The 70,277-nt window shown below is 33.1% G+C and overlaps 8 protein-coding genes, 1 long non-coding RNA gene and 1 pseudogene across 10 annotated transcripts; 7 read left to right on the top strand and 3 right to left on the bottom strand.

The window, feature by feature from the left end:
* The first annotated feature begins 1,226 nt into the window (after positions 1-1,226).
* LOC108660643 (protein indeterminate-domain 7 pseudogene) lies at positions 1,227-3,201 on the top strand (annotated as a pseudogene).
* A 742-nt stretch (positions 3,202-3,943) lies between these two features.
* On the bottom strand, positions 3,944-7,146 carry LOC18608797 (putative protein S-acyltransferase 7). The gene is made up of 6 exons (XM_007043667.3): positions 6,911-7,146; positions 6,608-6,785; positions 6,317-6,499; positions 5,897-6,205; positions 4,776-5,009; positions 3,944-4,701 (listed from the first exon to the last, which is right to left on the bottom strand). Exons 2-6 carry the CDS (start codon positions 6,710-6,712, stop codon positions 4,261-4,263), a joined length of 1,272 nt encoding a protein of 423 aa, XP_007043729.2. The 5' UTR covers positions 6,713-6,785; positions 6,911-7,146; the 3' UTR covers positions 3,944-4,260.
* Positions 7,147-8,415: 1,269 nt separating this feature from the next.
* Positions 8,416-10,701, top strand: LOC18608796 (binding partner of ACD11 1-like). The gene is made up of 4 exons (XM_088803442.1): positions 8,416-8,586; positions 8,714-8,792; positions 9,596-9,688; positions 10,214-10,701. The coding sequence occupies exons 1-4, from the start codon at positions 8,471-8,473 to the stop codon at positions 10,562-10,564; spliced, it is 639 nt and encodes a 212-aa protein (XP_088659568.1). The 5' UTR covers positions 8,416-8,470; the 3' UTR covers positions 10,565-10,701.
* Positions 10,702-22,076: 11,375 nt separating this feature from the next.
* LOC18608795 (acyl-coenzyme A oxidase 3, peroxisomal-like) lies at positions 22,077-28,205 on the top strand. Its single transcript, XM_007043664.3, has 13 exons — positions 22,077-22,651; positions 23,270-23,387; positions 23,496-23,603; positions 23,762-23,934; positions 24,034-24,133; positions 24,255-24,329; positions 24,474-24,604; positions 25,342-25,477; positions 25,560-25,679; positions 26,125-26,271; positions 26,357-26,461; positions 26,544-26,645; positions 27,265-28,205. The coding sequence occupies exons 1-13, from the start codon at positions 22,182-22,184 to the stop codon at positions 27,508-27,510; spliced, it is 2,031 nt and encodes a 676-aa protein (XP_007043726.2). The 5' UTR covers positions 22,077-22,181; the 3' UTR covers positions 27,511-28,205.
* An 8-nt stretch (positions 28,206-28,213) lies between these two features.
* LOC18608794 (uncharacterized) lies at positions 28,214-31,254 on the top strand. Its single transcript, XM_018115718.2, has 4 exons — positions 28,214-28,348; positions 29,207-29,341; positions 30,250-30,336; positions 30,663-31,254. The coding sequence occupies exons 1-4, from the start codon at positions 28,220-28,222 to the stop codon at positions 30,819-30,821; spliced, it is 510 nt and encodes a 169-aa protein (XP_017971207.1). The 5' UTR covers positions 28,214-28,219; the 3' UTR covers positions 30,822-31,254.
* Positions 31,255-31,627: 373 nt separating this feature from the next.
* LOC18608793 (transcription factor VOZ1-like) lies at positions 31,628-35,362 on the top strand. Its single transcript, XM_007043657.3, has 5 exons — positions 31,628-31,790; positions 32,221-32,467; positions 32,640-32,798; positions 33,618-34,128; positions 34,366-35,362. Exons 2-5 carry the CDS (start codon positions 32,243-32,245, stop codon positions 34,827-34,829), a joined length of 1,359 nt encoding a protein of 452 aa, XP_007043719.2. The 5' UTR covers positions 31,628-31,790; positions 32,221-32,242; the 3' UTR covers positions 34,830-35,362.
* A 2,276-nt stretch (positions 35,363-37,638) lies between these two features.
* On the top strand, positions 37,639-41,230 carry LOC18608792 (putative O-methyltransferase 3). The gene is made up of 2 exons (XM_007043656.3): positions 37,639-38,475; positions 40,874-41,230. The coding sequence occupies exons 1-2, from the start codon at positions 37,690-37,692 to the stop codon at positions 41,180-41,182; spliced, it is 1,095 nt and encodes a 364-aa protein (XP_007043718.2). The 5' UTR covers positions 37,639-37,689; the 3' UTR covers positions 41,183-41,230.
* A 16,793-nt stretch (positions 41,231-58,023) lies between these two features.
* LOC108660586 (uncharacterized) lies at positions 58,024-59,544 on the bottom strand. Its single transcript, XR_001926374.2, has 3 exons — positions 59,407-59,544; positions 58,579-58,654; positions 58,024-58,256 (listed from the first exon to the last, which is right to left on the bottom strand). It is a non-coding gene; the product is annotated as an uncharacterized LOC108660586 (long non-coding RNA).
* Positions 59,545-60,770: 1,226 nt separating this feature from the next.
* FLA13 (FASCICLIN-like arabinogalactan protein 13 precursor) lies at positions 60,771-61,790 on the top strand. Its single transcript, XM_007043654.3, has one exon. The coding sequence runs from the start codon at positions 60,855-60,857 to the stop codon at positions 61,602-61,604; it is 750 nt and encodes a 249-aa protein (XP_007043716.2). The 5' UTR covers positions 60,771-60,854; the 3' UTR covers positions 61,605-61,790.
* A 590-nt stretch (positions 61,791-62,380) lies between these two features.
* LOC18608789 (MLO-like protein 12) lies at positions 62,381-67,413 on the bottom strand. Of its 2 annotated transcripts, none has more exons than XM_018116316.2 (14): positions 67,222-67,413; positions 67,077-67,134; positions 66,650-66,876; positions 66,402-66,527; positions 65,730-65,790; positions 65,217-65,305; positions 65,003-65,077; positions 64,677-64,765; positions 64,414-64,463; positions 64,252-64,292; positions 63,985-64,158; positions 63,731-63,766; positions 63,527-63,655; positions 62,381-62,963 (listed from the first exon to the last, which is right to left on the bottom strand). In XM_018116316.2, the coding sequence occupies exons 1-14, from the start codon at positions 67,333-67,335 to the stop codon at positions 62,511-62,513; spliced, it is 1,722 nt and encodes a 573-aa protein (XP_017971805.1). In that variant the 5' UTR covers positions 67,336-67,413; the 3' UTR covers positions 62,381-62,510. The 2 variants fall into 2 exon arrangements, with proteins under 2 accessions (XP_017971805.1, XP_007043715.2); XM_007043653.3 differs by having other exon boundaries at positions 66,411-66,527; positions 67,222-67,411.
* Between the last annotated feature and the right edge of the window lie 2,864 nt (positions 67,414-70,277).

Genomic DNA, 70,277 nt, shown 5'->3' with positions numbered 1-70,277 from the left:
AATCTGGACGTGTCCTCAATCTGAGGCTCCGCCATGATTGAGGTCAATGTCATCAGTTGACACAGGAATCTGCAATAACGAATTACTCATTGTACGGCAGTTTTTTTTATTAATGAAAATTTTTTGATGAAAAACAAATTTAAAATGCTCTGCCCCTGTAGGCATTTGGCCTATCAGTACTGGACCGCCGTGAGTTGAAAAAAGATGTGGATCCCCCCTAGAATGTTGGCTCCTTACCAAGGGAGTTCATAACTTAAAACTGGCCAGTGATGAATAGGTGCCAAACCCAAACCCAATTAATCTATAACTCCATGTTTCTTAATCCAATCTTTTCAGTTGCACGCTCCGATCTCTCCAGCTGAGCTACTGATAACACCCTTCCATGTGCAATCAGGTTAACAACATGCAAGCGTGAACAAGATTTGATGTTCCATTTTGTGAAATGGTTTCCCTCTTTTCAGACATAAAACAGCACATACTGCTATTGGAATTTGGATAAAGATACTAGAAAAAATAAGTTAAGCACACTCAAATGTTAAAGCAAAGCAACAATCAAGAATGACAAACACAAATATGCCAAGTGGTGATGGGTATCCCAGGTGGATCGTGGAAGCAGGTTGGCATAGCATCTTAAACAATTTTGAACAGGAGGCAAAACTTGTCTCTTCATACGGATCTCTCCTTTGGCATCCTCTACATTGTCCCTTTTAATTTGTCGGCTACTCTTTTTTTTTCACATTACATTAATTACCAGTCTCAACGAATTCTTAATGTCAAAACATAAACGGCAAACAGCTTTTAAAGATCCACACATTAAAAAGTGCTCACACGGACTTTGATTTCGATCCTTTGACTCCAAGAGATATCCGAAACCAAAAAAACTCCAGTTGACATGCAGGCAATAGCTACTAATGCTTCAGTAATCTAAAGAAACCATTGGGCGTTTGCAAGAAGTTCACTTACTTCGTCACATACAGGACAAACAGACCCAACTTATAATGTCTATTTTATTGATAGATGATCTTAACAAATATTATTGGATACAAAGATGTTGCCATCAAAGAATTCTAATTCCAATTTAATTTTCAATGCATGGACCATGGTCTTTGATCGTGGTTGGTATGGAACTTCTTCTTCTTTTTGTCTGCTAGCCAGGTCTCCCACCTTATCTGATCATATATTATCAACTGCCTCTTAATATTGATCAGTATCAAGGCCTGCTAAACATGTCGAACTTTGTTCAGGATTTTGAAGGAGATGAACAGTTTCCAAGCACTGTCATCTCACACTCGTCTAGCGAGAGTCCCAATCCTGTTGAAAATGGTGGTGATGCTTCAACTCCTACCACCACAAGTTCAAAGAAGAAAAGAAATCTTCCAGGGAATCCAGGCAAGTAAACTATGTTATCTCTTTGTTTAAACGTGCAGTCGCAAAATCAATTTTAGATCATTGTTTACGTGAAACGTAAGCCATAGAGCATCAATGCATGATAACGGCGCTGGCAAGATTTTTCATGCTTTTCGTATTTGTCAATGTTTTCTAATACCTGATATGATACTCTCAACTTCCTTTTTTACATAACGCAGAATTCAGGTACTGAATGCTAATCAAGAGCTAAGACCATCTTCTTTCCATCTAATTGGATGTGCAATTGTGCATTACTTGGCATTTGGTTTTTGGAAACTTAAAGGATTCTTTGGCATCCTTTCTCTTATATGTCTAATCCCAATAGATGCAACAAGTAATCACAATAATTTATATTTAAATAAGATGCACGAAGGTTGATTCAGATTCCTCCAGGCATATTAATCACAAATATATATATATATAGCTAATTGTCAAGACACCAACTTTCTCCTTTGGCAATTTCTCAGATCCAGATGCAGAGGTTGTTGCATTATCTCCAAAGACTCTAATGGCAACCAACAGGTACATATGTGAAGTCTGCCATAAAGGATTTCAAAGAGATCAAAACCTTCAGCTCCATAGGAGAGGACATAACTTGCCTTGGAAGCTGAAGCAAAGAACAAATACACAGGTTAAGAAAAGGGTTTATGTCTGTCCTGAGCCAAATTGTGTGCACCATGATCCAAGCCGGGCTCTAGGTGACTTGACTGGCATTAAGAAGCACTTCTGCAGGAAGCATGGAGAAAAGAAATGGAAGTGTGATAAATGCTCCAAACGATATGCTGTTCAATCAGACTGGAAGGCACATACAAAGATCTGTGGCACCCGAGAATATCGTTGTGATTGTGGCACAATTTTTTCAAGGTAGAGGTCTATTGCAGTTCCATTGTAACAGTGCATATTGAAGAGTTATGTTAACATGTTTTTCTCAACATGTGAATGGTGATATATTTTATTCAATATCCACTTGTCTGGTACAGGAAGGATAGCTTTGTCACACACAGAGCCTTCTGTGATGCATTAACAGAGGAAAATTACAAGCTGAACCATAACCTTGCCGCCAGTGGGGGGATTTTGCAAAGCCAAGCGCAAGAGCTGTTCACTTCATCAATGCCCAGTTCTGATTCATGCTCCAATGCCAACACAATGATGAATCTGTCGGTTTCTAATGAGAAGATGGACAATTCACCGAGGCCATTATCTCTGAACCCAGCTGGAGTCATGATATCCAGCAATTTAGATCCAATTTTCAATCCAAGAACATCATTGGCATCTCCTCTAGCAATTGGGTCCGCTTATACATCTGCCACAGCCTTGTTGCAGAAAGCTGCAGAAATGGGTGCTAAGATCAGTGATAATACAATCGCCCCAATACTCCTGAGAGGTTTTACCGGATATTCTACTGGCAGCATGAACTCAGCTGGCTCTGCCCAGGAAGGTTCTTCCATGGTAGGTAGTAACATAGCAACAAATGCGGCGAGCACCAATGGTTTGTTCGTGGGAGACGAAACATATGACAAAAACTTGGAGGCAGGGGATTTAAGATGTCACCATACTGTTGCTCCAACTGCATTGTTCGAATCTCATTCTATGGACTCAGAGAATGGGAGCGCTGCAAATCTGTTGGGAGAAGCGTACATGAGAGGAGGTGAAAAAATGACAGTAGATTTCTTAGGTGTGGAGCCTGCAGGGCATCAGAGCATCGCCAAGAAAAGAAGCTATGACGGTAACATAATGAACTTGGAGTACTCCAATGCGCAGCAAAGCCCGAACAATTTGCGTTCAAACTGGTGAACTACTGAACTAATTCTAGTCTGAAGGTTATTAGTGACGTTGTAATAATTACACCGCCTTTGCCAGAAAGAGCGAACTGTTCCCCTTTCATTTTTGTTTAACATAACCGGAAAGAAGCAACCATGCTAATCAGATTTAGCAGTCGAGTGCAATGATGTAACTTGCATTGTTGCTGCTAATTTCTTTATAACCGATTATCATTTTCAGTGCAATTCCTCCATAATCACATGATTTACAACTTTATCAATAAAAATGATGTTGGAATTCACTATTTTGTTTAAACAACTTGTTCCTATTCGCATCCTGATCGACAGCACCTCCTAATTCCTCACTGTAAACAAGAATTTCTTAAGTAAAAAGTGACAATTACATAGGGCAACAGTATCAAAAGTAAAAACCACCATCCTTTGCAAACTACTTGTCAAAGATAAACAACCAACAAGAAAAGAATGGACCTGGAAGACTTAATTCAAGTCAGTCACCCTTGCCATGATCCATGACCATTTCACTCCGAAAAGAAATCCTTTCTATAAACTCATTTTCAGGAAACTCTGGAAACAATTACTGATATCACCGACATGAGACTTAAAGCAAGTTTCTGCGAAGGTGGGCTCAGGCCTAAAAAGTACAAGAAAAGTACGGAAACTAGCACAATGTTCCAAGACCCTGCAGAAACATGCCCCAAGGTCTATCTACAAATTTAAAAAAAAAAAAAAAAAAAAACCCTTTCTACCATTGATGATTTAATTTAACCTTCACATATCCAATTAATTATAAACACCCAACGAGATCCTCACAACAAACACATTATAGCACAAAACTTACCCCAAGCATCTCTCAAAGCAGTATAATACACAACATGAACCCCTGCATACGTTAGCCAGACCAGAACATTCCTTCCTTGCAGAGACAAATAAAGCCTAAAAACAACCTTCTGATGGATTAATATCTTAGCGGCACTGCTCAGTTGCCAATTTTAATCAGCAGGGTTGGCAATTTTCTAGTAGGCTCTAAGATCATTAACATGCTTTTCTGACTATAATTTAGGTGAAAAAGGCTTCAATGGCCTCTACGAACTTTCTGTCTATCATTGAAACTGGGTTCCATTCCAAACTCAGCAGCCAACATACGAATATCAGGTGACATCTCCCAGTTGGCTTTGTCACCCTGGTTTGTGTGCCTTGGTTGCGTTCCACACCTCTCCAATCCACCAACACTATCAATTTGGCTCTGTATTTCTTCAAAATCTTCAGCAGCAACCGCTTGCCGCTTTCCCATCTCAATGTCAAAGCTTGTTTTTGGCATCTCTGGGCTCATGGTCCGTGCCAAGGATATTGAGGCAGCAAAGAGAGCAGATGAATCCAACTTGACCTTGGCCCTGAAGTTATTTTTGGACTTGGGAATTTTGGAGAAGAAAATCTCAAAAATATTGCGGACACAACCACGGTTATAAGGATTCATTTTTGAATCATAACGATACCGGAAATTTTCATATGTTGTCTGTAAAAACATAAAATTAGCAAGAGAGAGAGGACAATAATGGAAGATAAAGAAGGTAAAGAAGAGAACAGAACCTGATTGGTAAAAATCAAATAGAGATGAAACACAGTGAGGCCTCCAACAAACCAAGCAGTCACAAATGTATATAGTATAAGAATCCCTGAGACAGGAGACTTCAAGAGTGCTCTCCAGACATTACAGTGATATTCATCCATTATTTTCTTAATGTTTACCCAGCATAAGGCAAAAACATATAGGCATAGTATGGTCGTGGAAGACACGAACATGAAGAAGAATCTATAATTTCTCTGTCAAGAAACAATTTTACATGTTAGCCTTGATGATTCAAAATAGGGTCCCACAATTATAGCCAGCAAAGCACATAAGAAATCACTTAATAATCACAAGTCATGGCTCAGGCTGAAAACTTCAGATGAAACAGAGAAGTATCAGTTTACAGGACAATTTTATTGAAGCAAACTGTGAGGCAAAGTTTAGAATTTAAAAGACCGACTCATTTCACAAGCACAATAGTATTGTAGATATTTCAATCTATAGGATTCATTTGAAGAACTATACCCCTTTTCTTTACAAAAATAAATAAATAAATAAGTGGAGAAACCTATCTGAAATCCTTCCCCTTAAATTGATTCTTATAAACCTGAACAGGAAGTTTACAATAGGAAACTTCTACGAGCAGCATGTTTGACTACAAAGGCAATGTTCCAGCTGACCAAAGACTGAAGACTTGTGATTTTGTGAATGACAGATGGCATCTTCCCATCACTAAGCAGAACTCTGATATAATGAATCCAATTATTTGATTACTTTGATAAAGATATTTGAGAAAAGAGATTTTGGATGAAAAAATTTCTACTACTAGTACAAAAGCAAGGCATCAATTGACTCGCATGAAGAATTTGAAGACGATAGATATATCTTGCCAGAAGCTAGAGGTCTGAAAGTAATTACTAGTGATCATTACGTTCATCTCTTTTATCATGCCTTAAGCCATGATTTTGATAAATGCAAGTTCTCAAAGATGAAAGCAATCGGCCCTATTGCAGGGGATATATAACCAGTAACCAGTTGCAAGCACCTTGTAATCATTTCCTATTTGGTAGGGAAACTTCAACAAGAATTAAACTAACCCAAATTTTTCATAAATTGAAAACCTAAATACAGAAACATATACCTTCCCGATACATTGCCCCACCCATGGACAATGGTGATCGAAGCGCTCCACACAGTTATTGCATATAGAGCAATGTGAGCAGCGTGGTGGGCGATACAACATACATGTTTGACAGTATTTAACCTTGACAATCACCCCATTAACCACAACATCTTTTGTAGGTGGTAAGCTTGGAACACCAACACCACTCTGACTCCCTAGCCAATCCGTAGACATGGTGGAACCATCTTCCTCCAGTTCTGGAGGATGCAGGTTTCGAGGAATAATGCCAGGATCTCTTCCAGATGTGAGGAGCAGAAGAATAAGATCCTGAACTAGTTTGACAGGCAAAACAATGTTAATTACAGAATCAACCCAAAAACAAAGACATTATTTGATTATAATTTTCTTCTTTTCAATTTATGGAAGAAGAGAACTTACATATACAGTGAAGATAATGAGAATAGCTACAATGAGGTTGCCAAGATGGTGGTCGAATTCGTGAATGAGTCTTTGAGAAACAAAAGCGCAAAACAAAATGACTGGGATCACAATTAGAGATATTGTAAGGAAGATTGACCTTACATCGGGACCAAATACAAGTCTACCCCCAAGGCAAAATCTCTGAACAAATAAAAATTCACCTCAAAGTTAGCTATTGCGGAGAGAGGTTATTAATTGTTAAATGCCAGACAAGGAAAGCAGAAAAATGGGAAATACATAGTAAATTACATTGCTTCCTTTCCAAACTTGATAGACTCGAAGGGTAGTGGCACTGGTGTCGATGATGCGGCGGTTGGAATCAGAGAGCTGAGCAGGCAACGGAGTTTCGTACATCTCTTTAAACCACAATCAGATCTCTCTACCTTTCTTTGTCCTTTTCACTGCCACAACATGTCCCTCGGCAACTCTGCAAGCCAATAACACTTTGCCACATTATTATATTATTGGGTTTCCTTTGTTTTGGAGAATGGAGAGGAAGAAACCCAAAAAAAAAAAAAGGAAATTTGATTTTTTTTTTTTGTCGAACTTTACCTGGAAATAAGGAGGGAATGAGGAAGAGAGGAAGGCAAAGGTTCCAGAGTTGCAGAGGGAGCGGTGAAGGGTAAAGTGTTGAAAGGGATCGGAGCTCAGCGGGGGAGATTAGAGTCTCTCTCCAAAAAGCTCAAAGGCCAGAAAGGTGGAGGAAAGGCCAGCAAAGATGGTTAGAGAGCGAGAGAGAGAGAGGATTGCACATTTCGCTCGCGTGGCGATTTTCCGCCAGACGAGTCGGATCGCCGATTTTGACGACTATTATTTGCTGTCTTTTCGTCTCTTTTTATATATTAATTCACTATTATTATTATTATTATTATTTCTAGTAATGAGAGACGGTGGAGGACGTGGTCTTTGCCGGAGATCCTCACGCTTTTTTCCATGCTACCCACCTCTCTAGTCTATTATATATTATGCTTTTTTTTAGTTGTAATTATTACATACAATACAATAGTTATATTAATTAACCAATTTGAAAAATGGAAAATTTTCTCTCTTTTTTGATTATTTAATAATTCCTCACTTAGTTGGTGCATTAATTAATTGTTGTAAAAACGACAAGTGAAGCAAGTTTTGCGGCCATTGATCATATCAACAAACTTGGTTTGATTAAAGAATTATCTGTCATTCCACCTCCATCCATAATTTATAAGAAGCAATTTCTAGTTAGTAATACAAAAGAGAAACAATGAACCAACGTTGGTTTTACGTAACAGCTATATAACAAGTTGGGATGGAAGCATAAACCAATTGTTTTTGTGACTTTTTAATGAAAATACTCTCAATTCTTGGCATTAGCGTAGAAAAGGACAGTCAAAAAGCAGTAGGATGGCAAGGACAAAAGGACGCATTCGCAACTCCCAACGTGTCTTGCGGAATCTTTGCCTCTGATAATGACACCTTCCTTCTACCCTTTTTCTTTCTTCTGTTTTCTTTTGGTTTTTTTTTTTTTTTCTTTCATTTCCCTCTGATAATGCCCTTTAATGGACTTAATAATCAAAATTGACAGGAGGAAACATTATCTGCTATTAGCTAAGAAAAACTATATTTAAAAAAAAAAAAGCAAATTTTGGACTTCGTGGTTAAGTGCTCATAGGTCTCAGTAATAGACGCATAACTGAACAAGGCGAGCCCCATGTTGCAGCAGGCTTGCGGCTACAAATGGCGGGGTCCAAAGGCCAGTCCGTCCAGCGATGCTTGTGCTGTGCTTGTACGCATCCATATCCATAACCATGATCATTAATCACACAAAAAAAGATTTGTTTTCCTTCACCGTTCCTCCAAATGAAAATAAACACTATGTTTACAATTTTTAATTGAAATGTTGAGCTTAATGATTACTAGTAGAATCTTATTGATATTTATCCTACGCAGTGCAGAGATTGTGAAAGCTTTCAAGCTTTATGAGAGGGGAATAAATTCGTATAAAATATGTATATCATACTTTATTCTCCCACTAGTAAAAATTATTCATGTTTATCTGCTCTACAATCGTTGCTTTTTATGGGCAGAAAGAGATGGTAGACATTGCAAGAAGGATAGCGAGAAACTGTACCGAGAATGGCTAATCCGAATTTAACTGTTGTGGTTCTCAACCTTTCTCCTACAGTTACTCTTGGAGAGCTCACTGCATTTTTCTCATACTGTGGCCACGTCGAGAAAATCCTGCTTCAGGGGTAATTATAACTTGCAAAGCTTGTTGCTTCAATATCCCTTTTTTTCTTTCTTTCTTTCTTTCTTTTCCTTCCCAATTATAATAGCTTTTCAATCAGTATTAATCAGGGTTCTCTCTTTGGTGACCAGTGCGAATAAAGATGGATCACAGTCAGCTCTGGTAACATTTAGGCAGCCATATGCTTATCAAACAGCTCTTCTCCTAAATGTAACGAACAAATGCTTTCAGTAATTTAGGTGATATTTAATATGGTGTTTAATGACGTGGAGCCAATGTGGCTGGGGTGTTTGTTTCCTTAAAACAGTAACGCTTTGAAATTATTAGCTTTCTGTCATCTTTATGTTGATCACTTAATCCAGAGGTCCAGATATATACTGAATTGGTTATATCCTATATATGATATTATATGTACTTCGATATTTTTCCAATTTTTGTTTAGGAGCTTCTTTTATATATGTTGAATCCGTTCAGAATTTAATAATAATTTCCTGATCTATATGATCTGTCCATGGTTGTGGATTGTAAAATTGTTCATACCATTATATTACTTTGATTATTTATGTTTCTCCACTACCCATCTCAGTTACATACCTTGAATGGAAATGGTTCAGGTGTGAGGAAAGGACTATGAAAAAAATGAATTTATTCATTCTAATTGCTAGAGATCAGTATTCCTCAAAGCCAGAACTTTTGTTAGCTACTGCCAAAGGTAGTAGTGCCTATGAGTGTACGGCTCTTGCAAGTCTCTGGGGCCAAAAGTTTATTTTTCATTTTTACGTTATTTAATACTGCATGTGTGAGGTGTCTTGTTTCAGATTTTGAGCACCAATTGGTCCATGCCTAAACAGGTTATAATTTTCCACATTCATAAAAAAATCAGCATAATATAGCTTTGGCTTTTTACCCTTTCCTCTTTATATACATATAAAGAAATCTCTTTTCTGTTTCTCTCTGATGTCATTTTATGATGTTCAGCATTCAGAATTGAAGTTTGTGCCACTTGTTTGCAGGATGCTACATTTGCAGGCCAACCGATCCGAGTTCTGCCAAAGAAGGATTTCGCAAATCCTCCACTCCCACATCAACTGCCTTATGTTACTGAGGTTTGTCTTTCTTTTTCTCTCAGTCCCTGTATATATGTGTATGCATAAATTGCCTAATGTTAGTAAGCAGTAAGCATCCTAGTCTTCACGCTTTTGTGTGCAGGCTCCCATGTTTAAGAATTGTGCATGGTGTATACCTTTGTCATATATGACACTTGCCTTAACATGCAAGTAAAGTTGGAACTGGCTTTCAAGTTTTCCGGGGAAATGTTGTGCCTGTAGCTTTGTCATAATTCATAGTATATGGTTTTGGTCATATAGAGATGTTAGATGATCTCCTGGCTCTGAGGACTCTTTCTACTCATGCTGGACTCTCTATAAATTCTTTCATGTTTTGATCATCTTCTAGACTTTGATGACAGATCTACCCTTAATAACAGCATTCAAGAAGGCAGAACATGTGTGTGTGTTGGCGCGTGGGGGGGGGGGGGGGGGGGGGGGGTGGGGGGGTGGGCGCCCGCATGCATTTATTTGCAAGTACATTCCTAACTTTAGAAAGCCATGATGAACATGTATTTTGTGCAGAACAACAGGATCCAAGGAAATATTCCTGTAATGCAAGCTGTGGTCCAGGTGATGGCTTCAGAAGGCATTGAAAAGTTGAACCATACAAGAGATGAAATTGAAAAGAAGTACAAATTATCAGAGAAAAGTAGAGAGCTGATGAACAAAACAAGATCAGCAGTTTATGCAGCTGATCAGGCAGTTTCTGCAGCTGAGGAGGCAGCAAGAGATGTGGCGACCAGGATCATGAACACTGATTATATCGCAAAGGGTGCTACTTGGTTGTCTGGTGTGCTTGATAAAACCTCCAAGTTTGTCTCAGAGCTTGGCACTATGAAGGGTTATAATCCCAACTCTAGGAAGTACATATGAGCCTGCCCCTTTAGTTTGGAGGTTATTTGGCATTAGAAAGGGGTAGTATAGGATAAACAAATATCCCATGCTGTCTACAGAGATCTATGTTGTCGAAATATTAATGCAATTGCAATTTGCAAATGCTTCTTCATAAAGAGCTTTCTTCCCTGTGGCCGATGGTTGCTACTGAAAAGGGCCCCAGTTATGCCTAATAGTTTATTGACATCTGCGAATTCCATTTGCCCAAGCTGCTAACCATAAATGATCTCCTTGGCTACCACTAAAAATGATTTTTCCTCTTGTTTTAATCTCTTTTGCAGAAAGCTGGAAGCATTCAAAGCTTAATTCGCAGAATTGCAACAAATATGGACTTGAAAACTGTTCCTTTCCATAACTGGTTGATTCTTCCTTGTTCATCACTATTAGATTGAAATATTGTCGTTTGGTACTCGGGGAAAAAATCCATTTAGGAGCCTAATTTCTAACACAATCAGAATAAAACAGATCAATTCCGGAACAACTAGAGAAATGGGTTGGCAAATGCTAATCTTCTTATGAATGAGTAAAATCAAACCAGATCAATTATCTATTAAATTAAATATGATTTGAATAAAACAGTTCGATTTAATTAGTATATTAGATCAATTGGTCATAAAATATTTGGTTTAAGTGATTTTTTATTGGTTCTCGGTTTTAAAATTTTTAGATCAATCCACTCAAAAAATCAAACTAATTTTTTATATATAATAAAAAGAATTGATAGTAACTTTAATTAACAATATACTTAAAATATATAATTTATTATACGTATGCATACAAATCATAATCATAAAAATATAATTTTAATTTTATTTATTTATTTATTTATAAATATGTATTAATATAAAATTACAAGTTATATATTTTAAATAATATAATTTATATATTAATATTATAATATATGATAATAAATATCCTACATATTAATATGTTACAATTATTACATCTTAGTAATGTTTTATATAAAATGTTATGAATATATATATAATTATATAAATTTATATATTTTTAATTTATATATAAGCATTACTATAACTTATAATAAACTTTATTTATATGATTACACTTAATAACCTTATTAATTATCACTTTAATTTGTATAATATATTATTTATACAAACTTTGATATAAAACATTATAACATATAAATTGTGTCATTAATTTCATATATACATAATAAAATAATATATTATCTATATACATATATTTAATCTAAATATAAGTATTACTGTAACTTATAATAGACTTTATTTATATGATTACATTTAATAATTTTATTAGTTATCGTCTTAATTTTTAAAACATATTGTTTATTATTAGTTATTATTTAAACAAAATTTGATATAAAAATTAAGATATTATAACATATAAGTTATGTCATTAATTTTATATATATAATAAAGTAATATATATTATATATACATATATTTAATTTACAAGAAATTGTGAGAAATAACCCTCCTCATAAACCCAATTTAAGAATATCCTTCATTATAATTTTAACTATTTTTAGTCAATTTTTAGCATGACTTGACAACAATACCCGTTAAACAATTTCAAACAAATTAAAATGATTTCGATTTTCTCTATTCCACCATCCAGATAAAAATTTCAAAATTAAATATCGATTTCTCTTTTGCCAAATAATGTCCATCTTGTTATCTCAAAAAGTAGAGATGACATTAAAGTATATGTTTTAAGTTCTCTAGTTTATTGGTTTTTTAAAGTTGAGGAATTGAAATTGATTAGATATATCTGTAAATTAGAACATTATATGACTTTAGTAACTTAAATCTGACTGCGAGCAAGTAAATCAATTAGTTATTATGTATTACATTACTAGTTTTTAGGCATTGTATCATTGGTTTTTAGGCACTGCAAGACTGGTTTTTAGGCATTGCGTGACTTAATCATTGTGTCTTTGTTTTTTAGGCATTGTGTGATTGGTTTTAAGTATAACATGAGTGATTTTTAGGCAATGTCTAAGTCACAATGCCTAAAAACTAGTCACGTAAGGCATTTTCAACCAATCACGTAATGCATATCAATTAGTCACAAAATGTCATATCAATCAATTATGTAATACCTAAAAATTAGTTACGTAATACTTAAAAATCAGTTACGCAATACCTAAAAATTAGTAATGTAATACCTAAAAATTAGTCACGTAATGTCATATCAACCAATTATGTAATACCTAAAAATCAGTTACGCAATACTTAAAAATTAGTTACGCAATATCTAAAAATTAATCACGCAATACTTAAAAGCTAGTTAACAATGCTTAAAAACCACTAAAACTATTGAATTTCATTTAACAAAATCAATAATTTCAAACAATACACTATATTTCATTTAATAACATAATCAACGAATATACTTACTTAATAAAAAATGCTCAAAATTTTTTCTTCATGTATCAAAAATCATTCTAAAATGCTTAAAATATTCAAAACGCACAAGATTTTCTTCGTGTATCAAAAATCACTCTAAAATATTCAAAATGCTAAAAGGTTTTTTTTTTTTGGAAAGAATTCTCCAGAGATTTATGGTCTGACGAGAAAAGCTCAAAGAATATAAGTCAATTTGATATGCGAACCTAAACATATAGGTAGGTTTCATCAAGAGTAATTTTGTCCAAAATTAATTTTTCTTAGCTAAAAATAGTTAAAATTATAAAAAAAAAATAACGTTATTTTCAAAAACACTTTATGTATGAGGGATATTTTTGAAAAGAACCCTTTAATTTATACTCAATTTTTATATTTTATAATTATAGATGAAATTTATAAATTTTAATATTATAATTTATAAAAAAATAATAAAATTTTAATTCATTAATCCAAAATCAAATCAACAAAATTAATTATATGTTTAGTCAGTTTGATTTTTTTTTTTTTATGTTTAGTTTGTTTTGTTGTGGTCGATTCTTTAAAAATATTTAATTCATTTAATCTTTTGTTATGACGGATTAGAGCACCAATCAACCTATTTATTCACCCTCAAATCTTTCTACATTATTTCTGGTGAGAATATGAGTTTCAATTAAATTAGTCAAAGAGAGAGCAGAGTTTGAGACTGATAAAAAGCAAAACGAACAAGAGAATTGTTGGGGCTCATAAATGTTCTAGAAGAGAAGCCTCCTAAACTGGCAGCGTCTTGCGTTGGGATTTTTGAAAATCATTCAGGATAAGGTCGAGCTGTGAGCAAGCCGAAACGGCAGAGGCCAACGCAATGCCAACTCCGCTCTTCTTTATTAACCCACTGCATTGCTACTACAATTCAATGCAACGTCATTCCTTTGAACTGATTTGCGGTTGCTCTCTCCGCCCCTTTTATCTTTTGGATTTGGTTCAAATTTTGTCTGATTATTTCTTTCAGCATCTTCAGAGGATAAAAGGCTGAATGCCTACGGCACTATAATTCCAACAACACAATCAATAAGCATTCTAAAAGATGGGCGTTTGCATATGAGGTGGCTTGACATCTTGCTTTTCTTTTATTTAATGTGAATAGGGTTGGTATTTATTGGTACACATATATGCGTTTAAAAATTAAATTTATTATTTATTTATTAAATAAATAAATTACTATATCAATTATTGATTATATATATTATACTTTAATAAGTATTTTATTTATTTATGATATATATTTTATTAGGTTGAAATATTGTCGTTTGGTACTTGGGGAAAAAATCCATTTAGGAGCCGAATTTCTAACTCAATCAGAATAAAACAGATCAATTCAGGAACAACTAGAGAAATGGGTTGGCAAACACTAATCTTCTTATGTACGAGTAAAATCAAACCAGATCAATTATCTGTTAAATGAAATACGATTTGAATAAAACGGTTTAATTTAATTGGTCATAAATGTTTGGTTTAATTGATTTTTTATTGGTTCTCAGTTTTAAAATTTTTAGACCAATCCACTCAAAAAATCAAACTAATTTTTAATATATATTAATATATATAATATTTTTAATATATATTAAGAAGAATTGATAGTAAATTTAATTAACAATATACTTAAAATATATAATTTATTATATGCATGTAAACAAATCATAATCATAACAATTTAATTTTAATTATATATATTTATTTATTAATAAATCTGTATTAATATAAAATTACAAGTTATATATTTTAAACGATATAATATATATGTTAATTTTATAAAATATGATAGTAAATATCTTACATATTAATATGTTATAATTATTACATATTAGTAATGTTTCATATAAAATGTTATGAATATATATATATATATAATTGTATAAATTTATATATATTTAATTTATATATCAGCATTACTATAACTTATAATAAACTTTATTTATATGATTACACTTAATAACTTTATTAATTATTACTTTAGTTTTTATAATATATTATTTATAATTAATAATTATTTATACAAATTTTGATATAAAACATTATAATATATAAATTGTGTCATTAATTTCATATGTACATAATAAAATAATATATTATCTATATACATATATTTAATTTAAATATAAGTATTATTGTAACTTATAATAGACTTTATTTATATGATTACACTCAATGGTTTTAGTAGTTATTGTCTTAATTTTTATAACATATTGTTTATTATTAGTTATTATTTATACAATATTTGATATAAAAATTAAAATATTATAACATATAAGTTATGTCATTAATTTTGTATATATAATAAAGTAATATATATTATATATACATATATTTAATTTAGAAGAACTTGTAAGAAATAACTCCCTTTATAAGCCCAATTCAAAAATATCCTTCATTATAATTTTAATTATTTTTAATCAATTTTTAGCATGACTTGACAAGAATGCCCTTTAAACAATTTCAAACAAATTAAAATGGTTTCGATTTTCTCTATTCAGTCATCCTAATAAAAATTTCAAAATTAAATCTTGATTTCTCTCTCTTGCCAAATACTGTCTATCTCGTCATCCTAAAAAGTAAAAACGATATCAATGTATGTGTTTTAGGTTCTCTGATTTATTGGTTCCCTAAAGTTGAGGGGTTGAAATTAATTAGACATATCTGTAATAGAACATTGTATGACTTTGGTAACTTAAACCTAACTGCGAGTAAGTAAATCAATTAGTTATTAGGTATTGCATTACCGGTTTTTAGGTATTGCATGACTGGTGTTTAGGCATTGCATGACAGGTTTTACGTATTGCGTGACTGATTTTTAAATAATATCTACGTCACAATGCCTAAAAACTAGTCATGTAAGGCCTTTCTAACCAGTCACATAATGCCTATCAACTAGCAGTCACGTAATGTCATACCAACTAATTATGTAATATCTAAAAATCAGTTACGCAATATCTAAAACTTAGTAATGTAATGTCTAAAAACTAGTTATGCAATGCCTAAAAACTACTAAAATTATTTAATTCTATCTAACCAAAACAACAATTTCAAACAATACACTATATTTCATTTAACAACATAATCAACAAATATACTTACTTGGTAAAGAATGCTCAAAATGCTCAAAAATTTTTCTTCATGTATAAAAATCACTGCAAAATGCTTAAAAATGCTCAAAGAACAAAAGTTTTTTTACGTGTATCAAAAACTACTCCATAATATTTAAAATGCTTAAAGGTTTTTCTTTTTGGGAAAGAATTCTCCAGAGATGAATGGTCTGGCGAAAAAACTCAAAGAATAAGAATCGGTTTGAGATGCAAACCTAAACATATGGGTCAGTTTTACTAAGGTTAATTTTATTCAAAATTAATTTTTCTTGGCTAAAAACAGTTAAGATTATAAAAAAAAGGCTATTTTCAAAAACATTTTATGTATGAGGAGTATTTTTTAAAAGAACCTTATAATTTATACTCAATTTGTATATTTTGTAATTATGGATGAAATTTATAAATTTTAATATTATAATTTATAAAAAAAAAATTATAAAATTTTAATTCATTAATCCAAAATCAATCCGACTAAATCAATGGTATATTTGATGGATTTGATTTTTTTATGTTTGGTTAGTTTTAATCAATTTTTTTAAAATATTTGATCTATTTAATTTTTTAGTACGACGGATCATAGCACCAGCCTACCTATTTACTCACTTTTAATACTTTCTACATAATTTCTGGTGAGAATATGAGTTTCAATTAAATTAGTCAAAGAGAGAGCAGAGTTTGAGATTGATGAAAAGCAAAACGAACAAGAGAATCATTGGGGCTCATAAATGTTCTAGAATAGAGGCCTCCTAAACTTGAAGCGTCTTGCGTTGGGATTTTGAAAATCAATCAGGATAAGGTCGAGCTGGGAGCAAGCCGAAACGGCAGAGGCCAACGCAATGCCAACTCCGCTCTTCTTTATTATCCCTTTGCATTGCTACTACAATTCAATGCAACGTCATTCCTTTGAACTGATTTGCGGTTCCTCTCTCTCTCTCTCCCTTTTTATCTTTTGGATTTGGTTCAAATTTTGTCTGATTATTTCTTTCAGCATCTTCAGAGGATAAAAGGCTGAATGCCTACGGCACTATAATTCCAACAACACAATCAATAAGCATTCTAAAAGATGGGCGTTTGCATATGAGGTAGCTTGACATCTTGCTTTTCTTTTGTTTAATGTGAATAGGGTTGGTATATATTGGTACACATATATGCCTTTAAAAATTAATTTTATTATTTATTTATTCAATAAATAAATAACTATATCAATTATTGATTATATATATTATACTTTAATAAATATTTTATTTATTTATGATATATATTTATATATATATATATATATAAAATATGATCATAAATTATTTAGTAACATTACCAAAAAAACTATACTAACATTATAATATAATCCTAAGGATTCACGCATATTTTTCTTGTGGATTTTATATATAAGTCTTGTTAGACTATATATTGAGTCTAATACAACAGAGCTAGGATTTCAAGTTTGAGGGGATAAAAATAAAAAATTCAATTTTTGAGAGAGTAAAATTATAAAATTTTTAAAAAGTCAAGGGTAAAATTATAAATATTTAAAATAAAACAAGGAAAAATTGATAAAATTTTGAAATTTCGGGGCCCTCCCTCCGCCTCTGGAGTCTAATAGATCTATACAGGAGAGGATTGTTGATTTGTTGCTCATTAAAATTAATGAGTAAAAGTTTTTCAAAAACAAAATGCCTTGAAAAACAAACAAGCATAAATCCCTCTAGAGACGAAACACTTGAATCTCTTTTGAAGTACTCGCATCTTGATCTAAAATTTAATTTCTTTTGGAGTTGAGGGATTTGAATTGTTTTTAAGGTATGTGTATATTGATCTATAATTTTCTTGTGGAAGATTTTTTATTTTTATATTATATAACAATTGTTGTTATTGAATCAAAAAATAAAATTCCACATTCACGATAGAGAGAATCTAACTTATATATTGTAATCCCAATTTCTAATTATATTGCATTGTAAATTACCAAACGTCACCTAAGCGTCCACACCTCTACCTTTTATTTCCCTTCTTGTTACGATAGCATCCACCTACATGATTAATGATTAATGCTTAGTAATTAGTGATGTTTGGGCATTAAGTTGATTTATCTCCTTTTTCCTCTACTTTTAAATAATGGTAATTTCAAAACGAATTTTGAATAATCCAATTGCATCTACCCATAAAAGGAAATATAATGGTGTATAGTATTTTCTTTCTTTTTCTTTTTTTTTTTTTGGTTTTTTGAAAGAGCACTTACCTAACTTGTTGGTAGTAATGTGATTGCAGAGAAGATAACATTACAGTGTTTAGTAAATAAGTAAAGTAATAATTAAAATGCATAGAAGATAATATTGCAGTATTTGGTTTATAGGTACTTTGTTGGAAATATGATGTTAATTTTTAGAATTATCCCTATTTATTAAAGTACAAGTTTAATATACTTGTATTTTTTATTATTAATTTTTATATAATATCATCTCTTAAATATATTTTTAATGTCATATATTTTATTTTTATTTCTTATTATTCTCTTATATATTTTATTTTTGTTTCTTAATATAATTTTTTTATATTATATATTTTATTTTAATTTCTTTTCTCTTTAAAAGATAATATAAATTTTATTAATAATTACCATGACTATTGAGAATAATAAAAAGATATCCCTTGAAATTTATATATAAAAAACAAATTATAACATTATAAAATATTTTTAACAAATTAATAAAGTTGAAAGATAAAAATGTGTTAAAACAATTGCAGAGTGTAATGCAATCTGATTGCATTGGTTTTGGATTGCAATTACATTACATTTATTGACTGTAATGTGATTGCATTACAATCTTACATTATAGGGATTTATTGCAAAACAAACACTGTAATATAATTTAATTGAATACATTACCGAAAATGTACTCTCACTTCCCTTATACTAAATAATATCCTAAAGTCAAACTATTCTTATACCAAACATTATCCTAAAACTAAATAATCCTTATCTCGTAAATTTCATTAATATGTGATGGGAAAAAGATTAAATGAAAGAAAAATGAAAAATTAATTACATTCAAAGTGTCCACACCTCTACCTTTTATTTCCCTTCTTGTTACGATAGCATCCACCTACGTGATTAATGATTAATGCTTAGTAATTAGTGATGTTTGGGCATTAAGTTGATTTATCTCCTTTTTCCTCTACTTTTAAATAATGGTAATTTCAAAATGAATTTTGAATAATCCAATTGCACCTACCCATAAAAGGAAATATAGTGGTATATAGTATTTTCTTTCTTTTTCTTTTTTTTTTTTTGGTTTTTTGAAAAAACAGTTACCTAGCTTGTTGGTAATAATGTGATTGTAGAGAAGATAACATTACAGTGTTTAGTAAATAGGTAAAGTAATAATTAAAATGCATAGAAGATAATATTGCAGCATTTGGTTTATAAGTATTTTGTTGGGAATATGATATTAATTTTTAAAATTATCTCTATTTATTAAAATACAAGTTTAATATACTTGTATTTTTTTTATTATTAATTTTTATATAATATCATCTCTTAAATATATTTTTAATGTTATATATTTTATTTCTATTTCTTATTATAATCTTATATATTTTATTTTCATTTCTTAATATAATTTTTTTATATTATATATTTTATTTTAATTTCTTTTCTCTTTAAAAGATAATATAAATTTTATTGGCAATTACCATGACTACTAAGAATAATAAAAAGATATCCCTTGAAATTTATATATAAAAAATAAATTATAACATTATAAAATGTTTTTAACAAATTAATAAAGTTGAAAGATAAAAATGTTTTAAAACAATTGCAGAGTGCAATGCAATCTGATTGCATTGGTTTTGGACTGCAATCACATTACATTTATTGACTATAATGTGATTGCATTACAATCTTACATTATAATGATTTGTTATAAAACAAATACTGTAATATAATTTAATTGAATACATTACCGAAAATGTACTCTCACTTCTCTTATACTAAATAATATCCTAAAGTCAAACTATTCTTATACCAAACATTATCCTAAAGTTAAATTATCCTTATCTCGTAAAATTCATTAATATGTGATGGGAAAAAGATTAAATGAAAGAAAAATGAAAAATTAATTACATTCAAAGTGTCCACACCTCTACCTTTTATATCCCTTCTTGTTACGATAGCATCCACCTACGTGATTAATGATTAATGCTTAGTAATTAGTGATGTTTGGGCATTAAGTTGATTTATCTCCTTTTTCCTCTACTTTTAAATAATGGTAATTTTCAAAATGAATTTTGAATAATCCAATTGCATCTACCCATAAAAGGAAATATAGTGGTATATAGTATTTTCTTTTTTTTTTTTTGGTTTTTTTGAAAAAGCACTTACCTAGCTTATTGGTAGTAATGTGATTGCAGAGAAGATAACATTACAGTATTTAGTAAATAAGTAAAGTAATGATTAAAATGCATAGAAGATAATATTGCAGCATTTGGTTTATAGGTACTTTGCTGGGAATATGATGTTAATTTTTAGAATTATCCCTATTTATTATAATACAAGTTTAATATACTTGTATTTTTTTATTATTAATTTTTATATAATATCATCTCTTAAATATATTTTTAATGTCATATATTTTATTTTTATTTCTTATTATAATCTTATATATTTTATTTTCATTTCTTAATATAATTTTTTTATATTATATATTTTATTTTAATTTCTTTTCTCTTTAAAAGATAATATAAATTTTATTAACAATTATCATGACTACTGAGAATAATAAAAAGATATCCCTTGAAATTTATATATAAAAAACAAATTATAACATTATAAAATATTTTTAACAAATTAATAAAGTTGAAAGATAAAAATGTTTTTAAAACCATTGCAAAGTATAATGCAATCTGATTGTATTAGTTTTGGACTACAATCACATTACATTTATTGATTGTAATGTGATTACATTACAATCTTACATTATAGTAATTTGTTGCAAAACAACCACTGTAATATAATTTAATTGAATACATTACCGAAAATGTACTCTCACTTCCCTTATACTAAATAATATCCTAAAGTCAAACTATTCTTATACCAAACATTATCCTAAAGTTAAATTATCCGTATCCCGTAAAATTCATTAATATGTGATGGGAAAAAGATTAAATGAAAGAAAAATGAAAAATTAATTACATTAAAAAAATCCTAAAAAGAAACAATGGAGTCAAGTAAAAATAAAAAATAAGCAAATACCTTTAGGACACATGTGATGGAAACCACAAACTAATAAATTTCTTTTTTGACATAGATCCATAATTTTAAGCTAAATTTACAAAAAAAAATCAGCATTTTGGTTCTCTTCTCTCAATTTATGACGAATTTCTTTGATCCATCCTTGCTGAATTAAATAGATGAATTTGTATTCGGTAATATTAGCTACCTATAAAACATCTATAACTTATATAATTTAAAAATTTAAAATTAATTCTATATTTATTCACGTTTTTATTCTCATAAGCTGTTATGTAGAAAGTTATGATTTTTATAACATATTTAAAAAAAAGCTTGAGGGTTATAGAGTTAACCTCGTAGAGGGCAGAGAGAAGGAAAGAGAAAAGATGTTGAAGCAAAGAGAGAGAAAGAGAGGGGTGTAAAGGGGTCAGAGTAAACCACGTGAAGGGCAAATAGAGAGAAAGATAAAACATGTTGAAGCAAAAGAGAGGGGATGCAAAAGAGGACCGTGTGTTGCACACGGGTAATATTCTAGTTATTATAAAATTTAAATGTTTATTACAACATGTTAGTTAGACACGTGTTCTTACCTTTACCAAACCGAAAATGCATGTAAAATTAACAGTCAAAAGTCAAAACCGTTCTTGAATCCAATCAAACCGCGAGTACATTAATATACAAGAACCACTCGCGTGTTTCTGCTTCCACCCTTCGCGCGTTATTAAGATGTAAACGCAGCCCCAAGCAAAAAATTCTTCAACGATCATCTTTGTATTCATATTATTCTTCTTCAATTTTCTCTGCAAATCCCAAAACAGAAAGAAAAAAAAAACGAAGAAGAACACCCAAGTTTTTCAATGGATAGAGCTTTCCAAAGAACCAAAATCCTAACCAATCACCTCCTCCAATCCTCTCCTTCTTCGCCCGCCCAAATCCCTTCTCTTTCTTCAAACGCATGCTTAGACTACTCTCCGCCCGAACTTTCCGAAGGTTACGCATTTGACATCAAGGAGATGCGGCAGCTCCTCGACGGGCACCACGTGGCTGACCGCGATTGGCTATTCGGGATGATGATGCAGAGCAAATTGTTCAACCCGAGAGTGAGGGGAGGGAAGGTGTTCGTGTCGCCGGACTATAACCAGTCGATGGAGCAGCAGCGGGAGATGACGTGGAAGCGCATCGTGTATTTGTTGGAGAGAGGAGTTTTTAAAGGGTGGTTAACGGAGAAAGGAGAAGAGGCTGAGATGAGGAAGTTTGCTTACTTTGAAGCCTTGGGTCTCTTCGATCATTCCATTGCGATTAAGCTCGGAGTTCACTTCTTCTTGTGGTGCGTTATACGCTTTTCTTTTCTTTTTAAAAGTGTTGGATTTTGGTTGTGTTGTTTTATTTTGCTTTTGAAAATGTACAATTTCACATTTTGGTTGAGTATTTGTGATGGGTTTGGATGGAAATGGAGATAGGTATTTAATTACACGCAAACAAATGCAACTCTGCAGAGTTATAGACTCCCTTTGATGGCTATTTTTGCTAATTACTTTTTGCTTTTGGACGCAAAGAAAATACATTTAGATACAATAGAAAACACTTAACAGTTTTAAACGTTCAAAATTTGATTTTTTTTTAGTAATAAAATGCATTATTTTACTTTCTGTGGAGTAATTTTAGTTGAAAATATGTTATCCTTAATCTTTTTTTAATCAAATATGAATTTGCTTTTTAGCAACCTCTAGAAAGTAATGAGTACTGAGCAGTACGTATCAAACCAACAATCCAATGTCTTGTCATATTGAAGTTCAAAATCCAGTTGGACCAAGGGCTGTTTGTTGCCTTACACTTCATTTAAGTTCTTAATTACTTGTTGTAGACATGCCCTTTTAGCCAACGTGTTTGAAGTAGAACAGAAGAAATTTGAAACTCAGTGCTATACTGTCATAAATGTTTGCAGGGGTGGTGCCATCCAATTTTTCGGTACAAAGCACCACCATGACAAGTGGCTGAGGGACACTGAAAATTATTTGATCAAGGGTTGCTTTGCAATGACTGAGTTGGGGCATGGAAGTAATGTATGTAAAGGTTGTCAAGTCCTTTAGTAATGAGGATCAAGCCTTTGTGTGATTTTTTATGTAGTTTTCTGCTCTTTTTCCTGATTTATTCTGGGTTATTGTTTTTAGGTTCGTGGCATTGAAACAGTAACCACATATGATTCAAACACAGGGGAGTTTGTCATTAATACTCCTTGTGAATCAGCTCAGAAGTATTGGATTGGTGGGGCAGCCAACGTAAGAACTTGTCTTAAAACCAAACGCTATCTCTCCTTTCACCATCTTTTTAGATTCCTTTGCACATGTGAATATTCATTTAGCTGTTTTTATGATCCATCCCTCAGTTTTGCCTATATGCTGACATGCTATGCTCCTACTGTTGCTTTGTTGCCTAGCATGCAACACATACAATTGTGTTTTCACAGCTAAATATCAATGGAACCAATCAAGGTGTTCATGCATTTATAGCCCAAATCAGGGATGCTGTTGGTAATGTATGCCCAAACATTCGCATTGCTGATTGTGGTCATAAAATTGGTTTAAATGGTGTTGATAACGGTCGAATCTGGTAATTTTATACCTACACTTATACCATGAATTCTATAATCTTTTTGTTTTCTTAAAAAAAAAAAAATTCTGATCTAGAGGCTTGTGTATGTGATTTCAGGTTTGACAATGTTAGAGTGCCCAGAGAGAACTTGTTAAATTCAGTTGCTGATGTGTCAGCTGATGGAAAATATCTAAGTTCAATAAAAGATCCAGATCAGGTACTCCTATTTGAGACGACTGGTATCTGCTTCTAGAGCCATGTATTGTCCCATAACAGGATCCTTGTTTATCTGGTAACAATGTATTGGTGGCACTTACATGTCTGTTGCTTTAATTCAGAGGTTTGCTGCATTCCTGGCCCCGTTGACAGCAGGTCGTGTTAATATTGCAGTTAGTGCAGTTTACCAATCAAAGGTATCATGGTATCTTTTTTTTCAAGCATCGTCCCTTCTATTGGCAGATGAAGGTGGCATATTTTTGTAATTTGGGGTGTGGGGTGGCAGGCCACTAATACCAAATGGAAAGGTTGCTGATATCATGTCAATGCTCTCCTTTCAGGTTGGCTTAGCAATTGCCATTAGGTATGCATTAACAAGGCGGGCTTTTTCTGTCAAACCAAATGAACCTGAGGTCTTATTGCTTGATTACCCAAGTCATCAACGACGACTTGTGCCTCTCCTTGCAAAGACGTTAGTATATTTACAGTTTATCTTATGAAATATGTGTCATCCTGAAGATCTTATGGAGTTCAGTTTGTGTTTCGCACTTCTAATTACAATGCTTGTAGCTTGACTCACCATGAAGATGTTTTTCTTCCCTGCCTTGGTAGATTATATAAGTCATTCTTTTCTATGCATATATAGAGAAACCGTATGTTTCCCCAGCATTTGCTCATTTTAATATCCTGCAGGAGTAGCGCAGTGGGGTTGTGTTTTTTTTTTTTTAATTTCTTTCTGGTTCAGGCTGATATTGATGCACTTTGAGTGTAGCGTTAGTGGTTTAGAACTTTAGATGATCAAGACAGGGTTATTTATTTGGCTGCTAACAACATATAAGGGGTGAAATTAATATTTTATATGGTTCTCTAGGGTGCGGATTTTATTTGTATTTGGATAACCATCTCTTCTTGTTGGCATATTTTATGAATAAACATCCCAAGATTAGATCTTGGATACAAACACCTGATCCTTGTATGTGGAGTGTCAACTAAGTTAATTATAAGAACTTAGCATATACTTTAATTGCTAATTTATTCGAAGTTATAGCTAGGGAGGTTTGGTCTTGGATTTTAATGTTGGCATAAAGTTGATGAAGACACATATTTCAATTCAATTATTTTGTGATGGGACCTATAATAATTTAGTTAGAGCTGCTGCTTTTGATTAATGCTCCTTTGTGTGTGTGTATTTGCTTTCATATGCTGCAGCTATGCTATGAGTTTTGCAGCAAATTACTTGAAAATGTTGTATGTGAAGAGGACACCTCAGTCAAACAAAACCATTCATGTAGTTTCAAGTTCATTCAAGGCTGTTTTTACATGGAATAACATGCAAATACTTCAGGTGAGCAACAAATAATTGTGGATTTAGTTGAATATATTCACAGTAAGTGTCATTACAGAGGTTCAATTGTTGAATACTTCAGGAATGTCGTGAAGCTTGTGGAGGACAAGGATTAAAGACTGAGAATCGTGTTGGTCATCTTAAAGGTGAACATGATGTGCAATCCACTTTTGAGGGGGACAATAATATTTTGATGCAGCAGGTAACTTGTTTATCTTGTTTCCTGACAAATTTTCTTTGACAAGGACAACTGGTTACAGCTTACAACTAATGTAAATTGTCTGAGAACATGACCTCAAAGAAAAAGGAAAGCATTCAGATGCAGAATTGGGAAATGAGTCCTGTTTATGTGTTTCGGGATTTTTTATTTTTAAAAGAATCAAGATGATTATCTGCCTCCTTGGCCATGGCCAACAAGTTGTGTAGGTTAATCTTAATTGTCTTCCTGGATTTTGTGTTCATAACATACTAAGGAATGGTTAACCATAATTTCTTCATGTTATCTGCCAAGGTCTAACTTAACAGTTTATTGCTTATTTTCTTGGCATATATTTATAAATATTAAAAAAGTATTATACTCTATGTTTATTAATTAAGAACTCTGTTTAAAACAGTGAAACTTATGGATTAAACATGTTTTAACTCAGGTCAGCAAGGCTCTTTTTGCTGAATATGTTGCAGCTCAGAAGAAAAACAAGGCTTTCAAGGGTCTGGGCTTAGAACACATGAATAAACCCTGTCCTGTCATTCCATCACAGCTTACTAGTGCTACCCTCAGATGCAGCCAATTCCAGGTAAAATAAGATTAACATCAACTTTGCTACTCTTAACATTCCATATAAAATTATATGGGCATCTCTGACTGTTGTCCTATGTCAGATGGATGCCTTGTGCTTAAGGGAGAGAGATCTTTTGAAATGTTTTGTCCTGGATGTCTCACAACATCAAGCCAAGGGAGAAAGTAAAGAGCATGCTTTCATTATGGTGAGGAAGCACTTGTTTTATCTATATGGATATCCTTTTCTCCACCTTTTAGTCTAATTGTTGAATCACTTTTCCTAACCAGAGTTATCAGCTAGCAGAGGATTTGAGCAGAGCTTTCTCAGATCGAGCAATATTCCAAAAGTTTGTTGAGGCAGAAGCAACTCTAGCTGCCGGTTCGTTGAAGGTGAATTAGTTAGTGTTTCTCATATGAGCATCTAGCAGTAGCATCCACTTGATATTCAGTCTAATCTAGAAGTGGTGAAAGTGAACCTGATCTAAATTAACTTGGCCAGCCCTAACAAAACCCTGTCCAAGCTAATCAAAATTGAAAAGTCAATGGCTTGAGCTTGAAATGACCAAAGCTACTAGAACCTGATTTTTATCTACGGTATCATAAAAGTGGCTAATCTGATCTAAATGTACAACCTGTCTCACTCGACCTAACTTGACTTGAAAAGTTAACTATAACCTGGTTTAACCCAAACCTGAAACAAGTCAAACCTCACCTGCGCTGGCCAATTACCATTTCTAGTTTAGTGAACCTGCCCCTCACAGCAAAGTTACAGGATACTGTGGGATGAATATGACCAAAAAATGAGATAAATAGAACAAATTGCTATCATATTTGTGAGTCGCAGATGGGTGAAATTCTCTGCTATTTGCAGATGGAAGTGATCTATATATTCAAGAAACTATGCACGTTTGTCAATATAACCTTGAAAGCATGCTTCAGGTGTTACAAGATATTTGCAGCTCTTTGTGTATTAGCCAGGTTGTTTAGTCTTCACTTTCTTCTGCTGCAGGATGTCCTAGGTATGTTGAGATCATTGTATGCCTTAATTTGTATTGAAGATGTTGCATTTCTCCGATATGGGTACCTGTCAGTGGACAATGCTGCTGCTGTGAGGAGAGAAATAACAAAAGTCTGCAGTGAACTTCGACCACATGCGCTTGCTTTAGTCAGTTCCTTTGGCATTCCTGATGCTTTTCTGAGCCCTGTAGCTTTCAACTGGATTGATGCAAATTCTTGGTCTTCGGTTCAGCACTGATAGGATGTTACACTTGCTTCTATTAAATTTTACTTAAACCAGAAGGCCTACTCATTGCTAGCCACTCTTTTTAAGTCTTTTTAATAAGAGAGCCTTCATTGTTATAGCGAGAGAAACCGTCTGTAAACTGTTTATTATATTAATAAATTTAATAAATTTTAAAAAAAAAATGCATAGAAAAGAGTAAGTAGCAATGTTGATCTTGTGCTTCGCCCGAGGGAATATTATCATAAGAAGCAACTCTCTTGCTTTCATCGTGTTTATATTGGCGATCTAGTTGGATGAGGTTTATAGTAGTTAAGACTCGTGCTAACGTGAAAGGGAACAAATCAGCAGTGTGCTTTCTTCATCCTGCTCCTTGGTGTTGGGTAACTTGCTGGGCTGTTGTGGGTTGGGCTCTCACCTCCATTTCTTTCTTCTTTCTTTTCTTGGGTTTAATTTTCGGTCTTCTTTCTTTTTCTTGAGTGACTCGGATCCGAAGAAGACAGAAAGGATCGACTGTCCAGAAAGCCCCTACGTCCACTAACAACGGTTTTAATCTTTATTCTATATCTATTTCTCTTTTTCTTTATTCTTACATACGGTTACGTCCCTCTTTGAATCAAAGCATCCAACAGCTTGTGTCTGATCTCTGATGACTGGTGAAGCTTAAATTTATCATCCAGAAACTCCCACGAGAAGAACAAAAGAAAGAAGAGGGGGAGATGAGATGATTCTACCAGTAGTAAAGCTAGGAACCCTTGCACTAAAAACCGTTTGCAAACCCATTGCTAATCGTCTCAAGAAAGAGGCTGGTTTACATCCCAGGTTCCGCCAATTTATCATCAACATTGCCCAGGTACTCCTTTTCTTTTTCTTTCCTGTAATCAAAACTGAGCTTTTGTTATTATTGTTTTTTAACCGGTTTCCAGTATGCTGATTCTGGGTTGTGTCTTTTTTTTTTTTTGGCGGCTTTGCTATTGGCTAGTTGTATGAACTCTGATTAACGTCCCCCAACCCTCCAGTTATGGTTTTGATCTAATATTAACACTGTGTTAAGTTTCTGTGTTATAATTAGTAGCATGCCTCTTATCTCCCTAATTGCTTGCCAGTTAAATTTAAACATTTTTAAGTATGCATTTTTTAAATTGTTAGGGGTTATGTTGCTCCGTAATTGAACTTTTAACATCTGATTAGCATCTATTTAAATATATGGAATCTTCAGCTCCTGTTCGTAGCTTGACAGGCTGATAATTAGTACAATTCAGCCATTAATGTTCAGTTTCTACCTTTGGTGAGATGTTGGTATGCATTCTATAGACAGAGTTTCTTGCCTATAGTTTAAAGGTGCTTCTTGTTGGCTTTCTTCCCTGAGTGGGAAGGACTGCTTATGCGTGTCTCCATGCACATGCTCTCATTGTATGTTCTTTTTGTTTCTGCGCAGCGCCTTGTATGTTCTACTCTGCCTATACTCACTCAGACTTATAGTAACATGTTTTATAAAATGATTGAAATGTTCTGAACTTTCTTCTCTATCATCTACGAACTTGTTAGTTAGTTCAATTTTATTTGTTTTTTTCCCAATCCCAAAAGGAGCAAGAAGCCTTTTATTACCCACATTTGCAGAATATAAAACCAAATTTTTTCAAAAAAGAAAAGAAAAAATGTTTCTTTTTTATTTTAAATTTGTATGATTTTGTTTTTGATACTGAATCAGGCAAATCATCAATTCACGACAAAAATGCAAAGACGTATTTATGGTCATGCAACTGATGTTGCAATACGCCCTTTGAATGAGGAAAAAGCAGTCCAGGCTGCTGCAGATCTTCTAGGGGAGCTCTTTGTATTCACGGTACTTTTCCTGTTCCAATTTCTTGTTCTTGATCTTGATATTTGTTCAAGTGTACTCGGGTCTGTAACTACATTTATTCCTCTGTATAGTTTGTGTTAATGTCTTTCTGCGTAAAAGTCAGTATTAAATAACACAGGCTCTAGACCTTTCATATTTAAAAAAAGGTTGATGTTATTTCTCATTCGCTGGTTTAGGCTTCTGTTTGCGTAATGTTCTGATGTCAAAAATGCATGCCAAAGTCGAAGAGGTTGGTCGGTGTGGTACTGGAACCAGACTACATATGAACTGCATTCTCCAGTTTCAGTAGATTATTTGGGTACAGCGTCATAAAATTATTGGCAATATACTTCGAAGTATTTAATGATGCATTTTGAAAACTTTAGCAATTTTCTCTTTGAAGTGATATTATGAACCCTCTGTAAATACATACCAGCAACTCCTCCCCTATGATCATCCCGCTATGGTAGAAAATTCTAGTCTGGTTAATTTTAAAAAAAAAAAAAAAGAGAGAAAGAAAAGTCTAGTCTGGTTACTCTTAACAATTGCACTGAATGCTTGTAGATAAGACCTTAACTTGATTGAGTATCATCAAAAAGGCAGATGACTGTTAGGTTGCTCTCACATTTTATCCAGTTAATGTTCATGTACAGTGACTTTCCACTGGCAAATGTTCTAAGAAGATTGCATTTAAAGTTAGACAGTTCAGGCAGAAAGATGCCAATGGCTTGTAGGGTGAATAGAAACAACGGGACATATACATTCAACTCAAGTCTGTTTACTGATGAATTTTACTCTCATGCAAAGCATAAGGGTGAAGCCTCTTTCAATGACAACTTTTCTCTTACAAAGCTCATTGTAGTAAGATTTCTGATACTGTTTGAAATAATCCTTATTCTTTCTCTCTTTAGGTTGCTGGAGCTGCTGTTATTTTTGAGGTGCAAAGAAGCTCCAGATCAGAAGCAAGAAAAGAGGAGCAGCGCAAACAAGAACTGGAGGTATTTCTTTCTCTCTGATTGAGGTTACTGCTGTAATAAATCTTTCTCTCTCATATGGTGTTTTGTTTTATTGTTTACTGTAAGTACATTGTATCGATTGGTAATGACTAAATCTTTCAACAAGGTCTTATCAAGTTTGGAGTTAATCAACTTTTATTACTGAACATTGGTGGTTTCAGTCTTGTAATGATGAGTTTTGAAGCGATTTAAGTTTTATCGACGAACTATTTTTAAAGTTGTGTTCATGCAACGATGCATGTTGCCATCATAGTGAGGCAAATGCATACTCTTGTTTATTAATGGTTAGTCCTTTATCTACTGTCTAGGCGATGAAACAAAGAGATGAAGATTTAGCACAAGAAGTTGAGCTACTTAAACACAAAATTGAAGAGCTAGAACAACTGGCCAGAGGACGAGGACTTACTGGTTTATTCAACTTCAGGCATGCGCATGGCGCTGAAGATGGAAAAGCACAACCGTCTTGATTATCACAGAAATCAAGCTCAGCCCAAAGCTTTGATGTGAAAACAAATTTACTTGAGTTTATTTACAACAGTGGTCGAAGTGGGTGAATTTTGGTTTCATTGTTCCTACAATTTGTGTACAAAAGCTTGGGATAAGTCACGTGGCAAGATACCCAACTGTACAAGCTGTCCACAGAAGTCCTTCGAGCTCCAATAAAACAATAAAAAAAAAGAAAAGCTTCACATAGTATCCATTTATCTGATATGATACACTGGGCTTGGTCGTAATTGGAGTTTTGAAAATTCTTCAGCTTCTGCTGAATTTAGCTTGATTTGACCATCTGGGAATTGGAAAAAGTCCCATTCAGTTCAAACCTGTATTGGTTAAACGGTTGCCTAAAGCTCCCTGTGAAACATCAAGGCTGGATGTTGGATGGTACTGCTTTTGTGATTTTATTATGAAGCCAACAAATGATACAAGGATCAAAGGATTATTATCCAATATCCTTAAAAACCCCAAAGATGAGTTCATATTAATTTAACAATTTAATGTTAGATTTTCTTTATTTTATAATTTGTAAATTTTCCTGTTAATATAAATAAGATAGTAAATTCATGATTAGAAACATGTAAATTGACTCTAGCAATAAATCATGTAATTGTTTGTTGCACCACTCTAGCAGCATGGCGAATTTCACTGTTTCCTTCTCTTTAAGACAGAAGTTCCCAACGTGATCCTGAGGGTAAAAGTTTGAAGTTTTCAACTTCACCCGACATATTTATACAGTTTAATGAGTTAAAAAGCTACAAAGGAAAACGACAAGAAGTGGGTACTAGAAATAGTTGCCCGGTCTTTTTCCTTCTTGCCGGGGGCTGCTTCTGCTTATCTGGAGGATGCGCTGGACCCTCACTCCTCTTACCCTTCCCCTTCGCATGTAATATCAGCCCTTTTAATCCTTCCAGCCAAACAAATCTCTTTAAACTCTTTAGGTAATGTATTTTTTCTCTTTATTTCTTATGTTTTTTTTGTTCTGTTCTTTTTTTTTTTTAACCCTAAAGTTGAAAGTTGGAATTTTTGGGAAAGCTTTGGGAGATCAAATCAATAACCCAGTGTTTCTTTCTTATCATTAAGCCATCCTTTAACTTGCAATCTTATTTGTTTTTTTTTTCATGGTTTTGGGTTTTGTATTCAATCTGGGAAATTACTTGTTCTGTTTTCTTATTAGGGGTTTTGGGATGATTGAAACAGTGGAAACTGGAAAGTAGCTAGTTTTGGGATCACTTTGGTGAAAGGTTTTAATTTCCTCATGTCCACATTCAGTTATTTCATCATTGTTTTATTTTTTTTAATTGTGTGATTTAAGGGTTGAAATTCTTAGATATTAAGGTTTTCTGAATTCATTCATTGTGGTTTAAATAGGGTTTGGGTTGGGGAGGGCGCAATGCAGAATAACTCAAAGAACAAATGTATATCTGCATCTCACCAGCTGATGGTGGACAATGCCAAGAACCGGCTCAATAATCTTCAAGAACGGTTCACTGATCTTCAAGCCGCTAGGAAGGAAGGTCGAGCTGGTGATGTTGCAGTGCTGGAGGAGCAAGTTTATCAGAGTCTTCGTGAGTGGAAAGCCGAGCTCTGCGCACCATCCCCCGCCACTTCTTTACTTGTTTGTATCTTTTATTTTATCAACACTAACTTAAACTTTTTGCATCAATCTCTAGTTTGCTGTAAATAGAATGGGGGGTAAATTCTGTTTGTGAACTCATTGGGTTGTTTTTCTTTTAATTTTATTGTTTGTTTGCCTAAGGATGAAGTAACGTTTGATTAATTTTATGTAGGGTGGTAGTCTTGGATCATTCTCAGATGATATAAATCGATTGTTGCAACTATATGAGGAGGAAGATGATGCGTCTAGTCCATTAAAGGGACCAGCAGTGCTGAAGCCTGAAACTGATGTTCAAAGCCTTAATCCATGTAATTTACCAGTAGTTCCAGAGGTGAGAGCTATATCTCTGAGGGAGATTGTTAATATGGAGAAATATTTATTACTTTTTCTAGCGCTCTCTCTCTTTAAAAAAAAAAAAACCGTAGTTAAACACTATTTCTCTGAAAAGAAAGGAAATTAAATTTTGAATCAGAAGTTTATGTTTGATTTTAGTCAATATATTTCTTTATTAAGCAAGACTGGGTGGAGCCATCCTTCTCTAGTAGGAACATTGGCAAAGTCCAGGTGCCAAAAGTTTAATTTCATTTGATAAACCTGTACCCTTTGAACTTGATTGGTATGCATGTTCCTTAATTGTGTTGCTCATACTTTTTTACTTCGGTGTGTGCAAAGTGCATCACATAAAGGGCATAAATTTGTATCTTTAAAGATATTAGCTCTTGTATGTTGATTTTCTTTCTCCTAATAATAGTCATTTTCTTTTTAAAGTAATGATGGCTTATTTAAGGACACACCTTCTCGCTTAGATTTCTGGATATTAGACATGACTTAATTGAATTGATCATTATGCTTCCATTTTTGACTTTTATGTATAACCCATCTCAAACAGAAATTTAAAGCAAAAGTATGCAACTGTGTAGATTTCTTTGAAAGACTCATTGATTTAGCAGTCCAAGCATAAATCTGTGAAGAGATAAACATATAAATGATTCAATGATGTTTTCTTGAGTTGAATTTTGGCATCATTATTTTTTCTTTTCTGGTTATGTTTTGTTGGTTTTTGTGAGCTTCCAGTGGTTTATTGGTAATCTTTCACGTGAAGTCATTTGCCTGGAAGTGGCTGATCAATAAAACACATTTTCTACCTCAGGATTATTTAGTGAATCATGAGCTACAACAACATGGTTTGCAAGGATTTGATCCATGTAAAGTTTCTACCTCAGCTTTGGAGACCACAGCGGTTGGTAATGACATAAATTATCAATTGGATTATCATCCATTTGATTTACAGCAGGAATTTGACCATGGGCCTCTCATTGGTGCCAATGGTACTGAAGATTGTGTGAAGGATGCTAGCCCCAACATTCTACCAAATATCTCTCCTCCACCTTCTGCTTTCATGGGACCAAAATGTGCTCTCTGGGATTGTACTAGGCCTGCTCAAGGATCTGATTGGTATTATGACTACTGTAGCAGCTTTCATGCTACTCTAGCTCTAAATGAAGACCCCCCTGGCATGACTCCAATTCTACGTCCTGGTGGAATCAGTTTAAAGGATAATTTACTACTTGATGCACTTCGAGCAAAGACACAGGGTAAAAATGTTGGCATCCCTCAATGTGAAGGTGCTGCTACCATGAAATCTCCTTGGAATGCTACAGGTAAGCCAATACGCTTTTGCCTTTTTTGTTTTCTTGCAGCTATAGTAGATAATGTGGGATGATTTGGTTCAGCTTCTTACGTGAAATATAGTGTCTGATTATTTTGCCCCCTGCTTTCTTTTGTTTTTGGGAATTCTGGCATGCATATTTTACTTGGAAATTAAAAACCTTGCTGCCTGTTGTCCTTTTTCTTGTTCTTCTCTGTCCTTTAACCAAACAAATGTCTTGATATTGCAGAGCTATTTGATCTTTCTTTACTTGAGGGTGAAATAATCCGAGAGTGGCTCTTCTTTGATAAGCCTAGGAGGGCATTTGAAAGCGGGAACAGAAAGCAAAGGTCATTACCAGATTACTCTGGACGTGGTTGGCATGAATCAAGGAAGCAAGTGATGAAGGAATTTGGGGGGCAGAAGAGGTCATATTACATGGACCCACAACCTTCTGGCCAATATGAGTGGCACTTGTTTGAATATGAGATCTATGGCTGTGATGCTTTTGCTTTATATAGACTGGAGCTAAAGCTTGCCAATGAAAAGAAGAGTCCCAAAGTAAAAGTTTCAAAGGATTCGCTTGCTGATCTGCAGAAAAAAATGGGAAGGCTCACGGCTGAAGTTCCTGGAGATGACAGATCTCCTGGTAAGGGCAAGACAAAGGCTAGTAAGAAGGCAGATGCCAGAAATGTTAGTTCTGCTCAAGATTAGATGACCATTTAAGATTACATGCTTAAATATGGATCTAGTGTTTCTGAACAGTCATCTTGCTGAGAAGATCAACTTGCTGTGGTGGCATATAAATGAGCAGTTTGTTGTGCATTTGGCATCGAATGTCATTCTGCATCAAGCTTGCTGTAGTTGCTATATAGACACATATCTTAGGGAGTCATTATCTTCGATAACTCTCTTTCTTTTTCCTTCTTCAATTGCTGCTTGGTGGCAGCTTTTTTCAACAAGGGGACGGCTCGGGCATCACACCATAAACTGGGTATGGAAATACGTCTCAGAGATGCTGGGCCTGGGTGCTCTTTAACTGCTTATGGATGGATTATGTACAGAGTAAGTTGAAAGCTCTATATCTGACAGTATTCTAACCATGGGGAGGACGGTAAAGGCTAAATATAGATGAAAAAAGTGTATAGGGGAAAAGTATTGGTTTCTCCCTTTGATCATGCAAGTCGTGGATTGTTTTTGTCATCCTTGTAGTTAATATACAATCAAATGGGTGCTCTTTTACTGCTTTTGTTTGCAGTTTCTATGAGACATTAGTATTTATGCTTCTTCTTGTTAGAAGTTTGTTCCTTTCTGCTTATAAGTTATTTATAAATATGATGTGCTTGATTTATGCTTGTCGTACATTTGCATGAGAAGCAATTGTAAAGTGACTGTTGAGGGATCAAGCCTGTTCCCCTGCCCCTGCATGGTTTTAGGCAGATAAGGCCAGGCCTAGCTGACAGAGAGAAAACATAAGCGAGTGGGATGATCGTCTACTACTTCTACTTGTCCTTTTTCTCAAGCTTCAAACCTTAAAGGCAAACAATTCTTAAATGTAACAATTTAGTATGTCCAAGAGGCTTAATAAATATGAAAAATTATAAATTTCAGCATAGCAAATCTAACATAACATCTCAATGCAACATACAATATAAGCTAAACTTCAAAATATCAAACTGAAGCAAACATTCAACAACATTTTTCATGAACAACTAACTTAAAAAACACATAAGGAAATTCAATCTTAACTTTCCAAGGAATTACACATAAATTCCAACAATCAATATTTTAATAAGGATTTTAAAAAATTGTATAATAATAATTTGAAAAATAGATTATTTAATATTCGATTTTTTTATCAATTTGATCAAAAAATTTATATATTGAAAATCGAACCTAATAGACTAAAAAAATCAAACATGAAAAATCTAATTTCGTTATCTACTGATGTCGTAGACAACAAAATTCTACTATAATTCTCAAATAAAATCTAATTTCGTTCTTGTATAATTTGGCTTATAAAAAATGAAATTTTTAATTCTGTTCTTGATTTAGGGGTTTTTTAAATGAAAGTTATTTAACACAATTAGAATTATCATTAACAAGCTTTTCATAAAGGAAAAAAAGAAAGAATTATCATTAACAAATTGGATAAATTTTATTAATATTTATAATAAATATTTATATAAATTATTTAATAATATTAAAATTAAGAAAAATAATTTTAATGAAAATCATTAAACGCAATTAAAATTATTATTTATAAAACAGATAAATCTTATCAAAAGAAATCTACAATAATAATTCAGAAATAAAATGAAGAAACTGTGGTTCTCTGTCAACTAAAAAAAATTTAACACTATCTGTATTTGTACATATACTATAAATTATAAATATAGATAAATAGATTATAGATAGTGTAGATAAATGTAGATGTAGTTGCTTAAGGTCTCAAAGGGTTGTTAAAATGGAAAAGGAGGGCCTGAGGAGGAGGAAGGGACAAGGGAAAAAAAGAAAGGTGGAAAGAAATGAGACAACAATCCTTGAATAGAATCTTAATTAAGAAAAATAAAATATAAATATAAAATTGCTCAGGTGGGTGACGTTAGATTTGGCCATGTGAAAGTGAGACATCAAAGCGATTTAGTAGCCAATTTATTGGTAGTAAATCAAATCAAATGTTGCCGTTTTAGCTGCAGTATCCACTCCATGGAAAACACAACCCAAAATGCGTGATGTGGATCATAACGTTTTCCATGTGTGAGTGGGACACATCACGGGTCTGTCATTTCTTTGGACTTCACTTTTTTGCTTTTGTAAGAAGTGTTTACATCAAATATTATTAGGTGGAGTGTTTTTTCTGTCACGTTAAACACGCAAACGCGTGTAAAAATAACATATCCCTATTTGCCTTTAGTTGATTTATCCATTCATTGGCTGGGTTTTTTTTTTTTTTTTTTTATAATTGAGAGAGAAAAATTTAAAGTCTTTCTTTTTAAGTAGGAAGATCCTATTTCAATCAATGAAATAAATATTTAAGTACTTATTCATTGACTGAGTTGGTGTCTATTAATTCATAAAACTCAATTATTGAAAACTTTAAAAAAAGTATATATATATATATATATGGACTCCATTTTTTTTATAAATGTAACAAAATTATTATTATTAATTTTTAAGAGCTCATATATATTGATATGATAAATATTAATGACACATAATTATTTAATTGATTATGTCTAATTTTTTTTTTATTTTTTCGTGGTCGAAAACCTGTAAACCTAGTATAGTACTTTTCTTGAGAGACACAATTCCGTTTTTAGTTAGAGGAGAAAGATATTGTGAATCTAGTTGATGTGGAACTTAACAAGCATGCCCCAACAAGATAATTTAATAGACACATTTTTTATTATAGCATGCCTTTTTTGACCATGGGTTTAATTGATTAAATTATATTAGTAGGCAAAAATTCGTCTAAGAGGACCATCTCCACTACTCTTTATATAGCATATTTGAGTGCCATAATGCTTTACAACAAATTAAAAAGAAGGACCTTGCATGCATCAAGATAAAGATGGATGTGGTCTGTGTGAATGGGGAGAAGCATATTAATGATCATGAGCTACTTCAGGCTCAGGCTCACGTCTGGAACTACTTGTTCAACTTCATAAACTCCATGTCTCTAAAATGTGCAATTGATTTAGGCATCCCCGACGTCATTCAAAACCATGGCAAGCCCATGACAGTTACCGAGCTGGTTGCTGCACTGCCGATCAATGCTACCAAAGCAAGCAGCATTTATCGGCTCATGCGCATTTTAGTTCACTCGGGCTTTTTTGCGCAACAAAAGCTAGGCAATAACGACCAAGAAGAAGGGTATGTTCTTACCCACGCTTCTCGTCTCCTGCTCAACGGTGATCCCTTGAGTGTGACACCTTTCTTGAAGGCTATGTTGGATCCCATTTTAACAAAGCCTTGGCATTTTCTAGGTGCCTGGTTCCAAAATGATGACCCGACCCCATTTGATACGGCGCATGGGAGGACATTTTGGGACTATGGTGGCCATGACCCAATGCTTAGCCATTTTTTTAATGAAGGCATGGCTAGTGATGCTCGATTGGTTAGTAGCATACTGATTCACAAGTGTAAGGGGGTGTTCCAGGGATTGAACTCGATGGTGGATGTTGGGGGTGGCATAGGTACCGTGGCCAAGGCCATTTCTGATGCATTTCCACACTTGGAGTGCACTGTGTTTGACCTTCCTCGTGTTGTTGCTGGCCTACAAGACCGTGGGAACTTAAAATATGTTGGAGGAGACATGTTTGAGGCAGTTCCAGCTGCAGACGCAGTTTTACTCAAGGTTTTTACTAACTTTATTCTTATTTTCTCCTTGTAATTCTTTTTAATTTTTTGCTAATAATAAATTAATATTTTTTTATAAGTCATGAAATTGTGCATTTCATAAAAAGAAAGGTTACTAAATTCCATAATTCTTCAAAGCAAGATAAAAAAAATCCCTATCGGGAGTACCTTGCTCACTCTCTTTGTGCAAAAACAAAATATACTTCTTCACAAAATATTCTTTAAACAATTTCAATTCAAAATCTCATAAAAAAAAAAACTCAGCAAACATGCTTAACAGTTATCTCAATCCCAAACACAACAAAACCGTGAACAACTATAAAACTCATCAAATATGCTTTAGTTGTTTCTTCTCCCTGAACCTATCATCTTAATCAATCCGATCCAACTCATAAAAACGAACATTTCCTTTGCAGCACACATTTCAGAGCAAGTCATCACAAAAAAACACTCAGTTACCACATTCAACATGCTGATTGTAATCATCATAAAAAAGCAAAATTACTTGTTTATCGTTTTTGAAAACCTTAAAAATCACCATGCAAATAAAATAAAATAAAATAAAAAATCCCGAATCCATTCTCGTCCTTTTCCTGAACAAAACCACACCTCTAAACTGCAGGAATCTCTAAAAGTTGAATCTCAATTTACCAATCAATGCAGAGCTCACACACTTCCAACCTACAACGACTCAACAAATCGATATCCTAAATCCTAAAGACCCCAAAAGGCATATGGACACAAATAACGCAACAGCTGACCAAAGTAAACCCTTTAATAGTTTTAACAATAGTAAATTCAAGGAAGCTGCGTAAGAATGCTCCATCGACCAACCAAACCGAACCTCAGGACTTTCGATAACTAGAATCATTCGACAAAGACAAGTACCAATGCTTGTCTTTGCAGAATAATCCCCGTGTTTTAATTCCACCTCACCCATGCTTCAACACAAGCTATCTCCTAAAAATCACCCCAACAAAAACTTGTTTCAGGCGATCCCCAACCATTCATCCCCATGCTCCATAAATCAAAAAGTTTTCAACAATCTCTTAGCCATTCAAAATAAAATTTGACAATAAATCCAAAAGACAACAGTCAAATAAGCCTCAACATAATCACCCAAACCTTGCTTTCAATACGAATAAAACCCAAGCCCGTGCTGCCATTTGCCTGTGTGACGCCTTACCATCGCGAGTTCCATGCAACCCAAAACCATATGCTAATTCTATAACCCTCAAATTTCAGTCTCCTCGCCATTATCTCTTTATAGATCTCTGGATTTATTTCTTATGATACCTTGCTGCTGCCCTTACCCCTTCCAACGTAGTAAATCTCTCCAACAACATCTGCTCACTTCCAACTACCTTTAATCCTAGTGCTTTCCCAAGGTTCCAAGTTTCCTTGGCTTCAGCCTTGATGATGCTATTTCTATTTCTAACATCACTGTCCGACAAGGATATGTTTGTTGCCCTTTCCTCCTTTCCTCCAGATTTCTTTTTGATTTTCTTCTTTCCCCCTTTCTTCTTCCCTTTCCCTTATCTATTCCTCCCTCCACCTATTTTTACCTCAATATCACTTAACGAACCAACTCTTCGATTTCTTGGTTTCCCAAACCATGGAAATTCGTCCACTTCCTCTGATGCTCACAAATTAATTGCAAGGTTTAGGGTGCTTAGAAAACCAAATTAAACTGTTCTCTTAAAATTTGGAGATTAAATTTGGTACAAAATTATTACTTGGCCAAGTAAAGGCTAGTCTATATTTACTAATGTATTGGATTAGCAAGATTTTCATACATGAATTTGACGATAATGATCTTATAAGTTTCTAAATATTGTTTAGTATGTACGTGATCATAGGTAACACATTATAACACACTATGTGAGTTATTTTTCTGTCATGGCAGCACGTGGTTGGGAGATGAATTTTGGGTTGTTGGGCTCATTTCTTGAATTTTGCCTTATTTTTGACTTGTGGACTGTGAGTATTTACCTTTTTGTTTGAGTTGTAGGATGTATTTAGGGCAAGAAATTATCTGACATATCTCTAATTTTTTGTCGAGTGCTCAATTAGCCCAAATAATAGAGAAATTAACCATCCCCTTCATATAGTCAAAATGAAACCAGGTGATATAGCATATACCTCAAAAACCCCCAGCTGGACATGTATAAAGAAGAACCAAAAGAATTTAAACTCGTTTTATAGAAAATTAGGTCAAGATTTAATAAAATAAAACTCATCTCCACTTATCTTGTTGTCCTTCTAATGGTTAATAATCTAATTCTTCCCTATAAATATTGTCACAGGAGTAGAATAGAGAGATTTGTAAATTAAATGAAGTAGCTCAAACTGATTAAACTCGATGAGGTCATCACTTATTTATGATAATTAAACAGTGGATATTGCACGATTGGAATGATGAAGAATGCGTGAAGATTTTGAAGCGCTGTAAAGAGGCAATTTCACGAGGTGGCAAGGGAGGGAAGGCAATTATAATAGACATGGTATTGACGGAGAAGAACCACAAAGTGAATGATGCATCCATTGAAACGCAACTCTTCTTTGACATGTTGATGATGGTGTTGGTGACTGGAAAAGAGAGGAACGAGGAAGAGTGGGCTACGCTGTTTTTGGCAGCTGGTTTTAGTGACTATAAAATCACTCCGATAATGGGTTTAAGATCTCTCATTGAGGTATACCCTTAAGAGAGTCTTGCTTTATTCTTATAAGAATAATAAAACTACTATTATTAACTTTCATGTTATTGTTACAGTTGTTGGTTTGTACTTGTCTCTACTTCTATTGTCTTATAGTACTAGAAAAGACTGAACTCATCGATTAAGAAATAAAACATTACTTCACTTGAATCAGATTTATTGTCCCGTTTACATTGGAATTGTTGGTGTTGATCTTACTAACTAAAAATTCTTTCAATTTCTTAATTCAAAGGGCTCAACCAATCGGGTTTCTTGTCAAATAAAGAACATAATTCATGCGAACCTCGATTAGTAATAGTAGTTGAAATGGATGAATTAGCTGAATTAATTGCCCCTTTCTCTCACATTTTTAGAAGCATAGGTAATTTATCATTATTGAACATTGAAAGGAACCTCTTAGCCGAAGCTAAGCAAGTATACAGCTAACAACGACACATTCAGTTGTTAGTCCAACAACTCCGTTGTCTCGCCTGAGGTTCGCATTGTTTTATTGAGCCAAGGCGAGTTTCTTAATCGATAATATCTCATGTTCAAGAAAGGAACCACTCACAAACTATAACAACCCACAAAAACAACAGCCTCATTCAACGCAAGACCTTTGTATAAAAAAATCGAACCTTTCCCCAAATTATTCCCATGGAAATCTTGTACAAAAAGTCGCAATTAAGCAATTAATAGTCCAGTAAAATCCGCATCCATTTAGAAAAATATCAAGCAATAATGCTTAAACCCAAAAACTGAAACTACAACCCAACAATCACAACCTTTCTAATTGCACCACCTCATTTGAAGCAAGACACAAACAACTTAAAAACCTTTAAATTACCTGAAGACATCGCTTCATTTCAGTTGGGCCGTCCAATTTCTTTAATTTTCGATGATCACCTCCTCACTAGAATTTAGAATCATCATCGGATAAAGATTCGTTCACCACTCTTTAGTTGTCTTCTTCAATTACCAGATTCTTCGATTTTTTCCAACTCGACCCTTATGCTTCAACATTGACGCTTTTCCTTTCCTCGATTACTGCTCAATTTCATTCAAGAGGCTAGATTTTCAATTACTCATCTTTGCTAGAAGAGGAAGATTTGCTAAAAGTATTTTCCGTTTAACAGCTATGTCACCCGATCGATGCGGTCTTGACGTTGACTCAATGACTTCCACGGGTTCATTATCGTCGAAGCCCAATGCCATTGAATCATTGCTCATGACTTGATCTAGCCCATCCTGTCCGGATTCATCCTTTTCTAGCCCATGTTTTTACATGACATGTTCTACTTCTTCCTTTTCCTTTTGTAGGTTTTAAGAATTTAATGGATGGGTAAAATATCTTTACTTCTTAAATTTTGATTAAAATTATATAAAAATTTATTAATTTTTAAAATAAAAATTCTATTCTAAAAATATATTTTTTGTTAGACACGTAGGTCAAGCCGTTAGTCAACCGTTAGTAATTCTATCAATTTACTAAGATAATAAAGATAAAAAGATAATTTTATCCTTAATTAATTTTTATAATTATTATTATTATTATTTATTTTTTATCAATTAAAAAAAAAAAGCTCATCATCTAGGGAGCCTTGATTAGGCTCCCTAAGGGAGCACCGATGCTCCCTTCCTTTGAGACCATCGGCTGGTGCTAACCTCCATTGGGGAGCACCGATCTGTTTTATTTTTTTTCAAAAATATAATAATAATTTTTAAAATTAATAAAAATGGTATTTTTATCTTTTTATAATTTCTGTTAATGATGTTTGCATTTTTAAGGTGAAGTGTCCATTTGTAAACTATTAGACCCGTTTAGAATTTCAACCAAAACTTAAGAGGGTGGGGGTATTTTACTCTTGATCGATTTTCACACCTTCGGACACAATTATTAGCCAATTTAAATTTTTAGAAACAATAGTCTCCCTTTTAAGATTTGCTATTTGATTTACCAAATATTTGTTATTGCTAGAATTCAAGTCCCATAATCCTCTTTCCACGTCATCTTTCACCCCTTATCAATGAGTTCTTACTTAAGTCTATTTGCCACTTCAGCTTCTTCTTCCACCTCCAGGGTGAAGCATGGTCTCTATGACAAATTTGGTCCTAGATTTGCATGTGGGATTACACTCCCCTTCATATTTTCCTTCACCCTTTTCCCTTTCAAACACTGAAATTTCTTGCACCCAAATCTAGAAAACTTTATTTGCCATCTCCAATTCAAGCACTTCATCCCAACATCCTTTTTTGTTTATCATAAACAATTTCCATAACACTATAATACAGATTATCACAATTGATCTTTTTATCATCTAAAGATACTAACTCACCCCACACACTAGCAATGTTGTAAAATGTGTTATAATATCGCCATAGACAAAAACACTATGAACCTCAACACATTTTTTATTGTATTTTAAGGTGAAACTTTCAGATGACGTAGACAGTCTAACAAGTAATAATATTTAGTATTTTTCTTTTTAGTTAGGAAATTTATTAAGAATTATAGGAATAATAGAAATTTTCTTTTTATTTTAATTTACTTGGACGACAAGTAAGCATAGCTTTAAAAATTTAATTTTCTTGTACTCTAAGGAAGTCCAAAGTAGAATACTTCTTTATTTTAGTTTACTTTACTTACACTCTAAGTTTAGGCTAAGTAGGATTAGACTATTATAAATAATACCTTTAGACTTAATTATTAGACAACTTATTTCTTTTGAATTATTGAATAATATTATATTTTTTCTCTAATTTTGAGTGTAAGTTTTTGCGTTTAAAACTTGGTTATCAACCTCCAAAAACAAACCCTGGTTTAGAAAGAATAGAAATCTCATGCTCGCTATTTGTGCCCCATTGGTGCCCACTTTCTCTTTTCATGCCAAGTTCTAGTTTTTTTTTGTTATTTAATGGATGACGAAAAACATTAGGAGTCATAACTTGTAACGGCTGCATTTTGCTTTTGCTGCAATGCTTTAATCTGTTTTTACTTTGTCTCCAACAATTCTATTGCTTCAAAAAGTTCAAGAGAGCTTATGTTCAACAAGTTTTTTTTTTTCACCGAAAAGGATCAAGATAGTGGTGGATCCAAGATTTTGTATGAAGAGTAGCTAAACAGTAATTATACAAGATCATGGGTTAGGTTATGAATCGAGTCAATGATTCGATTATGAGAAAAAAATTAATCACTTTTGATATAAAATTAAATTGTAACATAAAATTTCACTAACAATTTGAATTTATATAAGTTTTCAGATTCATCAATATAAATAGACATAAAACAGAAAAAAAAATTAACATTAGATATTCACACTAAGTATCGTAATAGACATAAAGGAGAGAGAAAAATTAACATTAGATTTTCACATTAAGCATCGTAAATTGTGCTTGACGTGAAAAAAAGTTGTGTTCAATGTGATTTCATGCTTCAAAGGAAAAAAATTGAAAAGAAGAAAAGGTTGAAAAAAGTTGAAAAGAAAAAAAAAGGTTTAGTATATTCATAAAAGAGAAAAAAAAAGAAAAAGGAAAAAAAAAGAAAGAAAAGAAAAGAAAAATAATTCCAAGCTTTCAGAGGAACAAAAGTTGAAAAGAAAAAATGTTGAGAAGAAAAAAGAAGTTTAGTATATTTATAAAAGAGAGAAAAAAAGAAAAAGAAAGAAAAAAGGAAAAAAAGAGAAAAAAAAAAGGAAAAGAAAACTAATTCCAAGCTTTCAAAGGAAAAAAAGTTAAAAAGAAAAAAAAAGTTTAGTATATTTATAAAGGATAGAGTAAAAAGAAAAAGAAAAAGAAAAAAAAATTCCAAAATTTAGACTTAAAAAAAATTGAACCAGGCCCCATTAAGTTTCTTATCACTACTTCAAAACAACACATTTGATATGTATAAGGGTGGCAAATCTAGATATTTTTAATTATATATATATAAATAAAAAAAATTTAAAACCTTCACCCTTTCCCTTTGTCCTTGGATGAGGTGTTTTCCTTCCTAAGGAGTGCCTGGTAGTCCCTAATAATATTAAATACATTTGCAAATCATGAAATCTTGTTTATTGTCCAAAGTATGACATGGTTTCTAATGGAGTTAATGCTTTTAATAAAATATCTGTCTTCAGGGTTGGATTTGTCAAGATTTTTTGAAAGATGGAATAATAAGAGCTTGTGTTTTTGAAATTGATATCAATTCTAGAAGTAGGAAAAAGATGAAATAAGAAAATTTGATGAAAAAGAGATTGATTACCGATATTGTTTACAAAAAAAGAAGATTGATGCCATATAATGGCACAAGAATCAAATAAGCTATGAGAGTTTCCAAAGCTAGATCTTGTTCTTTTGAGTGCATAGTTGGTGGTGATCTCTATATGCAGTTGTGATTTAATTCAAAGATCTAGTATAATAAGAGAACGGGCAAAGATCAAATGGGTGAAATTACAACCAAGGGACAAAACAATTATTTACTTTGTTCATGCAAGAAAAAGAACATGCTCTTGTTATTGCTGGAAAGTAATGTTCAGTTATGGTTGCTATAGAGCGCTAAGAAATGTGCTAAAGTGCTGCATATCAAACAGCAAGATTAACAATTTTAAGTTAAAATTTTCATGTCGCAAACCTGTTTGACCCAAAGAGTTACTATGAAACTCGTGAATATTGAGAAGTTAACAAATTCCACACATGTTGATGAGATGTGTTTGCATACAACAAATAAATCAGCCAAACTAGCAAGCTTTCTAATTCTTTCATTCTTATTAATAACACAACTTCATTTACAAAATGCTCAATTAAAGTTCCAGCAACAAGAAGGCGTTGTACATAAATGAACAGTATTTGCTCTTTTAGCATCAGCCTAAGTTCTTGAACTTTTTCTCTACTAAATAAACAAAATATAAGTCTTGTGAATAGTTTTCACCAATTTATGTGAATCAGTGGCTTATAGGGTTTTCTCTTTTAAGGATTTCTATACAAGACTTTAAGGGTGCAAAGGGAGTTCGTGTAATAGGGAGAGAAAGCATTGTAAACAAGTAAAAGATGTATCAGAAACGGTAAAGAGGAAGATCGGAGTAGTTCCTGAAGTATTGAGTATCCTGGTAGGTGGAAGAGAATAGGTAGAGAATGAGAAAATAAATGAGAATTAGAGAGAAGCCTTAGAAAAGTGAAGTCCCTCTAATGAATTGTGAAGGCTCTATATATGATGTTAGAAGTGACGATTACTTAAGAATAGATTTTAATACACGTATTGAATAATGTCATTAAGAAGAGTTTTAATATGAGTAACCACTACTTGCGCTTAAGCATTTGACTCATTGCTTAGTGCATAATTTCTTTCTAAAAAAGAGTAGAGTTCGAATCCCCTTTCCCTAAATATAAAAAAATAATAAATACTTTTCAAGATAGCAGGAAAAAGCAAGGAAAAAATTTTATTAGCTATCTCCAATTCAATCACTTCATCCAAACATCCTTCTTTATCATAAACAATTTGCGTAACACCATAATCCAAATTATCACAACTGATCTTTTTATCATCTAAAAATGCAAACTCACCCCATACACTGGCAATATTGTAAAACGTGTTATAAAACTGCCATGGACCAGAACACCATGAACCTCAACACATTTTTTAATGTATTTTAAGGTGAAACTTTCATACTCGAGCTCCAGCTATAAGAACCAATTATTTAACTAGTATTAATTCTTCTGCTTCATTCACTACAAATATTATGGTTTTTCCAAGTTACTCACAGATTTTCAACGGCATTTTTTGTCAGTAAATTAGTCAAGAAAGCGATTGTAGATACATTCAAATAGCAATGACATTTGTCGATTGGTAAAAAAAAAAATAGTTGATAACTTGACAAAGTTATTGATAGATTTCTTACGTATTTGTCGATGAAACACCGACTGAATGGCAACAAAAACGACCTTTGCAAAAGTGGAAAAATTTGTCAATAAATGAAGCAAATTTCATTGATAAAAGAAGTAAATTTTGTTAATAATATATTTCAATTTGATCAAAAATACTAATTGAATCCAATGATATTGAGTTTCAATCTTGTTAGTAATGATGCCAAAATTCGTCTATAATTTCGTCGAAACTACAAAGACATTTTTTTGTAAAATAAAAGTGATTTGTATTTTGTTTTGTTATTGTTATTTTGATTGATTTGGAATTCATTGCTAGGGTAAAATATGAAATAAAAAATTATAATTTTATAAAAACAAATTATAGAATTATATTTATAAATATACAAATATATTATAAATAAATAATACAAATAGTTTATGTTTGTTTTCCATAATTTTATCATGACCCATTGATTACTTTTGGTGCAGTTGAAAAGCTCGAAAATGTCACTAGTCTATCCATTGCCTCTAACTTTAATAGTTGCAATAACATCCATCACAAAATGAAATACATTATAACAATCACAATTATAATATCATCACCATTATTTTCATCTTCCTCTACCTTTTCTTCTTCTCCTTGAACTCTTTTATCTTCTTCATCATCCATATCATTTTCTTCCTCTTCAATAAAAGTATTAACCTCTCTGTAATTACTACTAACAAGTATCATATTATTGTCAAATTCTTACAATGGAGTAGCATATCTTGTTAGGAACATTTCATCTTCTTGATACACTATGAAACTTCAACTTTGAATTGAAGATAGAAATGTAACTTTTTTTAAGCAGTAAAGTCCAAAACTATAGTACAAAAATTGCACGAGTATAGCATTAAAATTAAAAAGCCAAAAAAGTAAACCTAACCAACTAAGAACCAACTCAATTTCATCCAATCAGCTCACAAGCTCAATTCAATTTGGCTTGGTTTGGATCCATCTTCTATTAACAAATACAACAATTAGTTGCGTAGAATAAGATTGAGTATATATATTGCAAAAAAATTTTACTGTATATTCCACTTGATCTCTCGAGATAACAAATTATAGCCAAAATATTTAATCTCTAACTAAAACTTAAGGGGGAGAGGAAAAAAAAACTTAACTTGATATATCACTAGTTTTCAGATTCTTCTATTTCTAACACTGCATTAAATACAAATTCGTTTCCAAGAGTAAATGAAATTTTGAGCTCTTCTATTTTTTTGGCTTGTGCTAAAACTTTTCTTTTTCTCATTCAGATTTTCTTTCTTTACATAATCAGTCACATTGGAAGTAACTATTTCATGTATGACAAACTTGGTGACAAAGTCTTCAACAAGAATTTGTAATAGGAAACTCTTTGGCACATTCGTTGTTTTCCTTCCCTTTTGTCTACGAAATCCAAGATTGGTGGCGCTTGTCATGCCAAATATATCAAAACCTTATCAAATACCTTTTGTGTCTCAATCCCACTCACATCCACTTTAAGCTATATTTTATAACTTAACTTGGTGAGTTATTAATTAATGTTTTTCGTATGAGATATTTAAATATTTACAATTTAGAAATTGATAACTTTATGATGTAGAGTTATTTGGTCTTAATTTTTATAATAAATTGGTTAAGTTTTTACGGTAATGCATAGAAATTACTTAGGTTTTATCTAATTATTTTAAGTTAGTTAATTAAGTGAGTCAATCTAATCTTAGTTAAATTTATGCTTAAATTGGTGTTCATGTGCTTAAGATAGGTTGTTATTAATTTATTTGTGTTTCTATAGGTGTTTATTGAAAAAGGACTTATAATGGAAGAAGGAGAGAAATGTTGAGGTGCAGACTTCTACTGCATATGTCTCAGTATTTCAATCATAACTTTCTTTACAAAACTCCAAATGAGGTCATCCTTCAACCATTGTAAATCTAAGAGAAAAAGCTATAACTTTTATATTTCCCACTTTGCCCAGCTCTATTAGGAAGGTGGTAAAAAAACTTTGTTAAAGTTGACACACTGTAGCAATCCTAGAGATAGGCCATGGATCAAATAATCTGATAAGGAAATCCTAGTTAGACTTGACTTTTTTCTATACCTAACTTGGCCCAGCTTCTAATCCTTATAAAAGCAACATTTTGAAGAACTTTTGGAGACATGAAACACTAGATATAGAGTTAAGATTTAGCTACAAAAAATCATTGAAAAATGTCTCATTGAAGTTGAGAAGAAATTGAGGGATTCAAGAAGACTTGGAGATTAAGATTGCAATTATTGGGTTTTTTTTTTTTATCTTTTTGTTGTTCTTTTATTTTCTTGGTTTTGATTTTGATGATTTAACTTAATTTGATAATGCTGTGTGATGAACTAAATAATTTATCTAAGATTATGATTAAACTTAATACATAATCTGAATTATTTATCTCTCTTCTACTTATGTTTGATGGTTTTAAGTTTTTTATTCTATTATATTCTTAATGCTTCTAGTTGATTGGCCACCAAATAGATTAAATTGGAAACCTAAGTTAAACCTTGATGAAGGAGATTTACGAAGACTTTGTATGGAATAGCGTATGATCAAATACATTTAATTGATTATGTAGTTTAATTTGCATATAGGATAGACATACACCTATAAGCCATACGTAGTCAGGATTAGAATACGAACTTGATGAATCTTTCTTCAGTTTAATTTGTATAAACATATTGTAAGTTAATTTAGAAAAATATTTTTATGAGAAATTCAATAGAGACTCGTAAATAATTTAAGACTCTAGGTTAACAACTTAATCCATTAAACTAAATTGAAAGAGAGAGACAATATTTAGAGGAAGTATTAAGGGATATCATAATCTTAGGTCTAGTAGTTAAGTGAGTTTTATAAAATAAATTTACTATTTAATTTTAGTTTCAATTTATTAGTTTTAATTTTTATTTTAATAATTTTAAATTTAATTGTTTGGATAAGATTAGGGTATGTTAATTTTAGTAGTTAGCAAACAAGAATTAAAACAATTCTCTATGGGAACAATACTCTACTTCATTACTATATTACTTGTTTGCAATACGTGTACTTGCATGAAAAATCAACAACAAGTTTTTGGTGCCGTTGTCGGGGAATTGATTTTTAATTCTTTCTTGTTAATATTAATACCAAGCATTCCTGATCTTATTTTAGATTTTGCTTTTCTTTTTCTTTGTTTTCAAATACTTTTGGTTAAGGTGATGAATTATTATAATTATTAGTGGCTATCTAAACAATTGGAGCCCTGAAGGGTTGCTAGTGATTATGAATTAGCTATCAATGCTTTGACCGCTTTGTATATGCTTTGTCTCAAAAAATTGACACTTGTGGTGTTGGTGTTTTTTAGAGAGCTTTTGTGACAAGCAAACTTTGTGGAGATAGGCATTCAAGTGATTGCTGTCCAGCATATTATGAATCAATGCAATTTGATGGAAACTTCAATGGGCAGCAAAACAATTCATACTTCAATAGCTACAACTCATGGTGCAATCACCTATATTTTTCATTGAGTAATGATTAAGGTCACAAATATTCATCACAGCTTGTTTTCCATAATGGTTTTCAGTCACAAGTTAGAGCCCCTATGCTTGAGAATAAGCCTTCAATAGAGGATATGTTCATCCAATTCATGACAAAGACTGATACCTTCATGGCGAAGACTGATGCCATCGTTCAAAGTCAAGCAGCATTAATCAAAAATCTTGAGACACAAGTGGTTAACTAGCTAGTGCCATCAATAATAGACTTCATGATAATAGAGATAAAATAGATCAAAGAAATACTTCTAGCAATCAAGTTCAAGATAAAGAAATTAAGCAAGAGGAGGAAGTATCTACACGACCACAAGTCAAGCCACATGTGCTTCTCATTTCTTTTCTAGATATAGTTGATGAATTACCTAAAGAGACTGTTGATATGGAAAATCCAAAAAAACTCCTTGAAGCTTATTTTGTTCAAGATGCAACAACAAAAATGCATGTTTTATTGAATTAATAAATTTATTTGAGAGATATGACCTTGAGAGGGTCAAATGACTTGGTGTCAAACTCAGAAAATAGCATTTTGTGTTGTAACTATCAATATCTTTGAAAGAGGTATCAATACTTGAAACCCAGAAAAGCTTCTTAATAACAAATATTGATACCTTTACCTAGAAAGGAACAATATCGATACTTATACTGAAAGTATTGATACCTACGTTGTGGATTTGAAAAAAAAAATGGTAAAATAGTCTTTTCATAAATAAAATAATACCCTAAACCCTTCAAACTTTTTTTCATTTTCTCTCTCTATTCTAGTATCTCTTTTCTCTCTCATTTCTACTCTATTTATCATCTTTTTAAGTTATTTCAAAACGTTTAAGACTAAATTTGAGATTAGATAAGGAAGTATTGACGATGGATTTTTTAATAATGTTAGAAAAGTCTATTAATTATGTTAGTGCAATAAGCTCAAATGTAAAAATCCAAAAAATGGGTGAATTGGACTCTTTGAAAATTTTGGCAATTTTTAAATCAAATAAATTTTCTTTTTGAAACAAGATTGAAACAATAAAAACTAAAAGAGATGGAAATCAAGAACACAAGATTTATATAGAGGTTCAGCTTCCTTGCCTACGTCCTTTCCCTTATCTCATTAAGAAATTTAAAATCCACTATGAAAATGCTATTTCAAGATTCAAGCATAACTCTCATTATAGTACTTTTTTAAGAATGAGACTATAACCTCTCTACCTTTTACTTTAGTTAAGGTATAACCACAGAATACTACCTTTTAATGGTTAGAGTATACCTCAAGAATTTACAATAAATGAAGAGTAAAAAGCTAAAAATGCCTTTTAAAGGTTGATGAGCTACAACGGTTCAAGCTTGAAAAAGATAAGTATAAAGATAGCAAAAAATTCTGCACAATAAATGCTTGAAGAAAGAATTTTGATGCTCATTGAGAAGTGAATAAATGAACTTGAAGCTTTACTCAAGTGTGGAGATCTTTTTAAGAGTCTTCTTCTTCTTCAAAATAGGTAGGAAGCTTCCTTTTATAATTTCACAATCAATTTGAGCCATTAGGAGAAATTTGAGGCAGAAACTAGCCATTAAAGCGTTAAATGCTAGTTTGCCATGACTCTAAGATTGATTCTAGTAGTTTAGGGGTTGATCTTTGCTTCAAAATTGTCCTTAAATATAACTGAAGAATCGAGCATTTAAATGTGGGGTTTGATTCTAATCACACATGGCTTGGACAATTTCTTTCTTTCTTTTCATGGATAGACCTTAACATCGTGGGGGTCGATCCTTCAAGGCTTCAATAGCTTCACTTCTCTTCAATGTCTTCTTGGGATTGACCTCTTCAGTTTCGGGGGGTCGATCTTTCAAGACAGCATGCCTTGGGTGGTCGGTTCTAAGTACTTCTAGTAGCTACTTCACTCTTGTCTTTTATTGGGATCAATTTTCTTGCCTTGGGGTGTCATAAAAAAAGAAAAGAAAGAAAAAAGGAAGAAAAGAGAAAAAAAAAGCAAAAGAAAAATGAAGAACAATTTCAAGCGTTATGTACTTTAGAAAAGAAAAGATAGTTTTGGACTAAAAAATAGTATACTTTGGATAAACTTTTTTGGACTTTACTTACCTCTTTTGTAATTTGGTTTATGATTTTGTAATTTGTCTTTTATTTTATATTTGTTCTTTAGTTTTTACTTAGAGAACTTAAGTAACTAGTTATTTAAAATTAAGTAAAATAACTTTTCATTTTAATTTGGGAAAGAAGGAGGAATATAATGTAGAGAAAGAAGGGAAAAAAGTATGAAAAATAATATGAAGTTTATATATTTATTATTATTATTTTTTCTCATTTTCTTTTTTCTTTGATCTTGTTGGTATATTTTCAAAATAAAAGATTATGTCACATAATGAAAATCTATCTTAACTCAAAGGTTACGTCACAAAGAGTGATGTAGTGTGACTATTGGATTATAGGTGGGTTTTTAACGTGAATAGTTATGTCTCTTGGTAAAGTGACATATTGGAAAAACACCTTTGAATCCAAAGAATATAAAACAATTGGAAAAACACCATAGCTCAAAAGTTTGGATAAGAAAAGTTATTTTTTCATATTATAGCTCAAAGATTATGTTTTATGCAATAAATGCTTGTCCTTTTATAAAGTGATTATTGAAACAATACCTTTATCCAAGGATTATGTCTTACAAAATGCAAAGGTATCTTTAAAATAAATAGTTGCCTTGATGAAAGGGTTTTGTCTTTGAAGAAGAGACATTTACAAGCCTATAAAGGACTTGCTGCCAACCATTTTGACACACCAAAACAAATAAAATATTGATAGAAAAATTAAGAGCAGTACAAGTGTTATGTTCTAAAATTAAACATAAACACTTGAGTTCCCATGCTCTATCAAAGGAATCCAAATTCCTTATAATCTACTTGTTGTAAAAAATAGACTTTAAGGAGAACTACTTTGCAAACCCTCTAGTGTATTTAGCGATCTACTCTCATAAAGTGCAAGATGAAGTTAGACATTGGCTTCATTGTATTCCTAAAGCTATTCACATTATTCTCCTTTACATATCGAGTGGTGGGGGTGAAATAAGTCTTGAAGATAGTGTCTATTGAAAAAGCTTGCTTTGAAGTCAATTTTGCTAGTTCCTTGAATTTTATTGAAACACCATTTGCACCAACAATTTTAAGATTTATTTTTCATGGTGTTGGAACTCAAAATAACTTCACTAAAAAAGATGGTTACCAACATTGTCAAGTTAGATCGCTTTGTCGAAGAATCTGAAGATGAGATTCATTTGTGGCAAAATGGTTCTACATCGAATTATAAGATAAGTTTTTTTTTTCTTACTTTGATATAAATATGCATGATACTGTATTTGATATGCAAAAAAAAACGTATATTGGTTGGAAAGAAAATTTTTGTTATATTCATATATGATCTTGATATGGATAAGGTTATGATTGTATTTTTTATAATTGACATACTTCTCCCATCATGGAGAGACACTAAGAAAACTCTTAAACATAAAAAAATCTATTTTGAGGACCTTAATAATCATCTTCGAGTGAAAAAAGCTTGTTGCAACTAAGATGAAGTCACAAACAAGATGAGAAGGATATAGATCCTAAAGTAAACCATCTTAAGTTGATAAAGGTCCATGTGATGGAAGACACAAGGCATGAACATGTGGCATTCTTATTATACATTAAGGTATAATGATGCCAATATGTAAATACAATAAAGGTCTATGTGATAGATAGGCATGTGGCATTCCTATTATATATGAAGGTATAATTGTGTCAATATGTAAATTTAACATATTCATATATGGTGCATTCCTATTTTATCATCGAAGGCACAATGGTGCAACATAAATATTCAATATTTTTGACAAGGCATTCTTATTGTATAATAAAGTTTCAATGGTGCTTGTGTGAACATATACCTTGATGTATTAATTTGACATTTCAATTGTACATTAAAGTACAATAGTATCAATTGAGAAAAAAAAGAATACGTGTAAGCTTGTAAAATCCTTATATGGATTAAAACAAGCACTTAAACAATGGCATCAAAGTTTGATAAGATTGTGTTAGCTGATGGCTACAATATCAATCAATCTGACAAATGTGTCTATAGTAAGTTCCAAGTGTCATCATTTGTGTATATGTGGATGACATGTTAATTTTTGGTACGTTGAAGTATTATAATTACGGAATACTTTCAATGGGGGTTACCTATGTGAATGGAAGTGTGGCCACTTCTAGGAGTTAAAGGCTTAACTCCAATAGTACTCATGAATGGATGCAAAATACAAAGTCATAAAAAATGTGTTGGCAAAACTAGATACAAAGTGAGCAAAGAAGCTTATGTGTGTTTAGTGGCCTGACTAGTCAAATGAAGAATCGATGGTTCAATGCGTCAACCACTCAATTCAAGCTAGAACCAACCATACTCATTAAGTGAAGGTTCAAATCTACGGGATATTGTCATTTATGCATAAGATTCCCTATACATGTTATGGGTTTATTAAGAACTTTTGTTAAACTTTATCTTACACATTACGGGAACCAAGCTTTATTTACCTCGGGATGGAAAATATAAATTAGTACTTGCAATCACCATGTGGTAGAATAGTCAGTACCCAAGACTTGTAGATTGGTCGTAAGCATCACGGTGAGCTCCCACCATTGGAGATTTAGTTGATAGGCTTGAGACCATCCCTTTTGAGGTCTTTATTACCAAGTCTTTTTTCAAACTTTTAGTAAATGAATCTGTTAAATTTTCACAAGACCTTACATAACTTATAGTGACTATATCATCACTAATTCGTTGTCTTATAATGCTATGTCGAAGTCTAATACATTGATTCTTTCCATTGTATGCTTGATTATATGCCTTTTATACCTTTGCTTCATTGTCACAATGTATCAAGATTGGTGTTATTGGTTCAAGCCATAATGGAATTTCGTAAAATAAATCTTTCAACCATTCCATTTCTTGGGTGGCAAATGCTAAGGGTATAAATTCAGCTGTCATGGTATAGTTCACTTGATAAGATTGTTTCTTAAAACTAAAAAAAACAACACCCCCACCAATTGTAAAAATCCAACCAGTCGTAGAGGTATGATCCATTCTATTTGAGTTCTAACTAGCATCTTTATACCCTTATAAAATCGAAGGAAAACCTAAATAACAAATGCCACAATTCATTTTATTCTTTAAGTACTTTAAAACTTTATGAACAATATACCAACGTTCTCTACTTGAATTACTTGTAAATCGACTTAGCATCTCAACCACAAATGCAATATCTGACCTTGTATACATCATTGCATACATTAGACATCAAATCACCTAGCATATTCATTTTGTATTATTGCCTTTTGTTTTTGGGGTACTAGCCTTATATTAGAATCATAAAGCATAAACATTGGCGTAGAATCTGACTTACCATACTTCATTACTTTTTCCGAATGTAATGAGATTGAGACAATGTTATGCAATTATTGTCTCTCATTATTCTTATACCAAGATTAATATTTGCCACACCGATATCTTTCATGTCAAAATTCTTTGACAGAAACCTTTTTGTGTCTTCCATTTGTTGCAAAAGTTGTTGGTATATAAAAATTTTGAAAATGGTGTGGAGGATTGTTAGTGTATTTTCAAATAAAAGGTTATGTCACATAATGAAAACCTATCTTAACTCAAAGATTATATCACAAAGAGTGACAAAGCGTGACTATTGAATTGTAGGTGGGTTTTATAATCTGAATAGTTATGTCTTTTGATAGAGTGACACACTGGAAAAACACCTTTGAATCCAAAGCATATAAAACAATTGAAAAAACACCATAGCTCAAAAGTTTGGATACGAAAAGTTATCTTTTCATATTATAACTCAAAGATTATGTCTTATGGAATGAATGGTTGTCTTTTTATAAGGTGATTATTGAAACAATATCTTTATCTAAAGATTATGTTTTACAAAATGTAAAGATATTTTTAAGATAAAGAGGTGCCTTGATGAAAGGGTAGTGTCCTTGAAAAAGAGACACTTGCAAGCCTATATAAAGTATTTGTCGCCAACCATTTTGACACACCAAAAACAAATAAAATATTAACAGAAAAATCAATAACAATACAAGTGTTATGTTTTGAAATTAAATATAAACACTTGAGTTCCCATCATTTATCAAAAGAATCTAAATTTTTTATAATTTACTTGCTGCAGAAAGTAGGCTTTAAGGCTAAACAACTTTGCAAACCTTCAAATGTATCTAGCGAACTGCTCTCATAAGGTGTAAGACAAAATTAGACGCTGACTTCATTGTATCCTTAAGACTATTCACATTATTTTTCTTTGCATACCGAATGGTAGAAGCGAAATAAGTCTTAAAGATAGCATCTATTCAAAAGATTCACATTGAAGTCAATTTTATCGATTCGTTGAATTTCATCGAAACCTTATTTGCACCAACAGATATTTGAATATTTTAAAAATATTTGTAATTTAAAGTAATTTTACTCATCAAATATAAAAGTTTATCTTCTTTTATGTGTATGTGAAAATCTACCTCTTGTAACAAAACGTGGTCTTTTATTCAGTAACTTTATTAAACCTCAATAGCACAAAATATTTTGTATAGTGCCAAAACTTTTATGTGTTTTAATCATATATTTTTTGGTGAAAATTTAGCCTGCAATTGATCATAGGTTTCCACTATTAGAAAGCACTAGAAAAAACACCACGCTTTGTTGCGGGTCTATAAATATTTTTTAAATAATTGGTGTAAAAAATTTTGTAAAACAGAAAAATACAACACAAATTGTTTTAATATTTAATTTTTAGTCAAAATAAAAAAATCTTATAATAAACTTAATATTATTCTAAAAAATAAAAAAAAATTATATTTATAAAAAATCAAGTTTTCATCATCATTGCCTTTTCTTTTGCAAGGAAATTAATGATAATGTAAAATCATGTTAAATTCTAATTCTGTCCCAATTGTTGCATCATTGTATGTTGTGATTGATTTCACAACATTATTAGTTTTTGTAGAAAAGCTAAGTTGGCTTTGTCATAACTAGAAAGTATGAAAATTCAATTTTGAAACTTAACATTGAGTTTATTGCATCAATAAATAGAAAAAAATAATTAATTTTTTTTCACATCATTAACTCCAATACTGTGATCCAACCATGATGCAAAATAAATATAAACCCCTTTTGATTGAGAACGGTCTTGGTCTAGCCAATATCTTATAAAATATAACAAATATTATGGTTTATAACATATATGTTATGAAACTGAAAAAAAAAAAAATCACAACAACAAATTTAATCTCTCAATGAGACAAATAATGATAATTATCATGACAAAAAAAATTCAAATCTGAATTACATCAGCAAATACCAGCTACAAAAAGAGAGGAAAGGAAAAGGTGAAAAAATTCATCACTAATTACTCACAAATTTTACTGTAAGTGTTAAAAACATTAGACAACAAAGAAGTAAAATAGTGCAAAATGAATCACATCACCCCTGCTTCAGCTTTAATCACAACGATTTCCCATCATCCTCAGAGAATGTTCAACAAATTCTTAATGAAATAAACCTAGGCGATAGCTTGAGATTGCAACATTTGTCGTTCTTTCAATAACGTCCCCTTGTTCTTCCTCCATGTTTATAAGAACACATGAAATAGAAAAAGAGTTGAAATATTTCAAAGAAAAGTGATACATTGATTATAACCAAGATAATTTTTTTTATCTAATTGGAATAAAAAACTAATAAATCAAAAGAAGAATTTTTATAACAACTTAAGTATAGTTTGTAGCTACCATACCCAAAACTTCATTTTGGTGACCACCAACTCGAATGAATATCAAAATGCATATTTCAGTATGAATATTCCACAGCTGAACTAATTCATCTTACTTAAATTTTAAATTTAAACATTTAATAAAACAGTAATCAAGTAAATGCAATAATGCTTACTTGTTGACACTATAAGTGGTGGCTTTAATGATTGAGTCTTGATTTCATTTATGAAATTCCCATGAAGAGCAAAACTCTGTAAATACACATGCATGAAGAGGTTAAAATGAAAAAACTCAGGGTAAAAAAAATGCATAAAACTATAGATGCTAAAATCGTTCACCTGTATGCCACAAAAAATGTAAGCATAATCAGTAACTATAAATCAGAATAAACATAAAAACAGAGAAAAAAAATAAGAGAAACATGAAACCATTTACATCGTTATGAAAGAATCAAAATATTGAGAAATGAAAAGACAAAATAGGGATATACTGAAACTTGTCACTGCTAAAGAAGGCACCAAAGTCTGATAACAACAACCAAAATGCACCGAATCTAACCCACACATGTTAATAAAAAATCACTAAAAAATTTATGAGTAATAAAACTAAAATATCCAAAGAAAAAAACAAATCCACAAATGTAAAACATTTGCAAGGCTTAAAACTCTAACCAAACAGTGCCGGAGAAATGTAAAAACGAAAGAGGCGACAAAACCAAAGAGACATCAAAGAAAGACACCAAAATCAAACAATCTCAAAACTTAAACCACCTGAAGAACCCAAAATGTATAAAACAGATACAAAAACCAAGAAAAATGCAAGGAATTGAAACCAACACAAATATAGGGAAAACACATCCAAACCAAAAGATTTGAAAATCTGAACCGGTTGAAAAAGTAAAAAGACTGCACAACTCAAAAAATGTAACAAATCCAAATCAATAGAAAATAATGGATAAAAGAACAGAAGAGACGCCACAATCGAAGAGAAGAAACCAAAATACCATAGTGAAGCAAACCAAAGAGGTAGAGAGAAAGAAAATAAGAAAAAAATAGTAGAAAACCAAACATGAGAGAGGAAAAGGCGAATAGAAAGAAAAAAAGAACAGATGAGAGAAACGTGAGAATGAAAAATAAGAATGGGAGAGTGAAAGATATGTATGAAACAAACAATAAAACCAAAGTGATAGAAAGAGGAAGGGAAGCTTCTAGATGGTAGGGAAAAACTTGAAATGCCCCTTCTCTTTCAATCAAAAACCCAAGAAACCCTTCCTTTACAAATAAAAAAAATTCCTAATTTATACACAAATTCTCGAATGATACCAGTCTCTTGACTGAAACTCCAAAATATCATCCATACAGAAACAAATTACAATGCCACATGTCAACCCTTGAAAATCCTTTGTACATAAAAATCATAATATTTAAAAATAATATTTAGCCACTGTCATTCAAAGAAGGTCATAATGTGGTTCAACTTGAAAGCTCATTTGGGTCTTCCTTTTATATTATGTTATAGATATTTGCATTAGGGTAGCAGGGTAGCAGTCACATCCAGCCGACACTATAGGATGGGAAATTCGAACTGTAATTCGATTGGGACAAGCATTGCCCTCTATGGGGTTTAAAGAAACATAATTCCTTTCCTTTGGACACTTGTGCACGGTATATTTTGTGCATTATATTACTCGTATATATGGAATATCCTACTCCCACAAGCCATGTTCTGCGAGGCTGCCAAATTCAGGGTGCATTGCTTCTTGAAAACATGATTGAAATCAGACATGGACTAATTAATAGGTAGGGCAAGACAAGGATTGGACGGCTTAGCTCAAATTTCTACCATCCTTGGTGATCTAGAAGAAGGTTTGGTAAACATTAGCTTTTATCTGGGTTTAGTTTGATCTAGTACTAGCTGTTAAATTACCCGAATGCTATCTGAAAACTACTCCCTAGATGCAAAAATACTCCTACTCCTAGCCACGATTCAATATGAAAACACTCTCAGCCACAAGTCCTTGATCTAGACTCATAAACTGACCAGGTATGGTTTGGGAGACACCAGCCTGTAATAGCCCAGCTAACACAATATTTTACATTATTAGTGACGAGCAACACGACTGATTGATTAGCTCAAGTGTCGATTGGTCCACTTTGATTTGCTAAGCATTTTCTATTTGTTGGCATCTGAGATAACCACCATGCCTCGTTAAATAATAGTAGCAATAAGCAACCACCGTTAATCAATCAAATTTCACAAGTTTAGAAACACACAGCAACCTTTTTAAACTGTTTTCTTAAACCCATTATTTTGTTGCATTAACAGAGTGGTTTTGTCTTGTTCAAGAGTCTAGCCAGCTCATTCCAGCAGAGTTCCACTCCCCACATCTTATCCCATAAAATCCCCATTGGCTCCCCTTCACATTCACAACATCTCCAACACAAGCAAATCATGGCTTCAGCTACTGTTTCTTCCATTCCCCTCACTCTGTCTGCTCTCTTCCTACTTTTCACTTCTACAGCCTTAGCACAGACAGCTCCCGCCCCTGCCCCCCCTGGCCCCTTAAACTTCACTGGAATCCTTGATAAAAATGGCCAATACACCTACTTCCTTCGCCTTTTAGCAGAGTCTCAAGTCGGCAGCCAAATACAAAATCAGCTCAACAGCACCACCGAAGGCTTTACCGTTCTTGCTCCCACAGATAATGCCTTTAACAACCTCAAAGCTGGTACAATCAACAGTCTCGACGAGCAAAAAAAAGTACAACTAGTTTTGTTCCACGTTCTGCCAAAATACTACTCTTTGAACGACCTTCAATTTGTTAGCAACCCAGTTAGAACCCAAGCTACTGGTCAAGATGGTGGGGTTTACGGGCTCAACTTCACTGGCCAGAACAACCAGGTTAATGTGTCAACCGGGGTAGTTGAGACGCAGATTAACAATGCACTAACTCAGCAGAAACCTCTGGCAATTTATCAAGTGGACAAGGTGCTGTTGCCCGCAGAGTTTTTTGAAGCTAAATCGCCAGCTGAAGCTCCTTCACCGGCAACAAAGAAATCATCATCAGGGTCCAACTCTAACTCAACCGCATCAACCGCTGATGAGCCAGACTCTGCTGATAATTCAGGTTCAAGTGGGAGGAATATGGGGCTGGGCTTGGTTGTGGGGCTTGCGTTGGCTTGCATGGGGGCTCTCTCTTGACCAGATATGAAGTTTGTATTTTGTGGAGTCGGCATTTTTTCACATTTTCTTCCTTTTTCAAACGGATAAGTGTCTATTGGGGCTTTGAACAGAGACTTCTCATCCACATTATATGTATTACTTTCATTTTTGTTGATTTGCTTGTGCATTTGCTTGGTTGTTTCAGAAAATGCTTTAGCCTCTCCATTTGATCTCTTCCCTTGTATATATTTCTCTTTCTCTAATGTTATTTTCATGAACAATTATGTGAGAGAATAAGGAGCAGCGAGAAGTTCAAATTATCAGCTAGCAGGAACGAGATTTGGAGAATGATAAACACAAATGTCACCGTATAATACTAATTCTGATTTCTGAACGTGGTTGCCACCTCATTCTGCAATACTATATCAACTAGTTGATGACCTTAAAAGTGAATGATCGCCCAAATCTCAACTGAATCATTCTCAAGGTCAACTTTAGTTTAGTAATTCAACACTGTGTGTTTAACACTACATCAAACCAAATGCTCTATTTCTTTCTCTATTATTAATTTAGTGTTACTACATCAGTGTCCCCTCACATGTCCTTATTTAAGTTTTGATCACGGCAGGACAAAGTCCAAGGAGTGTATATATATATACACCCTTAGCATTTCTCTTCTCCATATGTGGATTTAAAAAAAAATAGAATGTTTTGAATCAATGTCCTTTCTTATGGTCTTCTCATTTTGCAGGTTACACATTATTAAACTTTTTAATAAATTAAGCGAAATTTTGTAAAATTTTAGTGAACAAAAATGTAAAGACAACAGAGTTTTATTAAGAATGTGCTTCAAAATAAGATAAAGAGTATGACATTTTGTTATGTCAAAAGGTCACATTGCATGTTGAATAACTTATGGAATGTATATAGTATGTGCGGAAAAAATTATGACATATTCATATGTTGCTCATCAGATTTTGTTAGCATTGAACTGGAGGTGTCTTCTTCTATTGCTGGACTAATTTCTCCAATGCCATTGCCTGGTTCTGGTTGTCTCCAGCTGCTTCCAAAAGAGATTTCACCATCATAGCTGCCTCCGGTGATGGTCTTGGGCGTTGCTTTCTCTTTAGAGATTTCCGAAGTTGGAGTGCTTGTCGTGGAAGGCTGCACATCATCTTCTGTAATCTCATTGCAAGAATAGCTTATGGCTGAGATTGGATGTTCATTCTTTGCAGCCATGACTAATGCATTAATGGTGTCAGGAAGTGAGGAGTTTGGTGAGTTTTTGGTTGAAGTAGATTCGTCCCTGGAAAGACTGACTTTTGCTTTATGGTGCCAATGCTTCAGGCCTCTGACTACACTTTCTGTGAATATTGCGCTGTTCATGCTAGAACCCATCTGCAAGAGTAATTTGTCCCAGAAGGGGGGAAATAATTATAACCATACTTGAATCATGCATAATAGCATCCTAAACCCAATACATTATTAGTCCCACTGGATGGCTGTTTTGGATTAGAGATTACAAAGCACACATATTAGGCTATCCTTCCATAACCATGAAGGAAATTTGTTTCCCTTCTTTTCCTCTGGTTCTAAACAAATAAAGGATTTGTTCTGAAGCATTGCAATTGTATGACTAGGTTGTATTCTGTGTAGCCTTTGCTTAAAGTTCCAGCTGTGGATTTAATCTAGGTGCCTAATTTTTCCATGCTCATCAAATTTTTTTTTGGACCATCTTAGTCAACTTCCTCTTCCAAGGAAGTTTTTTTTTTTTTTTTTTTCTTATTTGTTAATAAAAAATTGAGATTGAAACAATTCTTCAATTTGGGTTGTGGTAGGGTAATGTACTGAAAGCATTCTCAGTTCTAGCTCCTAATTGTGGTCTGTTATAGTAGTTCGAGACACATAAAAATCTCTAATACCTCCCATATTTTGACACAGCAATGTTCTTGTATTTGTACCTGGGTGACGAGTGCATAAAGAGGCAGGGTAAGATAACCGCAAAGTAACTGCATAAATACACCCATCACAATCCTTATGGCAAAGTCCTCCGTTCCTTGATTGAAGCAAGATCTAAGCCCATACTCATACTGTCATTGTTAAAGAGGTCAGCTTTGGATGTCAACATATCCTGATTCCTGAGTTTACCAACTTAAAATACCTACCAATGTCCAGGCAAAGAATGCCAGCTGAAATGAGTTCTGCAATCAAGGTCAACAGCCTTTTTCAGGATCTTATCACATTTGTAAAATTCCATTTAACTAATGTTAGGATAGACACCTCTATTACCAAAGGAAAGTGCTAACATTTGCTAAGAAACAGTGTCTTCTCGCAAAATATATCAGCTCCAAACATTTGGCATCTGTTACTATCAAATTTTTGGTTGCTCATAAACAAGTTAGTTATTGATATTCTCTACCTGGATTAGGACGAGCTGAAGGAGATGGAGGAGCCATTTAGGTCGACCAAACCAAAATAACTCATCACCGGGCTTCACATGGAAACTCCCTCGAACCACAGAACTATTCTTGTGACTCTCCACACACATTTTGGTTATTATGACTTGCAGCTTTGTACCAACAATAAGAATAATCTTCAACAGAAAATGTGAGAGTAGAATGTAGTTAGTATCAGACTTTAATCATGTCTTTGTAAAGATAAAAGACAGATGGGTGGTTGATCATACCACTAGAGGAAGAAATGGTAGCCAATAATGGTTATAAAATCCTGCATCAGAACCAAAGTACGACTCTCTTCAAATAGTACTAGTTATTTAACTAAAGTTATAGAATTTCAATTTTTTATCATATGAGTAACCCTAACAAATTCTGAAATCCAGAAGCCTTACTGTGTGCATTGAAAAATATGAAAAGAATGCAGAAGATCCAGATCCAAAACCTGCAAAAGAGAGTGCCAAGATTCTCATTTTCCAAATTCAAAGTTCAAAAGTTTCTTCTCTATGGCAATGTGCATTCTGCCAATAAGCATTCTGAATGCCTTTCTAGCTCTCACCAATACCATTGTCCTTATCAAATCTTAAATTTCTGTATCAGTGGTATGTTGATCAACTAATTCTTTTGTGAATCATTTGTATGGCAGAGAAATTTTTACCTGATTCCAACCACCTGTTCAAAATCATTATCGAAAGCTCTTCCAAGGAACTTCTGGAAGTTGAAATTACTCCCTTCAGCAACATTGGCCTGTGGGATCAAGCAAGAATATTTTAGATGCAGAGTCGTGAAGGATTCAATATATTATATATAGGAGACTATCCAAAGATGAGGCCTGCTCAAATCTGGTGTGAACTTCAGTTCAGCTCATGCAATCTTGGGGGTATCTAACTCGCTCTTGATGGTGTATATAAAAGCTAAAAGCCCAAATTTCTGTACATTTCATCATGAATTTATTGGCAATGGGGTCTGGAAGATCTTATATACCAGGATAAACGCATTTCGAAGAGTGAAATAATCAGCTTTTGAGGCTGAGCCACTGAACTGTCGAATGAAACAAACCTAAATCAGAGAGAAAAATGCAATGTTAACGGTGCTCATCATGAAAGATTTATTCTATTTTAACTACTATTTCCAACACGAAAAGTCTTTTTTCAGTTTATCACATACATGTGATTGACAAAATTCTAGTTTAACTTACTGGCCAAAGCAAGAGAAAGTGATTGCTCCATAGTTTCAAATGTCGTTGCCCAAAAGATGTTTGACGGGTGAGCCGGAACCTCATTGGATCTGTACAGAGTAAGTTTCAGTAAACATACAAGACATAATATATATCAATGTCCAATTTCTATTCCACACACTTCCATATTTACACCACAAACTTCATTTCCCATCGCAACTCTGGATGCTGTCTAGAGTTTCAGAGAACTGAATATATATATAGATATATATATCAGGTAACGACTTCTCACTTGTGTTCTGCAGTTAAGTGAGTATGTTCTTATCGTTTCCTCAAGTATAGGGTGTCTAATTGTTCAGTAGATATCACTTTCAACATTAGCTAAATTAGTAGTACTAAAATGATAAGAATTGAAGCCATGGTTACATAATGCAAAATGCCAAATTAACTGCATAGGCCTTAAACTTGGTTCTTTCATGGTATGAAAAGCTTGTGAACTTTTTGATTGAATTGAGGAATGCAAGTATAAGCTACCATTAGCAATCTGATATTCCAGGGTTCTAGTCTCTTCCTCCCATGTTTTCCATCTCTTCATCTGTTTCACAAAAAATTTATTAAAATGTCAATACTATAAATGGGAAGCTTAAACTATCTAAACCATCAACTTCTATCCCCAAAGAAAAGTCAGCAAATTAACTTGAAGAGGCAACAAGTATGCTCAGATTTTCTGCACATTTTTCCAAGGAACTGGTAGCCTTGCTTATTATATTATAACCTTTATTTATTGTTTGACACGGCATCTCGTCACCAAGATCTTTTTGAATTGATTTATAGTCTTTGACTCTGAGGATGACAAAATGCTCATACATTCCAATCTAACAATAAAAGAAACTAAACATTTATCAACTCATGCTGGACCAGAAAAAATAATTATCTGCACACCCCAAATATTTTCTTTTCCAAGAACGACCAAAAGACAAAAGACTAGAGAGTCCCCGAAATTGAGCTTCCACAACCTGGGAACCAAGACCAAATAGGTTTATTGTTTTTGAAGCATTGCCTAATATTTCTACAGTTGCGTGACACAGATCAACTGGCTCGGCAGCTGGTTTGAAAATTAAGCAAAGATGAATAGTATTCAGGTTTGTAGCACAGCAACTAAAACTAATAGAGGCAAAACAATTAATCACCCAAGGAAAAGATTACGTTTGGAACCTTGACTAGCCCGAGAGACATTGTTAACACGCAATAAAGAATGTGAAACACTGCCAAAACTGAGATGAAGATGTTTAGCTGCATGACTCCTTCCCTTGAGATCAGTGACACCATTCCCTGTACCATTGTCAACCAACAAACAGGTATTAGTCCATGATAACCTTGGATGAACAAGCGATTACTGATTCAAAAGTCGAAAGAACCACAACTTTCAACTACAGTCCTTCAACATTTCTCACCTTTGCCTCGCAGTAGGATTCTTGTTCATCATACTCAACAGAAAGAGTTGTACTTGATTCTGATGAGCCTGGAATTTGATTTTCAGTTGAAAGAGCCGGTTCAATGAACTCCTCAGGATCTTTGCATGGAAGAAGGGAGTTCGCTATGGCTTCAGTCACACAAATTTTTGAAATGGGTGCTTCTGATATTGCAAGAAGAAAAGATATGAACCCCATTTTCATCATTTCTGTCGCAAATGTTGAGTCGAATTGCAAAAAAAAAAAAAATTATATCAAAACACATGAATATTTTGCCTATGCAAGAAGTTTCCAAGGATAGAAGAGAAACAGACCACAAATAATATATATATATATATATATATATATATATATATATATAAAATAAATGCAGACTCTATTGCGAGTTTAGGAGTGTACCACTACCAACCTGTTTTGATCTTTGCTAAAGCTCTGTAGAGGGATTTTCTTTTCCTTCTTTTTAAAAGCTGAATGATACAAACACTATCATCAGATAAAACATTTATCAATATTCGTCAATTAATTCGATCAACTTATGAAAAAAGCAGGGTTACCTTGGTTAAGTAATGAAGAACAGTCTCAATGGTGAAAGAAATGAGAGAGATAAACAAACAAACAAGCGAAACAGCCCAGGTTGGTGTATGTTCAAGTGAATTTCCTCTGTCCATATCTCTAATAATTTTGACTACCAATCAAGAACAAGGAGAGAGAAGACTGATACGTCCTTGCATTTATAGCTTAATTAGTGAGGGATGACTATAGTAACAAAAAAAAAAAAGATTGAGAGCAATTTGTCAAGCAGACTAAGTCCAAACATGCATATAGTTGTCTAATTGTTATATCTGCGTACAGTGAAGGGAACTGGCTTCTTGTTGAAAATTTCTGCGATCATCACATCGTGGATTCAGCATTATGTCAGCATATGCCACGTGCAAAGCCAAAGACGGCATTAAGAAAAAACAAAGGGGGAAGAAGCTGGAGGACTGGAGGAGGCAATATTTCTACTTTTTTTTTTTTTGAAAGGTAATGAATTTATTCATAAAGTCTCACATGGAGACTACAAAAAGCAAAGCGTTATGAGGCTTGCGATGAACAAAAGATTCCTCGGGTGGGGACTGGCAATCATCAGATGTGTCTGATGAGCTGACAACAAGACAAAGGAAACATATTAACAAAAGGCTTACAAACGTTTAACACAACCGAAGCAGAAATATAGAATACAATCCTATCAAGACCATGTCAGTGACAGCCCTATGCTTCCATAAGTTCAAAATATGCATTGTGATTGATGTCCCTAATAACTCCAGCCTTGGCCAATCCATCTGTCAGAGCGTTTGCCGCGCGCCTAATATGTTTGAAGGTGATGCCTGTTATATTTCTAGTCTTTAATAGAGAACAAGTTGTCAAAGATACTCTGTTATAAAACTAAAACAGAAAGGCTTACAAAACTTGAAAGAAAGACTATCGATGGTTACAAGAAACTGCAAGTCTACTTCATTGATCAGATTAAAGTACAAGTTAAATATGCAGTAGGCATGATTAACACTTGTAACATACTATAGACACAGGTGTTATGGCATAAAGACAACAAACTCTTGCAGCTATACACGTAGGAGATGGAATTAGTAGAAAACATGCATGACTAATGACCACTACAATGAAGCAAAGTATAACAAAAGCTTGACAAGTGTACATTATCATGCAAGTATTAACTTAACACTCCTCCTTAATACTTGCATATACACTGAGTTTGCTTCTAAGACTCTCAAATTTTGGCTTTGGCAGTGTCTTGGTCATTATATCAGCTAGTTGCCTATCAGAATTGCAATGGTGGAAGACGACATCTCCATTCTTTTCAGCATCACGAATGGCATGGAATTTAATCCTAATGTGCTTTGTCTTCCCATGATACACAGGATTTTTGATGATGGCAATTGCTGACTTGTTGTCAATGAACATGTTAGTTGCTTGAGTCTGACAAATATACAAGTCATCAAGTAGTTTTCTCAACCAAACAGCCTGGTTTGAAGCTTCAGCAGCTGAAATATATTCAGCTTCACATGAGGACTGAGCAACCACTGATTGCTTGTGGGAATTCCATGAGAATACTCCATTTTCAAGTGTAAACACATAGCCAGAAGTACTTTTAGAGTCATCTAAGTTTCCTCCCCAATCACTATCTGAGAAACCAGTGAGTTTGAAGTCCTGCTTTCTTGTGAAATGAATTTCATAATCTAAGGTTCCTTTAAGATATCTTAGAATTCGTTTACCAGCAGCATAGTGCAGATTAGTAGGCTCCTGCATAAACCTGGAAAGAAAACTCACAGAGAACATAATATCTGGTCTCGAGGAGCAAATGTATAGAAGGCTTCCAATTAAACTTCTGTAAGCAGATGGATTTTGAAGCTTAATTCCACTGTCAACTGAAAGTTTGTCATTAACAACTAAAGGAGTTGAAGTAGACTTACATTGGCTCATTCCAAATCTCTTCAACACTTCATAGACATACTTTCTTTGTGACAATCAAATGCCTTCAACAGATTGTGAAATTTGCAGTCCAAGAAAATAACTCATTGGACCCAAGTCTGTCATATCGAATTCATCTTGCATTTCCTTCTTGAATTTATTCAAGGTAGCATTATCTCCTCCAGTAACCAAAAGGTCATCAACATATAAGGAGACAATTAGTTGCTGATCTTTGGTACTCAAAATGAAGAGAGTAGCTTCATTATAACTTGTCACAAAGCCTTGCTTGGATAAATAACTATCAATTCTGCTGTACCAGCTTCTGGGAGCCTGCTTTAAGCTGTATAAAGCTTTGTGAAGCTTGTAGACTTTGTCTTGATCAGCTAACAACTTGAACCCTTCAGGCTGCTCAACATAAATTTCTTCTTCAAGTACTCCATTCAAGAAGGCAGATTTGACATCTAAATGATGCACCTTCCAACCCACAACAGCTGATAAAGCAAGCAGTAAACGAATTGTATCATAGAGAGCAACAGGAGCATAAGTTTCAGTATAATCCAAACCTGGTATTTGACTGAACCCTTTCACGACTAAGCGAGCTTTGTACTTGTTTAAGCTCCCATCAGGATTTAGTTTCCTCTTATACACCCACTTGACTGGAAGAACATGTTGGTTTGATGGTCTGTCAACCAAGCTCCAAGTTTGATTTTTGTTAATCACTTCCAGTTCATCAAACATAGCATTTATCCACTCAGGATGTTGCATGGCCTCTGCAAATGTGTTTGGCTCTGCTATGGCCACAAAGCTACTATGATAAATATCATAAATGGACCGTGACCTTTTCACAGGCTCATCATCAATGTTATCATCAGAAATTGGTTCATCAGCAACCACATCATTTTCTTGCACATCTGTATTCACAAAGATAGGAGCAGGCACCTGATTATTGGTAGTAGTTTGTATGTTCCAATTCCAGTTGGAAGCTTCATCAAATGTAACATTTCTACTAATAATTATTCTGTCATTTTCTGGTAGATAAATTCGATAGGCCTTTGACTGTGTGTTGTAGCCTATGAAAATACCCCTGTGAGCTTTTTGTTGAAGCTTATCACGCTGTGTGTCTGGCACATGACAGTAGCAAATG

Source organism: Theobroma cacao, chromosome 2 (genome assembly GCF_053813885.1).
Source record: "Theobroma cacao isolate CCN51 chromosome 2, ASM5381388v1, whole genome shotgun sequence".
NCBI classification, from domain to species: domain Eukaryota; kingdom Viridiplantae; phylum Streptophyta; class Magnoliopsida; order Malvales; family Malvaceae; genus Theobroma; species Theobroma cacao.
Note: the sequence above shows the minus strand (reverse complement) of the source record. Positions and strands in the feature narration are given on the sequence as shown.

Coding starts and splice junctions, on each gene's coding strand:
- LOC18608795 (XM_007043664.3), top strand. CDS start 22,182: ATGGATAGAGCTTTCCAAAGAACCAAAATCCTAACCAATCACCTCCTC. Junction 25,478..25,559: donor ATAACATGCAAATACTTCAG/GTGAGCAACAAA, acceptor TGAATACTTCAG/GAATGTCGTGAAGCTTGTGG. Junction 26,646..27,264: donor TAGCTGCCGGTTCGTTGAAG/GTGAATTAGTTA, acceptor CTTCTGCTGCAG/GATGTCCTAGGTATGTTGAG.
- FLA13 (XM_007043654.3), top strand. CDS start 60,855: ATGGCTTCAGCTACTGTTTCTTCCATTCCCCTCACTCTGTCTGCTCTC.
- LOC18608793 (XM_007043657.3), top strand. CDS start 32,243: ATGCAGAATAACTCAAAGAACAAATGTATATCTGCATCTCACCAGCTG. Junction 32,468..32,639: donor CCCCCGCCACTTCTTTACTT/GTTTGTATCTTT, acceptor AATTTTATGTAG/GGTGGTAGTCTTGGATCATT. Junction 34,129..34,365: donor ATCTCCTTGGAATGCTACAG/GTAAGCCAATAC, acceptor TTGATATTGCAG/AGCTATTTGATCTTTCTTTA.
- LOC18608789 (XM_018116316.2), bottom strand. CDS start 67,335: ATGGACAGAGGAAATTCACTTGAACATACACCAACCTGGGCTGTTTCG. Junction 63,767..63,984: donor TTCAGCTCGTCCTAATCCAG/GTAGAGAATATC, acceptor CCTTGATTGCAG/AACTCATTTCAGCTGGCATT. Junction 63,656..63,730: donor CATTCTTTGCCTGGACATTG/GTAGGTATTTTA, acceptor TAACAATGACAG/TATGAGTATGGGCTTAGATC.
- LOC18608792 (XM_007043656.3), top strand. CDS start 37,690: ATGGATGTGGTCTGTGTGAATGGGGAGAAGCATATTAATGATCATGAG. Junction 38,476..40,873: donor CAGACGCAGTTTTACTCAAG/GTTTTTACTAAC, acceptor ATAATTAAACAG/TGGATATTGCACGATTGGAA.
- LOC18608796 (XM_088803442.1), top strand. CDS start 8,471: ATGGCTAATCCGAATTTAACTGTTGTGGTTCTCAACCTTTCTCCTACA. Junction 8,587..8,713: donor GAGAAAATCCTGCTTCAGGG/GTAATTATAACT, acceptor TTTGGTGACCAG/TGCGAATAAAGATGGATCAC. Junction 9,689..10,213: donor AACTGCCTTATGTTACTGAG/GTTTGTCTTTCT, acceptor TATTTTGTGCAG/AACAACAGGATCCAAGGAAA.
- LOC18608797 (XM_007043667.3), bottom strand. CDS start 6,712: ATGTACGAAACTCCGTTGCCTGCTCAGCTCTCTGATTCCAACCGCCGC. Junction 6,500..6,607: donor AAGTTTGGAAAGGAAGCAAT/GTAATTTACTAT, acceptor TTATTTGTTCAG/AGATTTTGCCTTGGGGGTAG. Junction 5,010..5,896: donor TGGGGCAATGTATCGGGAAG/GTATATGTTTCT, acceptor GTTTCTTGACAG/AGAAATTATAGATTCTTCTT.
- LOC18608794 (XM_018115718.2), top strand. CDS start 28,220: ATGATTCTACCAGTAGTAAAGCTAGGAACCCTTGCACTAAAAACCGTT. Junction 28,349..29,206: donor TTATCATCAACATTGCCCAG/GTACTCCTTTTC, acceptor ATACTGAATCAG/GCAAATCATCAATTCACGAC. Junction 29,342..30,249: donor GGGAGCTCTTTGTATTCACG/GTACTTTTCCTG, acceptor TTCTCTCTTTAG/GTTGCTGGAGCTGCTGTTAT.